This window comes from Ruditapes philippinarum, unplaced genomic scaffold (genome assembly GCF_026571515.1).
Source record: "Ruditapes philippinarum isolate M1 unplaced genomic scaffold, ASM2657151v2 ctg4492_1_1_1_1, whole genome shotgun sequence".
Taxonomy (NCBI): Eukaryota; Metazoa; Mollusca; class Bivalvia; order Venerida; family Veneridae; genus Ruditapes; species Ruditapes philippinarum.
Window position 1 is genome coordinate 1 of NW_026856546.1, and position 67,105 is coordinate 67,105.

Genomic DNA, 67,105 nt, shown 5'->3' on the forward strand with positions numbered 1-67,105 from the left:
TCTATAAAACTTTTAAAGCATTGAAAAATAGACTGTACCACAATTGATAACGATAAGAATAGACTTGCTGCATATGTGTTTAGGTTCTAGATGCTGCACTTGTAGAAATTTTCATTGTGACATCAGAACAGGGATATTCTTTAATTTAATATATGACTCCTATTGCAGAGGCAGGAAGTTTTTGACTGACCGGAAATGACCTCAAAACGGTATTATAAATACAGAAAACACAGAACAATGGCTTGAAGCCGGTATACAGATTGGACATAATTATTACCTTTAAGAAATTGTATGGAAAAAATGAGAGACAAAATGTGCTTTGAGTGTCCTTTCTATTGTGTGTCGAACACATCTGTCTCATTTACAATTTGTCGCAAATATGAATGTTTACGAAACACATCGGTCACACTTCGTGAGACAAATGTGCTCCGAGACTAATGTGCTCCTACAGAGCCTGGTCAGACTGCGCAGATGCGCAGATGCGCAGACTGGTTTGGATCCATGATGGTCGCAAACGCACTATGTGGTTTTTGTCATTTGCACGCGGCTCATATATTAATTATCGACACCCTGTAAAGATTTTGATTGTAAAGATTGATGTAAACAGATAATGTTTCGAGCTAATCTAGATTATAATTCTGTCTACAATATCAAAAACAGTAACAATTTCCTCTTTTCAGGTATGTCTGTTTCCCCTTCGACGCTATATGTGTGTGTGCGTTTGCTGTTACAGTTTTTAGAAACAAGTTTGAAGGAAGATTGTGGCTTTTGTAAAGGTAAAAAATTGACCTGTTAAAAATTAATCCAAACTTCAAGAAACTTTACCCTTTATAATACTTATGAACCTTAAAAAATCATCATATTACAACTTGAAAAGATTACCATTGTTATAGTAGTAAACTGAATCTTCTAGTTGGAAATTAGGAGGTTGAATTGTACGAAATATAATGCTTTGATGATTCGCAAGCTTAAAATTACAACAGACACTTAATATGGCAATGGACATTTAATTGTCACGGCAAAAATCTTTTGATATATTCTCAACTATTCTAACTGTATGTTACGAAATACTGATACATTTTCAAAAATAATTTAATAATTAATAACCGTTACCACGCAAAATCTTTTTAATATATGAATGTACTTGTTCATCTTTCAATACAAACAAAATAATTCGTCATTTTTAGAAGAAAATATGAAATATGTTCTGACTGAATAGCGAATAGTGCGTGCAATGATCGGACGGCAAGGCTTTTGCCAGCTGATGCTTGGTCAACATCGGTTCAGTTGCCAAGAGTGTAGAAGTTTAAAAAAAGATGCATAATTATTAACCAGCATGACGTAAATAGGTCACCCAGATATCCTGCCTTGTTTTATTTTAAAACAATGTCATAGAAAATATATATAATTGCACTGTTTCATATGTATCTTTATTTCAGGACATAGACAAGACTGTACGTGTAGGATAAACTACTAATGATAACTTTAAAGTTTAAGATTTACTTTATTTTTATTCTACATTGAAAACAGGCGACAAAGACAATAGTCAGAATGTGTTTAAGAATCACACACATACATGTATTTATTTACCAGTAATATAAAATGGAGACATGTTGATACTACTTGTGTCACTAAGTGAGTGTAGATTCTGTTATTAGTAAACGTTTAGAAATACTGTGAAACTTTATAAATTATTGATAGTGACCATTTGACTGTATTATATGCTTATTTGTTATACGTACTGTTTACGCATGGACATATTTTCCGGATGTATTTTGAAAGAAACTCTTGAAACTCTTGAAATTCTTTTAATTGTAATATGTAGCTTATTTGATTTTATTATTTTTTTATTTTAGAAAAATGGCTATTTATTTAACAGGCTGTTCCATTAAATTTAGATACAAAAGATTTCGTTTTCACAGCTTATGTTTAACTTCAATTAAAATAATTTTATCCAAAAACATTTAACATGCCCATGTGCAGTTGATATAGAAATTAATCAATATTTTGATATTTTACTGACAAATGTGCTGATTAATGACCCAATGGAGCTTTTAAATGTTTATTTTGTCTGTAAATTTGAAATTGGATAAAAAAAGTAAAGATATTAACTTTGGAAGAGTCGTTTGTTTTGTTCTTCTCAAACTATTTTGATAACTCCAAAACAATTTTTAATAACTCCAAAGCCACTTTTAATAACATTCCCCGTCGTTTCAAAATATGTTCTTATGTCTCCATATTGATAGAAGTCCTTGCTGCTGTATGGACAAGTGGTTTTGACATGCGTGCTTTGCTTGACTGAAGTACCAATCATTCTTACTTTGACAAGCGTTCTATATTGGAATCCAGTTAATCGGTGATTTTCTTACTTGACATGCGCTCTATATTTGGAATCAATTAATCAGTGATTCTTTCTTGGCAGTAATTCTATATCAGTTATCAATTATTCTTACTTGACAAGCGTTCTATATTGGAATCAGTTTAATCAGTTGATTCTTACTTGACATGCGCTCTATATTGGAATCAGCTAATCACTGATTCTTTCTTGACATGCGTTCTTTATTGAAATCAGTTAATCAGTGATTCTTACTTGACGTGCGGTCTATATTGGAATTTATTAATCAGTGATTCTTACTTGACATGCGTTCTATATTGGAATCAGTTAATCAGTGATTCTTTCTTAACATGCGGGTCTATATTGGAATCAGTTAATCAGTGATTCTTACTTGAACATACGTTTCTGTTATTGGAATCAGTTAATCAGTGATTCTTACTTGACATCCTTCCTATATTGGAATCAGTTAATCAATGATTCTTACTTGACATGCAATGATTCTTACTTGACATACGTTCTGTATTGGAATCAGTTAATCAGTGATTCTTACTTGACATCGTTCTATATTGGAATCAGTTAATCAGTGATTCTTACTTGACATGCGTTCTATATTGGCAATCAGTGAATCAGTGATTCTTACTTGACATGCGTTCTATATTGGAATTCAGTTAATCAGTGATCCTTACTTGACATCCGTTCTATATTGGAATCAGTTATTAGTGATTCTTACTTGACGTGCGTTTTATATTGGAAATCAGTTAATCAGTGATTCTTACTTGACATGCGTTCTGTATTGGAATCAGTTTATCAGTGGATTCTTACTGGAAATGCGTTTCTTATATTGGAATCAGTTAATCAGTGATTCTTACTTGAATACGTTCTATATTGGAATCAGTTAATCAATGATTCTTACTTGAAATGCGTTCTATATTGGAATCGTTAATCAGTGATTCTTACTTGAATACGTTCTATATTGGAATCAGTTAATCATTGATTCTTACTTGAACATGCGTTCTATATTAGAATCAGTTAATCAATGATTCTTACTTGACATGCGTTTCTATATTGGTTTCAGTTAATCAGGTGATTCTTTTCTTGACATGCGTTCTTAATTGGAATCGGTTAATCAGTGATTCTTACTGACGTGCGTTCGTTTAATTGGAATCGGTTAATCAGTGATTCTTACTTCAAGTTGACATTTGCGTTCTATATTGGAATCAGTTAATTCATTGATTTCTTACTTGACATGCGTTCTATATTAGAATCAGTTTATCAGTGATTCTTACTTGACATGCGTTCTATATTGGAATCAGCTAATCAGTGATTCTTACTTGAATGCCGTTTCTATATTGGTTTTCAGTTAATCAGTGATTCTTTCTTGACATGCGTTCTTAATTGGAATCGGTTAATCAGTGATTCTTACTTGACGTGCGTTCTTAATTGGAATCGGTTAATCAGTGATTCTTACTTCAAGTTGACGTGCGGTCTATATTGGAATTAGTTAATCACTGATTCTTACTTTGACATGCGTTCTTAATTGGGAATCAGTTTATCAGTGAATTTTACTAGAAATGCGGTTCAATAATTAAATAAGTTAATCAATGATTCTTTACTAGACATTGCGTTCTAAAAAAAGTTAATCAGTGATTCTTATTTGGCATACATGCTATATTGGAATTAGTTTATCAATGATTTTTACTTGACATGATTTCTATATTGAAATCAGTTAATCAGTGATTCTTACTTGACATGGCTCCTATACATGTATTTACACATGCATTAGAACAAATAACCTTTAATTATATTGTTATCACAATTATATTGTTATTAACTTACTATACGAGACAAATGTAAAAGTTTTTTTAACCAGACACGGACAAGGCTATCAGATAAATTTATCTTATATGTAAAATGCAAAATATATTCCACTATTTTTTTTAAACTATTAATTGTTCTTACGATAATATTTGATACAGATTAAAAAACAAAACAATTTTTTTAAACACGATATCCAAACGCCAACATCAATGCTCAAGCATGTTCGTAAAATATGAAACATTTTTAATTGCTTTTTTTATTATCTTTATTTTATTTGAAACGCGAAGAACCCCTAAAATAAGTAATTGAGTAAGTTCATCAAATTAAAGATATGTGTTTTGTGCTATTAATATAGGTATTTTCTTTTATTAATAAATCAAATCAAGTAAATTGGTTTTAATTTATCAAAAAAAAATGCTAATGAATGAAACGATAGTCTCTGCAGGTGTTTGTTTGTTTCAGATCAGTCTGACATTAATATAGGCCGTCATCTCACAATAAATATTAAATTACATCCCAACAATTGTTTCAAAAAGGTCAATTAAATAGTAACCGGTCTTTCAGTCACCATTTTGATTATAATTACAATAATGTTTATTTATTTGAGAGATATCCGTAATTAAGAAGGACACTACATATAACATGTATTGGTATTTTTTTAAAAGAATGGGCGCCCTCCTGGACTGGTATACGAGGCAAGCTAATACTTTTATCAAGTCATTCTTTGTAAATTGTAATTTTCAGCTACATTTCAAATGCAGCCCACGTAGTTTTTTTTATAAAGATATATGATATAAAGATAGTCGAATGAAGGAATTAAATGATCAATAACATGCACTGTTTCAAGGCTATAAACAATGAATGTTTTGTTAAGTTTTATCATCGGCTGCTCATTAAGACTAACCGGCACATGGTCCTGTTAAATTTATGGACACTGTCAAAAAATAAGGTCAACTTTTGGACAAACACATGAAACAGTAATGTAACAAAAGATGTTTCGGATAATTTATTTAGGTTCACATAAGTCTATTGATGGAAGTCGTTTTACGAAGCTTAGATTAATATGATAATTCGTTTAAAAATATGAAAACAGCAGATCGGTAAAATTGGCTAGTGTACAATCCAGAAGTATAAGTCATTATTCATAATAATCTCGGAATTGGGTTAATATAGATTGAAAGTTTACCACGTGACTTTAGATAAATTTGAATGAGTAAATTGAGCAACGAGAACATTTATTTTACATCGAACGGGGTAAAATTAATTTCTGACGATCAGAATAATTATAAAACGATTAAAAAACGCCCATTCTCAACCATCAATTACACATATCGTCAATATACACGCATTTGAGCCGCGTCACCACAAAACCAACATAGTGGGTTTGTGACCAGCATGGATCCAGACCAGCCTGCGACTCCATCTTTGTCCGAGGCATTATTTCTGCATGTCTATCGTGGGTTTAGACTAGTAGTCGTTCAATTTTCTATAATAAAATTTCTATAAATGCCTCGTCATGACAAAACCAACGTAATGCGTTTGCGACCAGCAGTCTGATTAAGATCCATGCTGTTCGCTATACAAAGAGAACCTGATAGCGAACAGCATGGATCCTGATCAGTCTGCGCGGACGTAAACTGTGTATTGTGATATGTATGATATGCGGTATAAGATAAATTTCTTTGAAGCCTCATATTCTAAAGAGCATCGTTTACCCTGTGACTATTAAATAATGTTAAAAGCATGCGCTGATGTTTCTAAAATTTGCATAATCTGTCGCTGCTCATGGAATTAAAATTCTTTTTCCATGTTTGTAGCTCCAAACCAGTATGGAGGCTCCTACGGGATAAACAATATAATTTTCTATTATGATTCCCGTAAAAAGAAGAAACATTAGGGGTTTTTTATCAGGAAGGAGTCTATTTCATGAAAAAAGTATTCTTTGAATACCCGGCTGAATGACGAATCCTAGCATTTTTGGAAATGCTTACGTACACTTGTTTCTATCTATATTTAGAAAATAAAAATTAAATATAAAAAGTGTGAAAGAAAGTTTTACTAGCGAGCTGTTCTGATTGGTTTGCATGTGTGAAAATGGATTCCCAACATCATGACTGGAGTTACATGAGGTTTTGTTTACGGAAAAATGGATAGTAGAAAATAGATGTCAGTAATTCCTTAGTTGAAAATGATCGCACTTTCATCTGGATTGCGTTTAATGGAGAGTCTAAAATCAGTGTTAAGACCATACCGGAGCCAGTTTTGTGTTTCAATGAAATGTCTTTACTTATGACACCTATGTTAATACGTAACTCGTTCTTGTTCAATTCTTAATAGCCTTATAGATAAGCATCGAATTGCGTGTGCCATTGCATTTCTTAACTTTTCTAGGGAGAATGAAATCAAATTTGACTCAAGATAAAATATTTATTGAAAGTATCATGAGATAGTCCTATATTTGGTCATAAGTCCTAGTACTTAGGGTTGGGGTAATATTTATCTTGCAATTAAGCAATATGAGTCAATTATATGGTTACTGGTCATGAAAATCCTTGGACACCCCACCGTGTACCTCACCTCCATAGGGAGAGCTTTGGATCAGTAACCTAGGGGTCGCTGGTTCCATCCTTGTCTGAGGCATTATTTCTGCATGTCTGTCGTGAGGTTTTTAGTCGTTCAATTTTCTATAATAAAATTTCTATAAATGAACCTCGTCATGACAAACCCAACGTAATGCGTTTGCGATCAGCAGTCTGATCAGGATCCATGCTGTTCGCTATACAAACCCTATTACAAGTAGAGAAACTGATCAGACTGCGCGGATGCGCAGACTGGTCTGGATCCATGCTGGTCGCAAACCCATTATGTTGGTTTTGTCATGACGCGGCTTAAATATCGTTCGGAATGTATCGATAACATTCAATGTTTTATCTGGGGCAGTTCATTTTTTCATGTTTAATTGTTGGCAACAGCGAATAAAAATATGTTACTAATTCAACTCAAATTGACAGCGAAACAAATGGGCATAGTATATCATTTAATCCAGAAACCAAACAAACACATATTTGAGCCGCGTCGAGACAAAACTAACATAATAAGTTTGCGACCAGCATGGATCCAGACCAGCCTGCGCATCCGCACAGTCTGATCAGGATCCATGCTGTTCGCTTACAGACCCTATAACAAGTAGAGAAACTGATAGCAAACAGCATGGATCCTGATCAGACTGCGCGGATGCGCAGGCTGGTCTGGATCCATGCTGGTCGCAAATCCACAATGTTGGTTTTGTCGTGACGCGGCTCATTTATCAACGTATTACAGATCCATTTTTACAATTCTCAATTAAAATAATGCAATACATTGACTAGATCTTATCTAACGTGTCCATTTTTACAAACAAAAAAGACTAGTTATATTGGTGATAAGCTATTAAAATTAATTAAGTTTTTTCTTTTGTCAAGAGGTATCAAATAAACGCGATAATGTTGGTCGGCAATCAAAAGGTACAAAATTATATATTCAAATCTCTTAAGGAAATATCAACGGCATTTTTGTAATCTTTTAAGATATCTGCAATTCCTTCTAGATTAGATAAAACTTGATCGAACAAAGCCTTGATCTGTTTTAAATCAATCAGTAATATAGCCACATTTAAGATCATATCATTTTTATACAGGAGTATACAGGAGTATTTGAGTATTATATTAAAAAATGTAAATGAAATGTAGCAAACTGTTTAAAGTGTATGAATTACATTCATCCCATAGGAGCAAAGAGTTTATGAATACGGATGTATTATACTACACATGATAATAATACAGCTTATGTTAAATTTTAAATATTCAAAATTTAAAAAAAAAACAAATAAAAAAGAATGCCGGTGATCAATGTACAAAGGACATTTGTATATTATAGTTTTATATCGGTTGATATGAAATCGGAATTTGATCAATTAGAGATTGATATCAGTTTATCTATTATATCGAATAGAAGTCTAATAATAGCCGAATTAAGTGTAGTCACGACAATTAAATACAGTGCTTTGTACAAATATGACACAGAATCTCAGCCCCTTTAGATGCGCCCATAATAGATATTGTTTTTGGAATAAACAATAAATAACTTTGCCATAGCGTGTCATGTCAATCTCCGTTCAACAACAGAACATATTTAGTTTTAATGTAATTTATAGCAAGAGGGTCTTATTTCAAAAATAATTAAATAAAAAATAACAAATAAACCAATGGCAACACGCAAATCTTAAATTTACATTTGAATTGTTCTCCAACTAAGTCAGTTATCCTCAATAGCTGAGACCGATCGGACGTATTGCTCAAATATGGTAAGATTTAGTTTATTTTCTTGTTATATATTTATAAAAAAAAATTCAATTTTGATAGATTATTTCATAAATTGAAAAAAAAATACGGGAGTAAGAATAACATATCGTTGGCTAATGGGAGTAGGTGCAGTTTGTTCCCGCCACTAGTCTTTTAAGAAGAACGAAGATTAATTAGAGCGACCTTATACTCATCTAGAAGGTATATAGAGAGTGTAGAGGTAGAAGTAAAAAAACAGTTAACATTTTGCCATATTTCCTTTCAAGTTTTATTAATTTCCTTCGCATGAATGTTAAATAAATCGCGTGGCTAAAGAACATTTCTCAGAATATCCATCGTAAATTACATGTAACGTTCAATTTATAAAAAGTGTGGAGCAGTCTTTTTTATTTTAGGCAAGAGTTATATTTCATTTTACATTTTCTAATATCAGCTGTTTGTCAATAGTCAATCTTTTGAAAAAAATAACCAATTCAGCTTAATTTGACAGCGAAAAAAATGAACATATAGTCACTTAAAAAACTTCTATGAACTTTTGTAAAGATGATTATTTGACACATCAATAGGAATGACCAATGTCTATTCAAAATACACGTAAAATACTTTTACGATATGATATATGTTCATGGAAATAGATACATAATAGATGAGAGTTTTCAAAAGAACAACGGCAACTCGCCGTTGTTTTATGTCGAGTCAACGCAACTGAAAAATAATGAAATCATGAAAGTGTCGATATGAAAAATATGAAGTCATTAGAAGAAGAAAAATATGCATTTATTACACGGAAACGTTTGATGAGTCCTGACTCTAATGCAATAATACAAGTACCCTTGAAATAAAAAATATATGTTTTTATAAAATGTTTCACAATTTTCAAATTGATTTGTTTATATCTAAAGTCAAAATAAAATATTTATCAAATTTATCACATAATGAAATAACAATAGGGTAGGACCAACGTTCTTACAAAATGTGTAATCAACCCTCCCCTAACACAAACATGCGTTGGGATTTTCTGTTTTAACTGAACAAACGTTTTTTTAAGATATATTTTTTGACTAGGTAATATACTTATATTACAGGATGCGAAGTTGAGCTTACTGATAGTAGGTGCAGCGATATTCGCTTTAACACATCATTGCTCAGGTAAGTCATCTCTTTTTAAAGCGTTGTATTAAATAGTGTAACGCATGTGTTCAAATTTATTTAGTATAGAAGGCAAATAACAAAATAGTATAAAGTAAATGAAAGACATAAAAGCAACATACAAGTGAATATCATAGATAAATGATGCATCTGCTTTGTACGCTGTCTTCGGGTATCATAAGGTGTGTTCCAAATATAATGTCATTCGTGAAATACCATTTTTACAGCATTACTTACGGTGTGTGCGAATGATGGAGAATGTACCGCTGTCGATGATAACTCAGTCTGAGTTCTTGTCAGTCAATGTAATGTTTTTGCTCAAGGAAACAACGGCTTGCTCCTGACAGGGTTTGAACCCTCGCGCTCAGCAATCCTTAGATTACTTGTCCGACGCGTGAATCACTCGGGCACGCCGCCACTCTAAATGACTTTTAGAAAGGCATTATTTCCTAAACTGTATATTTCTTTATATACTTTTAGCTGAACTTTTTGGGGCGTGTGCGGCTGATGGAGAATGTACCGGTGCTGGCGGAGACGCTAATGCTGTATGTGATACAGGAGCTGATGTTGATGGTAACTGTGTATGTGCATCTGCATACAAGGATTTTGGAGGCGACTGTGTCGCAAAAGGTAATAACCTAATTCAACATTATATGTAAATATTATAGAAGAAAACATATCGAACAAAAATATTAAGAATAAAATTATTAGATTCATTTATGAGGTAAAATTCGACTTACAAATAAACTAAACAAATTTATATAGTTTAATCCTAATAAATCACGTGAAAATTTGCTCAACTAAGGCAATAAGCTAAGGCAATAACTGTTTTCGCATTTCGCATGATATTGCAACAAGATGACAGAGGCGTAATATCTAGGTGCGGTTACAAATTATTTATTATGATATAAATAAGTATGATATAAATATTCGAAAATAATTTTACTTTTGTCAGTTATTCTTGTTTATTGCTTTTTCCTTTCCTATTATTTTTTTCTTCTTTTCTGTATTCATATAACGTCTAAATTAAATTATAAATTAATAATAAATATCATTTTACATCCAAAGATAAGGGAAAGACTTAAAGAGTTAAACATACACTAAAAATGTAATAAACTGTGTGAACTTTAATAAAGTAGAAATATTTCAGATGAAAATTATGTTATGTTGACATTTAAATGCAAAAACGATAAGATAATTGTTTATTACTTATATAAAAAAAGACAAACATCAAAACTGGATTATTCACAGTGCTGCAACTTGTCAATGGATTGGAATAGAGTGAAAGGCTTTTCAAAGTTGTTTACACGTTACCTAAATATAGACCTGATGCCATTTCGAGCCTCTCACAAGTCCAAAAACTTTTTGGAGTTGAGTGAGGCGGCAGTCCCCCTTCAAACTCCATGCAGAAGAGGGCACCCCTCCCCCTTCTGGCACCCCGATGTATCTTTAAGATTAGAGGGCGGCGCCGAAATAAAGTGATAACTTTTTTCCACTTTTTTAATTCAAGTGTTTGTGGATTAAATAGGGCATTGTTTTCACTATTTGAGACCGTGAAAAGGCGTGAAAGCACGTCTAGGTTAATATATAGTAAATTCTGTTAACCAGTTACACTTACAGTGAAAACCGATGAACAATAAAGTGTTATTTACCGTGAGTTTCTTATTAGTAAATACAAAAGATTCTACATCTCGCAAACGAATTAAACAACAGCTAAGAATGTAAGATTAAAAAAAAATGCTTAAGTGGTTTTGCCATATTTTCTTCTTTATATTCTATATGGTTAGCAGATTGAACGTACGTCATGCGAAAAACTGGTGACCAGTAAAATGTGTAGTAGAGTCTGCTAAAACAGATAAACATATAGAAGAATATGCTGACCAGTTAAGCTTACAGTGAAAATTGCTGACCACTTTTATAGATGTACAGAGGAAAATATGTTTAGACGTACATTTCTTGTTATTTCACACTGTTAGTAAATTTAATAAATTCTACGTCTTACAAAACAATAATACCACTGATGACCAATACAAAAATATAATATTAATAGCAGTATTTTACACTGAATGAAGATTACCAGTTAGATTTATTAATGAACTATATTTGGACTTATAGAGAAAACTAATATATTAGAAATGAAATGCGTGCTTTCTTTTTTCCGTTTTACACCGTAAAAAATTGTTCTTCACTGCAGTGAAACATATTTTCGTATATTCACTTGTGTTTTTCCGAACTTCTTTCTAGATTCAGCCAATATCAGAAATTTAAGGGTAAATCTTTCAGTTATTTGTTAAAATAGCCAAAGATTGTAATAATACTATTGTATTGTCGCCATCGCATTATCGTACTGTCGTCATCGCGTTATCGCACTGTCGGCATCGTATTGTCACCATCGCACTATCGCATTATCGCATTATCTTACTTGCGTCATCGCATTTGTCGCACTGTCGCCATCGCACTATAGCATTGTCGTCATCGCACTGTCGTATTGTCATCATCGCACTATCGCATTGTCGCCCTCTGGATTATAAAGTATAGCCACGATGGCCTAACGGTATTCTGTAGGATTCACCGCTTTTTCTCCGCTTTTCACATGCGTTAGTAAAAATGTATTAGCCACTCGAGCATCTTTATGCATAAGAAATAATTGACAACGTATCTGACAGAAAGATATAATGTATAAGATATTATATATCCATTATTTTCAGATGATGAAAACAAGCATTATATAAAATGCTTTCTTTTCTATAATACTAAAATAGTATACAAGATGTTTTTCGGAATTGCAGTGACCTTTCAACAAACTCTTAACTCATTATCATATTTCTTTACATATTTGGAAAACAATGTATATACGTTTTCGTATCTGTTATTCAGGGGTTACATGTTTGACCCTCGGGCAATTGGCGATCGATCAATCCGCTGATTCAGAAAACATGTACTTGCGGTGAACCTCGTAATTACTTGTTAGTTACCCAGGAAAGTCAATTGGGTTGCCTGTTACTTTTTAGTTATCCAGGAAATTCGGTTTGGTGGCCTGTTACTTCTTGTTAGTTATCCACGAAAGTCGATTGGCTTGCCTGTTACTTGTTAGGTAGCCAAGAGAGTCGATTTGGTTGCCTGTTACTTGTTAGTTATCCACGAAAGTCGATTTGGTTGCCTGTTACTTGTTAGTTATCAAGGGAATTCGATTGGGCTGCCTGTTACTTGTTAGGTAGCCAAGAGAGTCGATTTGGTTGCCGGTTACTTATAGTTATCCAGGCAAGTCGGTTGTGTTGCCAGTTACTTGTTAGTTATCTAGGGAAGTCAAATGGATTGCCTGTTACTTGTTAGATATTGAGGATAGTCGGTTGGATTGCCTGTTACTTGTTAGGTAGCCAAGAAAGCCGATTTGGTTGACTGTTACTTGTAAGTTATTCACGAGAGTCAATTGGGTTGCCTGTTATTTGTTAGTTATCCGGAGAAGTCGGTTGGGTTGCCTGTTACTTGTTAGTTATTCAGGAAAGTCGATTGGGTTGCTTAACCGCCGAAATAATTTTATGTACTTGTTTATTAAAGTCTCGTTCATGTACCAGTATAAACAATGCACTTTAAAAAACTAAAGACAAAAAGTTTTATTTGAGCATTTTAAAGCGGAAAATGATTCAAATTTAAATAAGTTGAACATATCAGCTAATATAGATGTTGTTAAAGTGTCAATAAAGTCCAGGGTGTATTAAAGGAACAGGTGAACCAGTTTCAGCTATTCGAAACGATATGTTATAATTTCAAACTTTATAGCAAAGTCATTTTGGAAAATAAAGATATCGCTTCGAAGCCTTTAATGGAATGAAGTTGAATTTTTTAGTTCAACTTTTTTGTTTTTGTTATATATTAACCATTCGAGGTAAAAAGCTAATATAATTAGTTTGAAAGATTTGCAATGATTCCTAATGTTATAGGTGGGGCAGAATTTACTGAGGTTTGTTTTCAATCTCCAAAAATGTCTGTACTACCAGTTTAGAGCCATATCAGCCTGCATACATTTGCGTTTCCAACTCTGATTGTGCTGGAGCGACAAACGCTAAGTGTAACACAAATTGTGTATATGAGAGACAATAAAAAGTGGATGATGCTAATTGTGTTTCTAAAGGTTTATGCTTTGGACAGACACAAAAAAATTGTCTGTGTTGAGAGATTCATTTCTCAATAATTAAAGTTTATACACATGTATCACTATGCATGTGAGTTTCCGCGTTAGAAAACAGAAAGAAATCCAATATTTTCCGTAAAGTATCATATTGTACTTACTCGTACAATTTGGGTTTTGTAATTACTCATAAAACCTTTTTCGTACCAAATTTTGTTCAAGTTTATCATTGTATGGAATAAAATACGTTGAACTGATTTAGTTTTGGGCGATACTTGCGCTGCTGACTCGGATTGTGTAGGAGTGACAGACGCTATATTTCTTGCATGTCAGACAGGATTATCTACCATTTACACCGGTGCTAGAAAACCCTGTCTTACACCACCATGTTAGACAAGTCGCGTGTTTTAAGTGACGTCATTGCCGCGCGCATTTTATGAAGGAATTGCGTTTTTAGGATGATGTCATATTTTACAGTATGAATGAAGTTATAAGTTCATACGCTACTATAAGAAAAACGTGCGTAATTAGAATATCAGTTTTCGTAATTTCTGTTCTGAAATTTTTTTATTGATATGTAATATCCAAGAAAAAGAATCAAACACCGGCTGTCGGTACAGATTGAAATATCTAGCTCTCGGGTAACTGTTTAGCGGAAGCTCGGCAGAGCCTCGTTGTCGCATTAAACAGTTACCCTCGAGCTAGATATTCCTGTCTGTACTGCTCACTCATACAATGTGGGTTATTGTACTTACTCGTCAAAGCTTTTCGTATCCAATATAACTCGATAAAAAGTTAATGATTGTATAGTATAAAAAAAAGGTAAACTTATTTAGCTTTGGGTGATACTTGCATCCCCAACTCTGAATTTGCTGGAGCGACAAACGCTAAGTGTAACACAAATTGTGTATGTGTGAGACAATAAAAAGTGGATGATGCTAATTGTGTTACCAAAGGTTTTAGCATTGGGCAAACACATAATATCGTCTTTGTTGAGAGATTCATTTCTCAATAATTAAAATTTATTTACACGTATCACTATGCATGTGAGTTTCCGCTTTAGAAAACAGAAAGAAATCCAATATTTTTAAACTGTTATTGCTTTAACATCAGGCTTTAGAGTTGATACTATTGGCAATGTTTTTATCAAACTATGGTGTTATCTCTAAACTAGCTTTCAGTTTCATTTTACCTTTAAATTAAAAGTTTAATCATGCTTATTGCGGACATTTTAAAGGTGTTCTTCACATGTCATAACAGGACACAGCTTCATAGGAATGCAAAGACTGGTTCCGGAGGTGTAGGTTTTTTTTTATTAGAAACTCTCTTCTTGAGGATTTTAATGTATCTGTAGTGGATAACTCCTGTGAAGGTATATTATTACTCAAACTTGCTCACATGCATAGTAATGTTGTTATTTTGCCATGTGTTTGCTATTTACCGCCAGAAAATTCTTCGAGATTTTTTTGATGTTAACATGTTTTATGATTCGTTGCTCACTTTGATATATCAAAATAGAGATGTTGGAACAATATTTATTTGTGGAGACTTTAACAGTAGATGTGGTGATCAAGATGACTTTATACGTGGTGTTGATGATGTTGTGGATAGAGATGTTATAGATTTTTCATTTAATAGGTATGGTGAACTGATGTTAGAATTTTTAGTAAATGCAAACATGTGTATTTAAATGGTCGGAATAATGTAAAAAAATGATTACACATCTATATCTTCAAAAGGTAATGCTGTAGTAGATTACTGTTTTGTATGCCATGATAATTTAACAGATTTTGCTAACTTTAATGTTATTCGAGTGACTGATCTTATGAACAAGGCTGGTATTATTTCTGCTATAGCATCGAGTACAATGCCCGATCATTCACTTCTGTTATGGGACATTTTATTAAAATGCGATTGTAACGAAAGCTCAGGTAATAACTCTAATAATCAATATTTTACGAAATTTGACGTTAAAATGTGCCTAAAGATTGTATGCTTGATCAGGAAACTATCTTCATTGTGAACAAGACTATTTCTAAACTTGAAACTGGTTTTCGGACACAATCGGAGATTGACGTGGTATACGATGACTGGTGTAGAATTGTCACTCATAATATGTATAGAAAGCTACCAAATAAAAATATACACTACGGGTCCAGCAACAAAAAACGCCGTCCTGGTAAACCATGGTGGTCCGATAAACTTACTGATTTATGGAATAATGTTTGTATTGCAGAAAAAGCATGGTTATCTTGCATTGATGTAAGTGAGAAGAAGGTTCTTTTAAAACTGTTTATATAAACAAAAGAAAAATATTTTGACCGTGAAGTACAACGAGCTAAGCGCTTACATTGGTATATTCTTTTACAAACGCAACTAGTAGATGAATGTAATATTGACCCTGTGAAATTTTGGAAATCATTTGGTAAAATAGGTGTTAATGTTAAAAACTAATAATTCCATTCCAATGGAAGTAGTTTATGCCAGACGGGTCTATATCAATTGATGTTGATGTTGTTCTTAATAGATGGAAAAATGATTTTTAGCTCGTTGTTTCACACACGTCGAATTTAATATCAGTTGATAATATTGACAATGTTGATAGTGGGGAATATGCCAGTGATCCGTGTTTTAGTGACCATATATATCATTGCTAGAAGTACGCACAGCTTTATTATCTGCTAATAAAGGCAAGGCATGCGGTATAGATAGTATTCCCGTTGAAGTGTTAAATAACGATGTTTCTATTTCGTTTCTTCATGTATTGTTCAATATTTGTTTTGATAAAGGTATTGTTCCGTCATTATGGTCTAAATGTATAATTAACCCTATTCCAAAATCGTCTACAAATGATAAAAGAGACCCTATTGTCGTATAGAGGTATTATTTCTCTGGCGTCATCTATGTAATAAACTGTACTGTCAAGTTTTAAATAGTAGACTCACCAAATGGGCAGAAGCTAATGATATCATTTACAGATGAGCAAAAATGGTTTTTAGAAAAAACAGAAGCACGGACAGATCAAAATATCATGTCTTTACATACAATTCTTGATACCAGAAAAAAATCTCGTAAATCTACTTTTTGTTGCTTTTATCGATTTTAGAAAGCGTATGATTACTATAAATACAGAAATATCCTATGGAACAGACTGGCTGAATTGGGTATTAGAAGTAAAAATGTTAATACTATTAAGTCCCCTTTTTACAATTCTGTTTCTGCTTGTGTAAGGGTAAATTCATGTAGAACAGACTGGTTTGATGTAGACTGTGGCTTAAGACAAGGCTGTATATTGTCTCCTCTGTTTTTTAATTTCTTCATTAACGATTTATCAATTTATCTAAAATCGTTTGGGATTGGAGTACCGATCGATGATGAAAAAGTCTGTATAATGCTGTATGCTGATGACGTTGTATTGCTGGCTGAATCCGCAGACGACCTTCAGTTATTATTATCTGCCTTAAGTAATTGGTGTAGTACAAATGACATGCAAGTTAATGCCAACAAAAGCAACATTGTCCATTTTAGACCAAATTCCGTAGTACGCGCAACGTACCAATTCAAATGCGGTTCCAGTAAATTAGCATATGTTGATAGATATATCTATCTGGGTGTTGCTTTTCATGAACATTTGGATCTTTTAGTAACTGTTAAGACTGTGGCCCAGAGTGCAAGTCGAGCATTAGGTTTGCTTATTGCAAAATCTAAAAGTTTAGGTGGTCTTCCATACAATGTTTTCACGAATCTATATGATACAATAGTTTGGCCTGTTATAAGTTACAGTGCTCCTTTATGGGGACATCGTGGATATTCATGTATTGACGCAATTTATAATAGGGCACAGCGATTCTTTCTTGGTGTTTGCAAGTACACACCAAATGTTGGGCTTGTTGGTGAAATGGGATGGAAGCCAACGATAGTCCGTCAATGGAAATTTACTGCATTGTATTGGTCAAAGTTAGCAAATATGGAAGAGTCTAGATTTACAAAACGTATTGCACTCTGGGCGTATAATAAAGCTAATTGTACATGTAAGAACTGGTTTTTCCATATAAAATCATTTTTAATTAAGAATAATTTGAATGTATATTTATCTTTACACAATCCAGTTGCTAGAACGTTTGTACATATTGTTGAGTCTGTGTCTCTCAATAATTTAATTAATGAATGGAAAACTAGCTTACACAATGATACTGGGCCGTCTGGGCGCGGTCGTAATAAGTTACGATTATATAAAACTATTAAGTCTGAGTATGAAAGCGAACAGTACTGTAAAATGATATTACCGCCTTCTCATCGGTCAGCATTTTGTAAATTTAGATTAGGAGTTGCGCCGATTCACATGGAGACCGGCCGTTATGAGGGTCTGAGCATAGAAGATAGAATTTGTCCTTTTTGTAACGATAATTCAGTTGAAAATGAATTACATGTTTTGGTCAGTTGTAAGGTTTATGATGATTTAAGAGTAGATTTGTACTCTAGAGCAATAGAGCATGATAGCTTGTTCTCTGAAATGCAAGATTCTGATAAATATTCTTTCTTGTTTTCCAATAAAGAGCCAACAATAATAAGATATTGTGGCAAAACCTATAAAAATATTTTTGGTAGACATCGTTTTAAATTTTGTAAATAAAATATTACAATAGATGTGGAATGTTTCACACATTTTTTTAATATCTTATATTTCTAAATTAAATGTCAGAAACCTCTTAAATGCATGTGTTCCGATGTTGATATTCGTGCTTTATTTATTTTATGTTGATATATGTTTTACTAGTAATAATTGTTTTATGTCTTTCTTGTATAGTATTTTAACTCCATGCTTAGTTTAGATAAACTGTTCGATTTAAATGTATTTTCTCACGACCATCTCTTATAATTCCATATGGAATGGCATTGCATTTATTTATTTTGTTTTTAAATATATATGTATGTTTTATCATGTATATGCAATGATGAGATGTAAATAAAGATACTACTACTACATGTTCGTTTCAGTTGAAAGAAAAGCATATTATTTCACAGATACCTTAAAAAGTATTAACTTTTATTTAGGTCTAGGTGATAATTGCGCTGATACCTCGGACTGTGCAGGAGTCTCCAACGCTGAATGTAGCGGTACAACTTGCGCATGTGCGGCAAATTTCAGAAATGATGGGGGAAGTTGCGTATGTGATGGACAATACAAAATGGATGGAGTTAATTGCGTTTCCAAAGGTTTTTGCATTTCGTTAATACATTTAAGAAAATTGTTTATGGAAAATTTACTTATTAGATATGTATGTATATTAGTACGCATTTAGATCTTCCTTTAAAAAAAACAAAATTGTAGTTTTTAAGTGGCTAATGCACAAACGTTTTCATTGCGTAAAAATAAAGTTCATCATCTTTTTGTTTTCGAAAATACTTCAATTTTTAAACTGCGAAATTCAATTTTTTTAGATGTAATATTGTAATATACATTTAATTTATATAATTAGCAAAGTTTTAATCAACACGTGTGCTATTTGTATATTTCTTGCCAAACGTTTAGCTACATTTAACTACGGAAATATCATTTACTAATGGTACATTTACCGCGATATGTTTAACAACATTCGTCACGTGATTTTCAATTAATAAATTATGTAATAAAAAAAATGAGTCTATGTTTTGTATTTGAATACAAAAAAACTTAGAACACGTTCAATTGCAATATATAGACATTGTTGAACTTAATTAGTTTTGATTGATACATGCGGTGCTGACTGATTGTGCAAAAGTGACAAACGCTAATTGCAACACAAATTGTGTATGTGACAAAGAAACTAAAAAAAGTGGCGAACGCCATGGATATATATCATCATTTTGTTCACAATATCATATTACACATACTCGGACAATCTGAACTTATATACAAAGTCATGAAACATTTTCATACAATTGTATGCGAAACAAAGTTTGAGATTGCATAATATCCATATTTCTTTTGTTCACACAGCGTGAAGGCTTTTGTCATTTCTTTCAATTACGGGTATTTTGAAAAGTCTTTGCAAAATTAGTTGTTATGATAAAAATGTAACTAACGTTCAGAAAAAATAAAATTATTGTTAAGTTTAAAATTTCATTGAAATATATTTGGAAAGACTTTTCTTAAATGGCTGACTCAAATGTGCATAAAGTATCATCGTACAATTTGGGTTTTACTCGTACAATTTTGGTTTTGTACTTACTCATAAAACCTTTTTCGTACCAAATTTTGTTCAAGTTTATCATTGTATGGAATAAAATACATTGAACTGATTTAGTTTAGTTTTGGGTGATACTTGCGCTGCTGACTCGGATTGTGCAGGAGTGACAAACGCTACTTTTTTGCATGTCAGACAGGATTATCTACCATTTACACCGGTGCTAGAAAACCTGTCTTACACCACCATGTTAGACAAGTCGCGTGTTTAAAGTGACGTCATTGCCGCGCGCATTTTATGAATGAATTGCGTTCTTAGGATGATGTCATATTTTACAGTATGAATGAAATTGTCAGTTCATACGCTACTATAAGAGAAAAGTGCGTAATTAGAATATTAGTTTTCGTAATTTCTGTTCTGAAAATTATTGATATGTAATATGCAAGAAAAAGAATCAAACACCGGCTGTCGGTACAGACGGGAATATCTAGCTTTCGAGTAACTGTTTAGCGGAAGCTCGGCAGAGCCTCGTTACCGCATTAAACAGTTACCCTCGAGCTAGATATTCCGGTCTGTACCGGCAGCTTTTATATTCACTCATATAATGTGGGTTATTGTACTTACTCGTCAAAGCTTTTCGTATCCAATATAATTCGATAAAAAGATAATGATTGTATAGTATAAAAAACAACCGTTAACTTATTTAGCTTTGGGTGATACTTGCATTCCCAACTCTGATTGTACATGAGCGACAACCGCTAAGTGTAACACAAACTGTGTATATGAGAGACAATAAAAAGTGGATGATGCTAATTGTGTTTGTAAAGGTTTATGCTTTGGGCAAACACATAAAATTGTCTGTGTTGGGAGATTCATTTCTCAATAATTAAAATTTATTTACACGTATCACTATGCATGTGAGTTTCCGCTTTAGAAAACAGAAAGAAATCCAATATTTTTAAACTGTTAATGCTTTAACAGCAGGCTTTAGAGTTGATACTATTGGCAATGTTTTTATCAAAATATGGTGTTATCTCTAAACTAGCTATCAGTTTATTTTACCATTAAATTAAAAGTTCAATCATGCTTATTGCGGACATTTTTAAGGTGTTCTTCACATGTTCGTTTCAGTTGAAAGAAAAGCATATTATTTCACAGATACCTTAAAAAGTATTATCTTTTATTTAGGTCTAGGTGATACTTGCGGCGCTAACTCGGACTGTGCAGGAGTCCCCAACGCTGAATGTAGCGGTACAACTTGCGCATGTGCGGGAAATTACAGAAATGATGGGGGAAGTTGCGTATGTGATGGACAATACAAAATGGATGGTGTTAATTGCGTTTCCAAAGGTTTTTGCATTTAGTTAATACATTTAAGAAAATTGTCTGTTTATGGAAAATTTACTAATTAGATATGCATGTATATCAGTACGCATTTAGATCTTCCTTTTAAAAAAACAAAATTGTAGTTTTTAAGTGGCTAATGCACAAACGTTTTCATTGTGTAAAAATAAAGTTCATCATCTTTTTGTTTTCGAAAATACTTCAATTTAAGCTTAAAAATGAAAAAAATATGGTTGTTTACATATGATCACTTCTTCCTAAACAAGTAAGGCATATATTTTATTCTTCTATCTCAAAAGATTCATTATTAAATGTATTGAAAATAAAAAGATTTACCGGTCGACTATTTTTTAAACTGCGAAATTCAATTTTTTTTAGATGTAATATACATTTAATTTATATTATTAGCAAAGTTTTAATCAATTTGCTATTTGTATATTTCTTGCCAAACGTTTAGCTACATTTAACTACGGAAATATGATTTACTAATGGTACATTTACCGCGATATGTTTAACAACATTCGTCACGTGATTTTCAATTAATAAATTATGTAATAAAAAAATGAGTTCAAGTTTTGTATTTGAATACAAAGAAATTTAAAACACGTTCAATTGCAATATATAGACATTGTTGAACTTAATTAGTTTGATTGATACATGTGGTGCTGATTAATTGCAACACAAATTGTGTATGTGACAAAGAAACTAAAAAAAGTGGAGAACGCCATGGATATATATCATCATTTTGTTCACATTATCATATTACACATACTCGGACAATCTGAGTTTTTATACTAACTCATGAAACATTTTCATACCATTGTATGCGAAACAAAGTTTGAGATTGCATAAAATCCATATTTCTTTTGCGAAGACTTTTGTCATTTATTTCAATTACGGATATTTTGAAAAGTCTTTGCAAAATTAGTTGTAATGATAAAAATGTTACTAACGTTCAGAAAAAAATAAAATTATTGTTAAGTTTAAAATTTCATTGAAATATATTTGGAAAGACTTTTCTTAAATGGCTGACTCAAATGTGGATAAAGTATCATCGTACAATTTGGGTTTTACTCGTACAATTTGGGTTTTGTACTTACTCATAAAACCTTTTTCGTACCAAATTTTATTCAAGTTTATCATTGTATGGAATAGAATACATTGAACTGATTTAGTTTTGGGTGATACTTGCGCTGCTGATTCGGATGATGCAGGAGTGACAAACGCTACTTTTCTTGCATGTCAGACAGGATTATATACCATTTACACCGGTGCTAGAAAACCCTGTCTTACACCCCCATGTTTTTAAGTGACGTCATTGCCGCGCACATTTTATGAATGAATTCCTTTCTTAGGATGATGTCATATTTTACAGTATGAATGAAGTTGTAAGTTCATACGCTGCTATAAGAAAAAAGTGCGTAATTAGAATATCAGTTTTCGTAATTTCTGTTCTGAAAAGTATTGATATGTAATATGCAAGAAAAAGAATCAAGCACCAGATGTCGGTACAGACGGGAATATCTAGATCTCGGGTAACTGTTTAGCGGAAGCTCGGCAGAGCATCGTTACCGCCGTAAACAGTTACCCTCGAGCTAGATATTCCGGTCTGTACCGGCATACTCACACATACAATGTGGGTTATAGTACTTACTCGTCAAAGCTTTTCGTATCCAATATAATTCGATAAAAAGATAATGATTGTATAGTATAAAAAAACAACGTTAACTTATTTAGCTTTGGGTAAAACTTAAATTCCCAACTCTGATTTTGCTGGAGCGACAAACGTTAAGTGTAACACAAATTGTGTATGTGAGAGACAATAAAAAGTGGATGATGCTAATTGTGTTTGTAAAGGTTTATGCTTTGGGCAAACACATAAAAAGTGTCTGTGTTGAGAGATTCATTTCTCAATAATTAAAATTTATTTACACGTATCACTATGCATGTGAGTTTCCGCCTTAGAAAACAGAAAGAAAAATCCAGTAATTTTTTTTTAAAACTGTAAATGCTTTAACAGCAGGCCTTAGAGTTGATACTATTGGCAATGTTTTTTATCAAACTATGGTGTTATCTCTAAACTAGCTATCAGTTTCATTTTACCATTAAATTAAAAGTTTAATCATGCTTATTGCAGACATTTTTTAAGTGTTCTTCACATGTTCGTTTCAGTTGAAAGAAAAGCATATTATTTCACAGATACCTTAAAAAGTATTAACTTTTATTTAGGTCTAGGTGATAATTGCGCTGATACCGCGGAGTGTGCAGGAGTCTCCAACGCTGAATGTAGCGGTACAACTTGCGCATGTGCGGCAAATTTCAGAAATGATGGGGGAAGTTGCGTATGTGATGGACAATACAAAATGGATGGAGTTAATTGCGTTTCCAAAGGTATTTGCATTTCGTTAATACATTTAAGAAAATTGTTTATGGAAAATTTACTTATTAGATATGTATGTATATTAGTACACATTTAGATCTTCCTTTAAAAAAAAACAAAATTGTAGTTTTTAAGTGGCTAATGCACAAACGTTTTCATTGCGTAAAAATTAAGTTCATCATCTTTTTGTTTTCGAAAATTCTTCAATTTAAGCTTAAAAATAAAAAACTTGATGGTTGTTAACATATGATCATTATTTTCTTCATAAACCAGTAAGGCATGTATTTTATTTTTCTATCTCAAAAGATTCATAATTAAATGTATTGAAACTGGAAAGATTAACCGGTCGACTATTTTTTAAACTGCGAAATTCAATGATTTTTTAGATGTAATATACATTTACCTTATATTATTAGCAAAGTTTCAATCAACACGTGTGCTATTTGTATATTTCTTGCCAAGAGTTTAGCTACATTTAACTATGGAAATATGATTTACTAATGGTAGATTTACCGCGGTAGGTTTAACAACATTCGTCACGTGCTTTTCAATTGAAATAGCATATTATGTAATAAATAAAAATGAGTCTATGTTTTGTATTTGAATACAAAAAAACTAAGAACACGTTCAATTGCAATATATAGACATTGTTGAACTTAATTAGTTTTGATTGATACATGCGGTGCTGACTGATTGTGCAAAAGTGACAAACGCTAATTGCAACACAAATTGTGTATGTGACAAAGAAACTAAAAAAAGTGGCGACCGCCATGGATATATATCATCATTTTGTTCACATTATTATATTACACATACTCGGACATTCTGTGTTTTTATACTAACTCGTGAAACACCATTGTATGCAAAACAAAGTTTGAGATTGCATAATATCCATATTTCTTTTGTTCACACAGCGCCAAGACTTTGTCATTTATTTCAATTACGGGTATTTTGAAAAGTCTTTGCAAAATTAGTTGTTATGATACGAATGTTACTTACGTTCAGAAAACAATAAAATTATTGTTAAGTTTAATATTTCATTGAAATATATTTGGAAAGACTTTTCTTAAATGGCTGACTAAAATGTGCGTAAAGTATCATATTGTACTTACTCGTACAATTTGGGTTTTGTACTTACTCATAAAACCTTTTTCGTACCAAATTTTGTTCAAGTTTATCATTGTATGGAATAAAATACATTGAAATCGAACTGATTTAGTTTTGGGTGATGACTCGGATTGTGCAGGAGTGACAAACGCTACTTTTTTGCATGTCAGACAGGATTATCTACCATTTACACTGGTGCTAGAAAACCCTGTCTTACACCACCATGTTAGACAAGTCGCGTGTTTTAAGTGAAGTCATTGCCGCGCGCATTTTATGAATGGATTGCGTTCTTAGGATGATGTCATATTTTACAGTATGAATGAAGTTGTAAGTTCATACGCTACTATAAGAAAAAAGTGCGTAATTAGAATATCAGTTTTTGTAATTTCTGTTTTGAAAATTATTGATACGTAGTATGCAAGAAAAAGAATCAAACACCGGCTGTCGGTACAGACGGGAATATCTAGATCTCTGGTAACTGTTTAGCGGAAGCTCGGGAGAGCCTCGTTACCACCGTAAACAGTTACCCTCGAGCTAGATATTCCGGTCTGTACCGGCAGCTTTTATACTCACTTTTATACAATGTGGGTTATTGTACTTACTCGTCAAAGCTTTTCGTATCCAATATAATTCGATAAAAAGATAATGATTGTATAGTATAAAAAAACAACGTTAACTTATTTAGCTTTGGGTGATACTTGCATTCCCAACTCTGATTTTGCTGGAGCGACAAACGCTAAGTGTAACACAAATTGTGTATGTGAGAGACAATAAAAAGTGGATGATGCTAATTGTGTTTGTAAAGGTTTATGCTTTGGGCAAACACATAAAATTGTCTGTGTTGAGAGTTCATTTCTCAATGATTAAAAAATTTTTTACACGTAACACTATGCATGTGAGTTTCCGCTTTAGAAAACAGAAAGAAATCCAATATTTTTTAAAGTGTTAATGCTTTAACAGCAGGCCTTAGAGTTGATACTATTGGTAATGTTTTTATCAAACTATGGTGTTATCTCTAAACTAACTTTCAGTTTCATTTTACCATTAAATTAAAAGTTTAATCATGCTTATTGCGGACATTTTTAAGGTGTTCACATGTTTGTTTCAGTTGAAAGAAAAGCATATTATTTCACAGATACCTTAAAAAGTATTAACTTTTATTTAGGTCTAGGTGATAATTGCGCTGATACCGCGGACTGTGCAGGAGTCTCCAACGCTGAATGTAGCGGTACAACTTGCGCATGTGCGGCAAATTTCAGAAATGATGGGGGAAGTTGCGTATGTGATGGACAATACAAAATGGATGGAGTTAATTGCGTTTCCAAAGGTTTTTGCATTTCGTTAATACATTTAAGAAAATTGTTTATGGAAAATTTACTTATTAGATATGTATGTATATTAGTACACATTTAGATCTTCCTTTAAAACAAACAAAATTGTAGTTTTTAAGTGGCTAATGCACAAACGTTTTCATTGCGTAAAAATAAAGTTCATCATCTTTTTGTTTTCGAAAATTCTTCAATTTAAGCTTAAAAATAAAAAACTTGATGGTTGTTTACATATGATCATTTCTTCCTGAACCAGTAAGGCATATATTTTATTCTTCTATCTCAAAAGATTCATTATTAAATGTATTGAAACTAGAAAGATTAACCGGTCGACTATTTTTTAAACTGCGAAATTCAATAATTTTTTAGATGTAATATACATTTAATTTATATTATTAGCAAAGTTTTTATCAATATGTGTGCTATTTGTATATTTCTTGCCAAGCATTTAGCTACATTTAACTACATTTAACTACGAAAATATGTTTTACTTATGGTACATTTACCACAGCAGGTTTAACAACATTCGTCACGTGATTTTCAATTGAAATAGCATATTATGTAAAAATAAAAATAAGTCTAAGTTGTGTATTTAAATACAGAGAAATTTCTCAATAATTAAAATTTAAATACATGTATCACTTTGCATGTGACTTTCCGCTTTAGAAAACAGAAAGAAATCCAATATTTTTCAAACTGTAAATGCTTTAACAACAAGCCTTACAACTGATACTATTGCCAATGTTTTTATCAAACTATGGTGTTATCTCTAAACTAGCTTTTAGTTTCATTTCACCATTAAATCAAAAGTTTTATCGTGCTTATTGTGGGACTTTTTAAAGGTGTTCTTCACATGTTCGTTTCAGTTGAAAGAAAAGCATATTATTTCCCAGATACCTTAAAACGTTTTATCTTTTATTTAGGTCTAGGTGATACCTGCACCGCTAACTCGGACTGTGCAGGAGTCTCCAACGCTGAATGTATCGGTTCAACTTGCGCATGTGCGGGAAACTACAGAAATGATGGGGGAAGTTGCGTGTGTGATGGACAATACAAATTAGATGGAGTTAATTGCGTTTCCAGAGGTTTTTGCACTTTGTTAATACATTTAAGAAAATTGTCTGTTTATGGAAAATTTATTTATTAGATATACATGTATATCAGTACGCATGTAGATATTCCTTTTAAAACACAAAATCGTAGTCTTTCCTTAGCGTTTACAATTGGTAAGAATAAAGCTCATCATCTCTGTATTTTCGAAAATACTGCAATTCAAGTTGAAAAATAAAAACCTAATGATTGTTTACATATGATCATTTCTCCCTCAACCAATAAGGCATCTATTTTATTCTTCAATCTCAGAAGAGTCATTATGAAAATGTATCTAAACGAGAAAGGTGAGCCAGTCGACTATTTTTAAACTGCAAAATCTAATGATTTTGAGAGGTAATATGTTACTTCAATTTTTAGCAAAGTTTTATTCATTGTATATTTCTTGCCAAGCTTCTAGCTACATTTCACTAAGGTAAAACAGTTCAACTATTCGAAATAAAATATTAAAATGTAAAACTTTAAAGCAAATCATTTTGGAAATTAAAAAAATCGCTTCGAAATCAAGCGGATCTGTGATGATAATTTTTTGCCCTTGTTGTCGTCACTTTCGTCATTATCGGGGTTAAAGGAGGATCATTGGCGTCCGCGCCGAAGCGCGGCGCTCTTATGGAATGAAATCAGATTTTGTGAAAGGGCGACAGCAACTTCTCGAGCCTTTTAGTCGGTCATAATAAAAGCCGAAAATTCCGATCGGTATGAGGGTGCTTGATTATTAATTAAGAATGAAATGTCGCGATATGTTACAATGAATTTTCGCAATGCAAACATTTTCAAATGAAATAACCTTTTCCGTCAATAAATCGCGCTCTTCGGGTTTTTTTATTTATCATTTTGTAGTACACAGTCGGTTATCATGGTATGTTATTGTTGTACATGTATCCTAGAATGATCAGTTGATGACCTAAATATTCCAAGCCTATTTATAGATATATCTATTTATCACTCCTATCGGTAAATGCCGGTCTCTCCCGGTCTATTTTGACCAGGATTTACTAGTGACCGGCGAATATAGTACCACACGTTTATTGTCCGGTCTCTCCCGGTTTTGGGGTAGATGTTTGATATCGTTACAATTAGAAAAAAAAACAACAATAGCATGTTTCATTTTATCTATATGAGATAAAAACAATAAATATGTACACGGATTTATATGTAATATAAATCCGTGATATGTACAATAATTGAGAAAAAGGTACATTTTTTATGGTATTAGAATGACATTATCAACTTTGAAACATTTTATTTAATTTGTTATCCGTGTTTAGTAAAGATGCCGAGGGAATTATTCAAAGTTACAAATTAGATTTTATTAATTATTCAATTGATTGATAATTTTTAAAAAATGATAAAGAAAAAACAATGTACATGTACATGGTTTAAGAATAAACAATATTATATATTGAAAGATAAACCATTTACTTGAACTTTTTCCAGTTAAGTTTTGACTTATAATCGTCGGTCAATAAGACAATTGAATTCTTTAAAATTTATTTTACAATTTTAAAAAAAAGAGTAGTAAAAACTCAGTATTAAAATAACACAATAAAACAACACAAAAAAAAAAGAATAAAAGAAAACAATATTCATAAAATTTTGTATTTTTTTTAATTAAAATTAATAGATATTACAATTATTGTATAATAAACAATTATGCTCAACATGATCAACATGGTAATTTAACCAGTGTCATATTTTTACTAACTTAAAGTGTGAACAGATACCTTAAGGGGGTCTTCGCTAATAGCGATAACATAATAAGGGACAATTACAAATGTGTGGTACGTGTTGATCATGCGTTACACATATGGATTATAAATGATTGCATACATGTATATCCGTTGCTATTAATAACCACGATCATAAAAAATAACAAGTAATATTCTAATCTCTAGCATGCCAATCAAAGTTCATAATGAACAATGTCTTTCGTCCGCTCATTCATAAGTGATATACATTTCTGGTAGTTTATAAGAATATTTTGTCATCATATGTGTACTAGTTCATCTTCACTTGCTGCATTTCTTGCTTGGACGCCCTTTGATGCTTTGCATCAATGCTTTTCTTGTTAACTTATTGTAGGTGAACATTAAATGGTACGCGTATGTTAGGTCAATCAGAGCATTTTATAAATGTATTTCCATTATTCTAAGCAATGATTTATTGAGAACAAAATAGTAAAAGTGCAACAGACATTTGAATCAAAAGTGAAAGTAACCAAAATGTTATAAACAACATATTGTTCATTTTTGGCATATAGAAACAATTCCTCTTTCGTTCAGTTATAGTTGTGGTGAGATTGTGCTCAGAACGTTCATAGTTTACTGACCATAATCCGCAGAGTAAATATTTTATGAACATGTCTGCAGGTAAAAAACCACGAACAAACATTTCTTTGTACGTTTTTAGTCGACGTTTGCAATGGTTTAACAGTTCATAACGTTTTCCATACTTTTTTAAATTATTATTATTAATCGAAGCACACTGTTTTAATCGTTGCAAAAATAACAAAGACCTGTGAATTTAAATGAACAAAGACACTGATTCCATGATTGATACTGATAAACGATGAAGTAAATTAATTTTAAGTTGAAATATTAACTAAGATTAGTATGAGTAAAGGTATGCTTTTGTGACTTATTTCAACAAATTCATCTTAATGAAATGTGTTGTCATTTCCAATCCACATTCTTACAATGTAAATTTTTATCAGGATCAAGATCCTTAATATGTAGACTTTAAATTCACCACTAAAATATTGGAAAATTATTATTTGTTTACCATTTCGTCCTACCTATCTACACTGTTCACGCAGCAGGAGGGCGCATGTCATTAAATTTCACTACTTGTATGTTGAAAACTCTTTTAATGTGGGAAGGTTTATGCGAAATAAATAATAACGATGTAATTGTTTCTGGCGTTCAGATATACTAAAATAATCGGTTTGTTCAGAATTTAATAACTTTATATTTTGAAAGACTTCTGGATGGCAGACTGAAATGTTCTTAAATCATTACATCATACAATCGCAACTTTTCGGCCCTTTCCGTCAGTCTTCGGGTAAGGACATGGAAAACAAAAGTATGAATTCACAGAACGGATACGTATTTCGGTCTAAGAAACTAAACATGTACACAAATGGTAATTTAATGCTGGTATTTGTTGACAAGTTTATTTCCAGTATTTCAAGTGAAAGTCCACCTAAAATAAGTGAATTCATAGATCATATTAGAAATACACTTATTGGTACAATATAGGTTTTTTGTACTCACTCAGCAATTTTGTTCGTAACAAATCTTATGTGAAACAATGTTGTTGATTGCATAATATAAAATACGTTAAAATTTAGCTCTGTCGATGACTCGTTGTGCAGCTGGAATAAACGCTAATTGTAAGGTATATTGTATAATGTACAAAAACGTTGAACTGTTTTATTTTTCAGCTTTGGGTGATTCTTGCAGTGCAGACGGTCATTGTGCAGGAGTGACACACGCTAATTGTAACACAAATTGTGTATGTGAGGGACAATACAAAGTGGATGGAGCTGCTTGTGCTTCGAAAGGTTTGTGCATTTAGTTAACTCGTTACACATCATATAACAGAGTAAAATGTTACGGTTCCTATTGTGTTTATACGTATATCTTAAGACTCTGTTGACTTTAATCAGAAGATTGCACTATGAATTCAAATAACTCGCAAGAATCATACATCTGTTCAAATTTTAGGTCTTAATGATACATGTACTGATGATGCACACTGCGCTGGCGTTAGTAACGCTGAATGTGACACAACTTGTCAATGTATATCAGGTTATACAGCGAGTGGCTCACTCTGTGATAGCGGTAAGTATCATAAAAGATGACATGAGCCGAGCCATGAAAAAACCAACATATAGTGGGTTTGCGACCAGCATGGATCCAGACCAGCCTGCGCCTCCGCGCAGTCTGATCAGGATCCATGTTGTTCGCTATCAGTTTCTCTACTTCTAATAGGGTTTGTAAGCGAACAACATGAATCCTGATCAGACTGCGCGGATGCGCAGGCTGGTCTGGATCCATGCTGGTCGTAAACGCATTACGTTGGATTTGTCGTGACGCGGCTCATATATTATGCTCAAATTTAATGTTAGAAAATGTCAGTCTCGTTGTAAACAATAAATAAACATGCTTTGTCATAATATGAATATATAGTGTCATTAAAAAAAACTGGCAGTTTCTTTCAGAAAATACCAACTTTTCTTGACCTGCAATAGGAAACAAAGCTTCCCATACATAGTTTATTCATCCTTTTATTTAAATTAGACACATTTTGTAAGAATTTCATATATTTTAGTCATATTAGGAACACCGGGAACGTTGTATATCTTGTTAGTACCAGTCGATACTTTTTGGGGTTTTTTTTTTTAATTTAATTTCCTTTATTTATTGACATTAAACTGTTATCAAACTTATTTCGGATACACTGTTTGTCTATGTTGTCCTCGTTTCACCAGAAAATAAAATGGATTGATTCAATACTATTAATATATTGATTTATTAGATATCAGTATAGAATTTAAATTAACTCTTTTATTTTCATTTTCAGGCGTTTCTATTCTGCCTTCAATGTTATTGTTTGTGTGTACGTTTGCCATTACCGTTTTCATGAATTAGAATAAATACTCTGTGGAAATTCGCTGTATGCAATTACAGGTAAGAAAAATGTCCCCAAAATATTTTTTTATTAGCTCGTGTGTTCCGAAGAAAAAATCGAGCTATTAATTATGGTCTTTTCGGCGTCGTTGTCGTTCAAAATCTTTAATGTAGCGCATAACTCAAACATTTTTTTTCTGATATCAATATGGAACTTGGAATACTTGCTTATCCTGACAATAGGCAGTTATAGTTCTGAAAGTTATATTATTGAAGTTATTCCCCTTATTTTACGTAGGAATTTTGTCAAAATTGGTTATTATTAGACGAGGGTTAACACCACATGCGGTGCTCTTGTTACATATTAGATTAATGGCATATGTGCAAAGTTAATATTATCCTTATTTCGATAGATATGTAACTGTGACAAGTAAAAACACGAATAAGAAATTATAAAGTAGGACATTTCGGTTTCGTATATCACCGTGGGAAAGCAACTTTGGTCACGTGACCACAAAAGTCAACGTACACGGCAATAAAAGCCCGCTGAGGTAAGTTTTTTAGTAATTATTTTTCTATCAAGCTGATTATTATTATCATTATTATTATTAAGCTGATTAATGCATTAAAGCCTGCCGACCGGGGCAATTCAGATAAAATGTCAACGTACACACTTCCAATTTAGTTTGTTAGTGGTCTGAACATAATGCTGCAACTTCGGACTAGGTGGCTTTTTCTAACAAAAAGTGGTTTTCTATTTAGATTGTCCTCTCAAACTGTATATTAGTATACTGGTTTTTACAAAGGAAAAAGTAGCGAGTGCATTTATTTCATCACAAATAAGCTTTAATAACCTTTAACTTTTTTAATGTTATTTATTTGTCCTTTTGTTTTTAGATGAAAAATTTCCAGCTAACAACCATCTTAATAACGTAAACAGCAAGGATAAGCGTCTCTTGCTCAACCAAACTAGTGCCTTCCGTAGCAGTATAGGGTCCAAGGTTCCAATTTTATATTACCAGTATTTCAGCAGATGCGTCATTTACATCACTACCGTCACTAACGTTATATTATTATTATATTTTCAAGAACATATCTACTTGCGCTAGTTATATAAAAGATATCTTATAAACAATTCACTATTTTATTGGTTAAGGTAAACAATTACCCTTTGTTAGATTGTTAGTTACTATAGTAGCAAGTTTGTAGTAAAAAGCTTTTACTGCTCAAGTAACCAGTTACCGGAAAATGGTTACTAGTAGCTATATTTGGATTGCAATTCAAATTTTCTAAAATGTGTGGCACTTGAACTTTTTTATTAAATATATATCATAGACTTGTAAATTAACAATCAATGGTTGGCAAAATTTTGTGAAACAACAAAGGCAAAGAAAACAAAGTGGATGCAAAAATACATGACACGTCTATTAAGCTAGCTCGTGTATAAAATGAGTGCCTATGACATGTGGCAATAACATCACTAGTGCAAGGAGATATATTATTGAAAATATAATGATAATAGAAAGTTCGTTTTCCAGTGACGCAACTGCTCTGCTGAAATACCTGTAATACCTATAAAAATGTAACTCAACGTCATCATCTACCTTGGACCCTTTTGTTGCTACGGAAGGCACTAGTTTCGTTGAGCAAGAGACGCTTAACCTTGCTGTTTACGTGATTAAGATGGCTGTTAGCTGGAAATTTTTCATCTAAAAACAAAAGGACAAATAAATAACATTATAAAAGTTAAATGTTGTTAAAGCTTTTTGCGATGAAATAATGCAACTCCGCACTTTTTTCTTTTGTTAAAAACCAGTTACTAATATACAGTTTTGGAGAAAGGACCAATCTAAATAGAAACCAACTTTTTGTTAGAAAAATCCCCACCTTAGTCCGAAGTTTTGTAGCATTTATGTTCAGAAACCACTATTAAACTTAATTGGAAGTGGTGTACGGGTTGACTTTCCTGTTAGTTTGAACACTTTTTTTAAATAAATACAAAAAATGACAAGCAGAAACCCGTTTTTCTTTTTTATTAAAACATTCTCCTTATACATTTTAAAAAACGAAGAAAATTTGACTGACATGCGTTATCTTTTATTAAATATTTTTTCAACACTGTTTTATACAAGGAGTGTGTACGTTGGTTCCATTGACAAAAAATTGTAAATATTGTTTGAATGTTCTCAGAAAATACAAAACGTTAGACGACATCAAATGCATTTTTAGATATCATCAGAAATGCCGCGGTTGGTAGGCTATGTGCCATCATTTAAATCAGCTTGATAGAAAAATAACCACTAAAAGCCTCACCTGAGCTGTGCTATTTTGGCCATGTACGTTGACATTTGTGGTCACATGACCATGCTGTTCGCTTACCAACTTTATTACAAGTAGAGAAACTGATAGCGAACAGCATGGATTCTGATCAGACTGCGCGGATGCGCAGGCTGGTCTGGATCCTTGCTGGTCGCAAACCCATTATGTTGGTTTTGTCGTGACACGGCTCATTTGTATGTCTGTTTCAGGATGAGGAAGAAGATGCCATAAGGGATGAACCGTTTGATTATTATTTAGTTTACATCTTACATGGCAGAAGGTGATGAAGACTATCTATTGAATACTATATGTCAGGATTAGTTATTGACTTTCTTAATTACAACTGAGCACAATTAACACATTCCAACTGTGTGTTGATGATTGATACGACTATTGTTGATTCCTAAATACGAACTATGTGCCCTGAGTATGGGTTATAAAAAGAATTCCGCATATTTGTATTCAATAATTAAATAGTACTGACTACCTGTCCACTAACCTCTACCTGTATTGCCAGCGATTTTTCATTTTTTATTTATTCATTAACACTTAATCCGCAAATATCTTAAATGTATTTATCCATCTTTGAATCTAAAAAGACGAATAAGTCGCTTCAGCCGGCTAGTAAAGGGCTAAGTTTAAGGCAGTTTGTTTGATCTTACCTATGTTTACAATTTGAAAGAGATGATATTATAAAGCCATATTCTTGTGATGGTATAATATATATTTATATTAATTTGGAAAATAAAATTTAAATACTAACTAACTAAAGGGGGGTAACGCCCAAGTAGATGTTTTGATATACATACACATTTTTGTTTGATTGCGTCCCTTTTTTCATATTGTTAACGGAAAGGAATTTTTTTATATTTCTGAATTTATCTAAAAGATAACTTTGCCCTCAGCCTGCTTGCTATGTAAAAAATAATTTGCCCTGCCTTTAATTGGAACAGTCGGTTATAAGTTTAAAGGGTTTCCACTGCTTTTTGACATGACTAAATAGGAAATATCATTTCGATATTATTGTTCCGTTTGATGCAAGTTGGAACCAATAACTTATGCGCATCATTTCATCATTCACTCACTGTGTGTTGTTTTTTTTCCAAACTCGTAATATGACTCAAAATTGAAAAATGTTGCAACGCTTTTCACTCAAATCGGACTAAGAATAGCACAAAAATACTATTTTAAATTTATTTCTTAGTATATTTCTTTTACATATTTTTTACATAACATTTTATTTTAAGTACTCCAGCAGAACTATGTTAGAAATTAGGATTTTATATTTTCGGGCGTTTGGAACTTAGTGGAGTCTCTTTAATAGATTTCTATAAATGTTTTTCAATTTTCAATCTTATCATTTTTTTATAAATTTATTAATATTTTAACTTGGGTGTTGTTTTCTTGGTGTGCTTATATTCGCTTAATCAATATTTTATTCTAATAAAGAATTTTTTTTTAAATATATCAATTAATTTTAGTTTGAAATGAAACAAATTGCTATCAAATTAAGAAATGAACTGTGTTTCAGACAGTTGCTTATATGTAGACAATTATTGTATAACAAGACATAACCTGAAATTGTAAATTTGAAATCGATGTTTTTTACTGACTCCTTAATTTGAATAAAGTTGATATATATTCACTTTCTTCTTTATTTATAATAACTATATATTCCAATAGTTATACATTGTATTTAAGTGACAGAAAAATGCTTGTTTCGTTCGAGTCATTTTGTACTAGATATCCCTCTGATAACTTAACACCGATTACATTCTTTGTGTGTAAGATCTCCCTCAGTTAAGTATCCAACGATGGCATTTCTTTTTGTGAAAACTTACTAACTGTTAGATTTCGTTTTGATCTGATATCCATCAAATGATGTCAGGAAAAGTTTAGCAATAATGTAATGTTTACAAATATTTTTCATCTGTACCCAATATGAAATGCACAGTGTTGAGACACGCTTGTATTTATTTGCATAATTATATGTTACAAATATATTAACTTTTCAAAAGACGCTAAAAATTGTTAAATTATTGAAAATCAAAGACCAAAGTTATCATCCTTTTTAAATCTTACCTTTATCTCATCGAATTAATAGTAGGTCATAAATGAACTTCAATATACATTAGGCAATGGCGTGTGTTAGAGCTATAAATCATGTTTTATAGCTTAAAGGATAATATTTCCGTGTTTATATGTTTTATATGCTCTGGTCAACAAAGCATTTATAAATATTTTTTAAATACTTCAGTATTATCTACTTAAATACACACAATAATTTGAAAAGAATTAATTATCGCTGATAGGATGATAAACTTATAGATTACATTAGATCAGGCCACGTCAAATTGATTTCTTGTTTGCTAGATGCAGAGAACCTGTTTCGTAGATTTAAAAAAGCTTCTTTTCCCTCTGAACTTGGAACATATTTTGCAGACCAGAAAAAAAATTTAGTCTTCTAAAACTCGTTCTCCACACGTTTACAATTTATTCAATATATTACGTTGAACAACAGATTTCCTGAAACAAAAATATTGTAATCACCTAAGTTTGATCTTTAATTGTTATATAAAACAAGAGCCACCGCCGGGCGGGGGCAACGCTCGACTTTTTACTTTTTCTAAACGCAAACATAGAAAGGTTTGAACATATATTGACGTTTCCTTTTTATAAATTTAGTTGGTCTGTCTTGTCACATTAGTTTTGTATATATATTTGTATATATATATGAATAGAAACATTAAAGCATATTTTCTAAAAATAGCAAACAGTTACGCAATTTCTTAAAATAGCAACAATGACGCAATTTCTAAAAATAGAAAAAATGTCGAAATTTCTAAAAATAGAAATAATGACATAATTTCTAAAAATAAAAAAATGACGCAATTTCTAAAAATAGCAAACAATGATGCAATTTCTAAAAATAGAAAATTGATGCAATTCTAAAAAATAGCAACAATGACGCAATTTTCTAAAAAATAGCAACAATGACGCAATTTCTAAAAATAGAAAAAAATGACGCAATTTTTCTAAAAATATAGAAACAATGACGCAATTTCTAAAAATAGAAAAAAATGACGCAATTTCTAAAAATAGAAAACAATGACGCAATTTCTAAAAATAGCAACAATGACGCAATTTCTAAAAAATAAAAAAACATGGACGCAATTTCTAAAAATAGAAGAAACATGACGCAATTTCTAAAAAAGAAAAAATGACGCAATTTTATAAAAAATAGAAACAATGACGCAATTTCTTAAAATAGAACAAAAATGACGCAATTTCTAAAAATAGAAAAAAATGACGCAATTTCTTAAAAATAGCAACAATTACGCAATTTCTAAATAAAAAAAAATGACGCAATTTCTAAAAAAAAAATAGCAAAAAAAATGACGCAATTTCTAAAAAATAGAAAAAATGACGCAATTTCTAAAAATAGAAAAACATGCCGCCATTTTCTAAAAATAGAAAAAATGACGCAATTTCTAAAAATAGAAAAACATGACGCAATTTCTAAAAATTAGAAAAAAATGACGCAATTTCTAAAAAATAGAAAAAAAAAGACGCAATTTATATATATATATATATATATATATATATAATTAATGTGTATGTGTGTGTATATATATACATGCATATATGTATATATATATATATATATATATTCATGTTTATATATTATATATATATATATATATATATATAATATATATATATATATATGTGTATATATATATAATATGCATATATATATATATTCAAAAAAAAATATATATATATATATATATATATATATATATTTATATATATACATGTATATATATGTATTATATATTATATTGAGATATATATATTTGATATATATACATGTATACATATACATGTATATATATGTATATATATATATATATTTGATATATATAATATATATATATATATATATTTTATATCTATATATATATATATATATATTATATATATATATATATATATATATATATATATACATGCATAATTTATATATATATATTTATATATATACCTGCATATATGTATATATATACACACCACATTTATATATATATATATATATATATATATATATATATATAATATACTATACATACACACACACCAATAAATGCACAATCTGAGAAAATTCAGTAATATAACCTTCAAGGTCAAGGTCATTTAAGAGCCCAAGCAAATTTGGGTTTTGATAAACAACAAGGTCTGGTCCTTAAGAATGTTCTGTTGTAATATGAAGTTTATCCTTCAAAAATAGCAAAGTTACAGCAGTTACTGCCAAAAAACAATGAAAAATTTCAATAATTTGACCTTCAAAGGCAATGTCATTAATGAGTGAAGGTCAAGGTCTTTCGGAATATTTTTAACAGTTATCTTTGAAGATTATTATGTTCAAGTTTTGAAGACAATCCATTCAAAAATAACAAAGTTACAGCCAATAATAGCCAAAAAAATGAAAATTTCAATAATTTGACCTTCAAAGTCAAGGTCATTGATGAGTGAATGTCAAGGTCTGACTGGTTATTTTTAAGGGATATCCTTGAAGATTATTATGTTCAAGTTTGAAGACAATCCATTCAAAAAATAACAAAGTAACAGCCAATAACAGCATGAACAAGCAAAATTGGACTTTTAACCTTGAAGGTCAAGGTCATTTATGGATGAAGGTCAAGGTTAGTGTGGTCTACTGAAAGGTCTTGTCCCAAGGGTTGTTGTGGCCAAGTATGAAGACAATACACCAAGAAATAAAAAAGTTATGATCCAGGTACAAGTTTTCGGACGGCAACGGCAACGGCAACGGGTACGGCAACGGCAACGCCGACCTGACTATAACAATACCTCTACTTTTTTTTTTTCAAAAAAAAAAAAAAGTCGAGCTAAAAACACCTTCTTTCCCTCCGACTGCACTTGGAACATATTTTGCAGGCCAGAAAAAAGTTCAGTCTTCTGAAACTTGTTTACAATTTATTCAAGATATTACGTTGAACAACATATTTCCTAAAACAAACATATTGTGTTTGATCTTTAATTGTTATCAACTTAATTTAAGATTCTATTAGCTCTTTAAAACTGGCATCATATCTATCTGAAATTGCATCATAAGAAGCCAAATTACAGGATAACGGAAGGGATTATCATGAATTAAAGGTATAAACTGCTGCAGTCAGGACTGTGAAGAATATTGTCTCAGACAAATACATGTTTATAATTATGATGAATACAACGACGGTCAATCGTATCAATCTGTCGGTAGTCTATGCTTAATAAGGATCAATCAGCCCTTGTAGAGTACAAAAAGCAGCTTTCGCTGTCGAGTGCGGACCCCGTACATGTCACCAGTCAAGCCCTTAAAGGGTTAATTTTGAAGCACAAAGTGGTGAATATTTACCTCGATGCAATACCCACGGAGAATAGGCCAAAACGATAAGAAATTTGAGGCCAAAAATAATCAATAACGTCGCCAAGATAAACCTAAAGTACAGTTATCGAGGTCGATATGAAAAGTATGCCCAAAAAAATATCCAAAGGAACCTGCTTTCCAGCCGTCACTGCTCTAAGACAGGGCTCACTGCACCTACACGACCTCCTCGCGTTGTCCTACTTTTTGAGCCACTCTCTCCCTCTTTAAAGGCCACCACTTTATCCTAATGTATATACGTCCCCGATCTGTAGGAAACATAGTAACATGTCTTACACGTGCATGGATCGTGGCCGGGTGCCTTGCCTTATCCACACATAGCCGTCAGAGGAAAATAGAGACGAACAACTGATGTGGTTGTTTTAAGTTTTTCATCACCCGGACACGGCATATGCCAAAATGAAAATTCACAGAGCACAGTCAGCCACGCTTCGTCCTGCAAGGCTGTCAATAAGCTATCTAGTACCCAGTTGCCTTCCACTTGCCAAGGTACTGATACTTCGCATCGAAGCAAGAGGCAGAGACAAGTGCGAATCGAACCGTAAAAACGGATTTCAGACATCAAAACGAAATATAGCTGTGCCGTCCGGAAATCAAAACCGGGTCGCCCGATTCACAGTCCAACGCTCTACCAGTAGGTAGAGCTAATCGGACGGCTTTTTTTGAGACCGTATCACTCTTACACATCGGCAGATATTGACCAATCAGTAATAAGAAATACAGGTAAACCATGGGAGACCAACAAAGACCTCTTTCTCTATGGTCCGATTCCGATGTGAACATCCATACAGATACATTTTTTTCTTTCAGATTTGACTATGAATTTTAAATCTGGATTTAACTACCCTGACACTGAGTTTCGTAATAAATCTTTTATGAAAAAGCCCAAAAGCATATAAAATGATGAAAGCGATGAATTACCACACTGTTTTGTTCATCATATTATATGAAACTGTTGCGTGAAGGTTGTCCCGTCAAAAACTAAGACGCCAATTATCGTAAGCGAATCGGTATTTCGGAACCTTATTTTCACAATCTGAGTATTAAATTATTTACAACATCATCCTTTATCGCTAGTTACTAAATTCGCAGTAATAACAGTTTAAAAATATTGAATACCGAGGATTGAGAAAAATAACGTTCTGAAAATGACCGATTTATTACGATATTGGCGGATGTTAGAATTATTTTGGCGGAAGAGCATTACAGTAAGACTACCAACATGTTTATTTGCATGTGCGATTCCAAATGCCGGGAAGGAAAAGAACCTTTTATTATACGGAGAATTTCAAGCAGTAAGTTCAGATTTGCTGGCAGGCTCGCGCTTTTTTGCAAGTACTTGAAGGTTCGATACCCAGGTGAAACTCTGTTTTTAATGTATACTTATTGTCATTCTTTTTTATATGCAACTGAAATGACAGTCACGGTAATTTTATTGCACAAAAATGATATACCAAATGGAGCGAGTATTTGAGTATTATGAGTTTAATATGCTCATGAAAAGTACTTGAACATGTTTGTCTTATATAAATGCCGAAAAGGAAGATCAAACACACTGTCGCCGCTTTTGGAGAAACTTTTTTCTGCGCTTAATAAAAAGCATTGGAATATTTTTAAATAATAAAAAAGCACATATACAGAACCAACTATAAATGAAAGCAAAATGTTTATCATAGTTGACCGATTAAACATTAACTGTATTAATTTGTTCTATGTGTATAAACAATGAAATGATTAATAACAACACATTGCTACTTGCAAAGCACTTTATAATTGAGAAATTATGAGGGTTTTATGCTCCAACACACACTTTAAATGTACAATTCAGTGCACGAAGAAGCTAAAATTTTAACATAATACAATTTATATGAAAAAAAAAAACTTCTCGCCTCCCTGTTGTAAGCGGTAGGATGGGTGATAGTCACTCCAATCACGGACAGTAATACACATGAAAATTCACTACAGCAGCAGTTCAAGCCACCGCAATCGTTCCTGAAGGCTACCAGCAGTGTAGCCATACTATTTGCCTTCACTTTCCGCAAGGAACTGAAACTCTGTACAGCCAGAAGCAAGAGACATATGCGAATAACCGTAGAAAAGCGATTTCATGATCAATCCACAACGGAATAAGGAGACCTGCGCCGTCCGGAACGAACCCGGGCTCGCCCGAGTGCCATCTAGAGCTTTACCATATATGAGCTAATACCGGCACGGACTGTGTGTTAAGCGGTGTTATACGACACGACTGTGCCCCCACCAGAGCTATTCAAAAAGTGTCCTCTTACGTACGTACGAAGTTTCAACGCATTCCCTTCTGTTGTTTTAGAGATAGCTAATTGTACACAAATGCTTAATCACACCGACACCTGGATGAGTACAATAGCTCTCCCAATACTCCAAATGATCGAGCTAAAACAAGAGATTTAGTCCGTCATTAATCTTAACAGACAATATTTAACTGCCTTAAACAGGGCACCACAGAAACGGACGGAAAGTTGAAGCGAACTTGATTCCGCATCTCTTGAGTAAATTCAGTTCATCGAAAAAAAAAAGAAATTGTGTAGCCATTTCCAAGAACAAAGTCAAACTGTTGATTAGCTTGTTGACTGCTTTTCACATACGAAACTAACAGTTGTGTTGTTGAAAGTCATAGCTTGAAAATGGAAATTCTCTGCTTCTATGCCAGAACAAAAATCTAACGTGCCATGCATAAGCACTACAACATTTAGGTGCAAAACGTTATCCATAATAACATTGCCGCTGTACAATACCAATGTCGTTTGTTTCAATATGTCTAGTTAAATGACTTCTATTGAAGGCACATTTAACATTGTTAGATTGAGTGAACGGAATCTGCATAAAAATAATGAACGAAAATCGCGTCAAACATTCGCCATAACCTTGAACTGCTAAAAGCTAAATCACATGTATACGCGGAAGCCAATTGTAGGCCGTATTGAGACAGAGTGAATTAGATTAATCGCAATAGAAGCGTTAGATCTTTATGAACTAGGCTGTCTCACGCCTCTAGAACTATAACATTATCCAGTCAAATGCGGAAATACGCTCAACGGCTAGCAGTTCAATGTATTTACTACAAGATAGACAACGGATATGTAAGTGAGATAAACTCTTGTAATAAGCATTTTTTTTAATTTATATTTTTTTTTATTTAAAGAATTGCACAGAAATAGCTAGAAGGGGGGCGTTAAAAAGATAAGTGAATTATATATAACATTAAATAAGGACGGTAAAACGAACCAATTTCAAATTGGAGAACAAACGGTCGAACAAGCAGGGACCAATCAAACCTTTAAGTAGCTATTTAGCCCAGTTCTAGCGTATTTAGCCGATCCTGGCTACCAAAAAAAAAGTTTGAATGACGTGATCACTAGGTCTTGAAACTGATATATCTGTTGCCTTTGTATTTATGTTAATACCTCAATTATAAATTTAAGAACCGTAATTTTAAAATTGTGTATCTAATAGTTTTATAAATAATTATGAAATGTCGTTTTTTCTAAATGTGTATTACAAATAATTTGATTATTTTTCCTACTGGCAGAACTCTTCTTCATTCCTGTTTTCGGACGACGAAAATGTTTTCTACATGCATAGATGTTTGGAATGGGGTCCTGTTCCTTTATAACAAGTATCTAGTGGTGTGATCATGGATTTAGACTGTCATTTCTCAGAGGAGGGGCGCATTGAACAAGTCAAGGAAACTGATGTAAAAATACTTATTCATGAGTTTTTTTACAAGTATAACGTGTAGACCTAATACTGAAACTAACAAAATTATCCAACGCAAACACGTACACCCAAAGGACGATGGTAAGGGACCCCGATATTGCAGGTAATCCAGAGAGAGTGGTCCAAGTTGTAGGTTTCGCATCGATGTAGGCACAAACTGGAGACTGAGCTACCGGTTGCAATGTGTAGACGATTTTGTGATGAGGCTTTTGTCAAAAGCGATCCTCAAATGAAGTTATGAAGCACATAAGCCTACCGATCACCCGGCAAAGATATGTCCGAAAGGTCTTTATTTTGTGTTGCATGTAAATGGTTACAACAAGTTGAAACGCTATATGGATTCTGCATCCAGCGGAGCGATCGACGGTACAGTTCTTTGAAATATCAAACAACACAATCGCCCGCATTGATACGCGTCATATTGCCTTGACACATTAAACTAATAGTCATTTTAACAGAACTGTATATCCAAGTTCTTAGTTCATTCGTCTGGTTTAATTTCAAGTTCATGTGCATGTATAGTTTTGAATATAACTGACGGATTAAGAAACGCTGTATTTCTAAAAACTTTTAACTACAGTTTAAATAATCAAGTAGCTGTGTGTTGAATTCATGAATATTTAGACTGTGTTTAATTTCCTTTAGCAAAGTAACATCAATTTTTTCGCCTTAGCAGCCTTGGTTAGGAATTTCTTCAATATAAGGGAAAATTGTTAGATATGCACTACATTTTTAAATGATCATTTTGTTAAGATTTTCAAAGTTAAAATTACTTTAATTTATAGGTATGATTTTATTTGATGTTTTTAAAACATGATATGATAATTCATTTTGATATCTTTTTTCAATGTAGATAAGAGTTGCTTGTTTCAGGTTTTGTTCATATCGTTCGTCCGCTGTGTATTTTTGAGGCTTTGAAAAGTTCGTTCGACATGGCGACGAGTGAAGTTTCGTAAGAAGCCAACCATTAAAAAAGTACTAGGTGGCTCTGTGTATCCAAATTTATTTCTTCAGAATAATTGTTAGCATATCATCCGTGAATGGTATCATACGAACTTTTTTCTATAATTATTTGATGCAGACCTACAGATATCATTGATCTTTACGAAAAAATATAATTCTAACAGAGCTGAAGTATTAACGGTTTCTGAAGTGTGCACGTGGGTATGATATTGACAAGTTCTTGTAGAAATTGTGATATTCTTTTTTGTGATAAGTGAGATACGTGTCTTGTATCATGTTTTGCAGTTTACTGTTACTTGAATAAAGTTTTATGTATGATAACGGAGTTATGTTTCCTTCTTTTAGCTCTTTCAAAACTGATTTTTTTACATTTTAATAACTAAGTTGTAATGTCTAAGTTCTAATAACTAAGTTCTAAGAACTTAGTTCTAATGTCTAAGTTCTAATAGCTAAGTTCTTATAGCTAAGTTCTAATTTCTTAGTTCTAATGTCTAAGTTCTAATGTCTAAGTTCTAATGTCTAAGTTCTAAGAACTAATTTCTAACGTCTAAGTTCTAAGATAGTTGGACCATGTTTAGGCCACTTTGTAAGACCTGTTTGAAGCCCTATATTCCAATCGATCGAGACAGGGTCTCAGCTTTGTTATACTCCGATTTTGTCTGAACCGCATTGTTATACATGTTGGCCCGCGCATTTAAACACACGTCCTTACTGAAAGGCATGCGCAAGTGCAGATGTATTGTGTGAAAATCAGTTGAAATGGTTCTTCTGATGTTGACACTTCTTTGAACAAAAGGCCGACACACACACACGCACAGAACAATAACAATCAATAAACGTACTTCATATAAACCAAAATTGCTTTTGCAATCTGTGATTTGTCTCATCACTACAATTTAAAGATCCTGTGACACAATTTTATGGTTTTAAATCATAAATACGATGCTCAAATTAAGATTTATCAATATTGTACGTTCCAAAAAGCATTATTTATAAAGATATTACCGAATTTAACATTTCATGTTAATGAAGGGAGGTAATAAAAACTTTATTTTCTATAAAGTTTAAGTCAAATCTTACAATAAGAAATGAATGCATATATTTTAATGATTACATATAATGTGCACAAATATATGGTGGCTGATTTGTGCCATTCGTGTTTTCGCCCCGCGACCCCGCCCAGCGAAAAGTCGAGAATTAATAAGTTTAAACGGCGGGGTCGAGGAGCAACAACACACTTATTACGGAGGGCGCGAGGCGAAGTTTAATAAATAAAACTTCGCCCCGCGGGGGCGCAGGACGAGATTTTAGAAATAAAACAGCGGGGGCGCGGAGCGAAAACACGCTTTTTAGCGCTTATAAGCATGTTTTCGCTCCGCACCCCGCCATTTTAACGTGTTAATTATCGACTTTTCGCTTGGCGGGGTCGCGGGACGAAAATCCGCTAATAATCGGGGGCACGCGACGAAGTTTTATTTATTAAACTTTGCCCCGCGCCTCCGCTAATAAGCGTGTTTTCGTCCCGCAACCCCGCCGTTTATTTCTTTAATCTTGCTCCGCGCCCCCGCGGGACGAAGCTTTATTTATTAAACTTTGCCCCGCGCCCTCGCTAATAAGCGTGTTTTCGTCCCGCAACCCCGCCGTTTATTTCTTTAATCTCGCTCCGCGCCCCCGCGGGACGAAGCTTTATTTATCAAATTTCGCCCCGCGCCCTCGCTAATTAGCGTGTTTTCGCTCCGCGTCCCCGCCATTTTGACTTGTTAATTTTCGACTTTTCGCTTTGCGGGGTCGCGGGGCGAAAACCCGAATGGCACAAATCAGCCACCATACAAATATTTGCAGTACATATTTTGCATATTCTTCGATGTTGAAAAAAGTTTTATTTGCATAATTATGTACATATATATATATATATAGTTTCACTTAGTGTGGTTTACCACTTTGATCACAACAAAGGTAACATGCAACTATAGCCACAATAATTGCATGAGGGTTTTATAAAATCGCTATGGATTCTTTCATTATATTTATGCACGCTTTATATCTAGTATTATAGCTTAGCCTAGTTATACAACAATTGCTTGAAAAGCCATCATTCGGTACCCTGCCAATTTGACGGCCATAAATGTAATTGTTTCATTATATTGTTTCTATTCAGTAATGAAATGTCCTTGTGAATATACTGATGACGCCAATTTGAAGCCAAGAGCAAGTCACACCATTAATCATTTGTGCAGAATTATGCACTTTTGTCACCTTAGGAAATTGTAGCAAATGGCACTTTATTTCATTTAATATACATATGTATCATGGTAACCCAAATCAGTATTAAAACGCTGATAATTTCATCAAATATTAATACAGAAGTAAAAATTAAGGCAATGGTTATCTTTTATTTAAGTGGCCACTGTGATCTTGACCTGGTAAAAATGGAAACATGGAAGAATTCGCCGTTGATACAAAGTGAACATAAATGTAATTTTAAATGTTGAATAGACACACAATTTAATCGGACCATTTATTGAAGCTCTGACTACACCAGGCGTTCCTCATAAACAGTAATCTTGAAACAGTTCAATAGGTTTTTAACAAGTTTCCAGGCATCATTTAGCACAAAAGGATAATATTTGGGGTCTAAAATCACATAAATCTATGTAAGAATATAATATATAATATAATTAGTATAATAATTAATAAATAATATAATTTATTATTAATAATTATGAATGACAACACCAAACCCAATTACATGTTCATTGTAAGTAATTGTAAATGCTCCACAATCATCTGTAAAAAAAACAAGGTACAATGTTAACGATTCGTTTAATGGCTTCAAAGGCTTTCCGTTATTCGACGACAACACTCAAACACATTTTTCGGTTTCGTTTCAATGAGGCCGTGTAAGTGATATGGCACATCTGTATGTCTTCTTGTTCAAAACGATGACAAAAGTTATGCCCACCATAAATTCGACGTACAAAAAACATTATATCAGGTCTTCCGAAAGGTATTTCAAAACTCCTTTGGGTTTAGCTTACATGTATAGTTCTGCTTGGATCAAATCCATACAACAATATCTTAGACATCCAATGTGTACACGATTTACTATATCTAAACTTTGAATGAATGAGATCCTTGAAAAATGAAATCCACTAGTGCAACCTTGTCTTCGAAGTAATCTCTACCAGTATTCTAAACGCTGATTTGCTACACTTTTTCCATATATAAAACTATTCAACCATGATACGCTTTCTGTGCCGTTATATTTGAGAATTTTCAGTTACTCTCATATGTCTGGGTAGTATGACGTTTTCAATGCCGGCGAGTTGTTGCTGTTTGATACTGTTTGAGCCAGAAAATGAGTCTACTGTACAGATCGCTCCGAGGATGCAGAATCAACATGACTTTAACTTGTCGTAACCATTTACATGCCACAACAAGTTGATCGGTATGCGCCCCTTGGGAATGGCAGCTAAATATGTGATTACAACACTTGTTTCTTGTGTATTAACAAACAGCCAAATACTAATTTATATTTTCGTCGTCCGGAAAAGGGATGAAGAAGATTCTGAATAGGAAAAATAATCAAATTATTTTGATACACATTAGAAAACCGACAGTTTTTAATTATCATAAAACTAACCGATACACAATTTTAAACACTGTTTTAAATACTGTTCAACGCTTGTGTCATTCATCGTAGATTTTTTGGTAGCCATGTTCGGCTAAAATAGCTAGAACTGGCTAAAATAGCCACTTATGGAGTTTGTAACAGCCTGTTGAAGATAGCTTCGTCGACCTTTGTCTCCTACTGAAATTGATTGTTTTTTTGGTCCTTATATATAATATATAATAACTTAATATTTTAACGTTCTAGCTATATCTCTTCAATTCTTTAAATTAAAAAATAAAATTAAAAAAAAAGAAATAAAAAAGTTACCTCACTTACATCTTATTTCCTATCTTGAAGTTAATATGGCGTTTTCCCGCCTATACGGAACCTCTATAAGTTCTAAGAGCTAAGACCTAAGTTCTAAGATATAAGTTCTAAGATCTAACATTTAAGTTCTAACTTCTAACTCAAAACGGCCTCAATGGGCTTCCGTAATGTAAATAGTTTCTTTGGTTTTATATTTTCAAGAACATACATTATTTTCAATTAAATCTATTTATTATTAAATATCTGTTCATTACATTTAATAGTCGTATAAGTCAGATACAGTTACTCGTATTTTCTTCAAAAGTGTCTTCCTACAGACGTGAAGAAGACAGTTCGCTAGGACAAACAACAATTTATCATTTGTTGTTTATCCTAGCTGTATCCATTGCATATAGTGTTATTTAAAAAATGAGCTACATATATTCGGGCGAACAATTATGTACCCGATAAATCATATTTTAACTAGATTTTAACTCGTTTTGCATGAGAAACCCGCTGAACGACAAAATTTATTTATATTTTATGAAACCTTTCAGTGTAATTTTATAGACTTTCATGTCAAGACGTTGAAAAAATAGTTTTCTTTATTTTTGATATGACTATAATTCAGCAAAATTTACCCGAACGTGTTATTGGCATGCTTATTGCAGGTATGACGATGAATACCGTCGCTATGAATATTGGATGTCTACTCGTGCTATTCGACACCTTAGGCAACGTTTTCAAGCAACAGGGCGGACAGAATATCAGCCACGTAGTGGAGGTCCGGCGCGTGCCGCTATATTCGGAACACCCCCAGCGCAATCACTTCCAAACTGCCACAGCTACTGCTGCTAACACACCTGGTACACATAACAACCGTATATCTGCCCAAACTGTGCACGATCCCTTTAGCGTTGGTGACTACATGGGCGTCCACCATACGTTGTTTGTGTTTTATGGCCACGTCACCGCGTAAATTGTGAACATACCAACGCTGGCTTAGACAATAAAAGCATTCTTTTCTCTGAGGAGTCGAGGTTTTTCATTCATTGAGCTGATGGCAGAGTTTGAGTATACCGTAGGAGAAAAAAAACGTTATGTCGACTACTGCTTACTTTAACAAGAAAAACTGAATCGTTTTAGGTATTAAGGTTCTGTCTTGGTCGGGTATTTCACATGGCATCCCGCCTTTACCGAAGGGAATTTGAATGCCCATCGCTACCGAAATGAATTTCTTGTGAGGCATGTTATCCCACTGTAAGCTAGGGACACTGTGAATTTCCTCAGGGCGGATAACATTGCATTTATTAGTGACTGGCCTGTTAAATGTCCTGATCCAAATCCCAGTGAACATCTTAATTAGGGATAATTTAGACCAGCATTTTTGACGTCGCCCTATTCCACCGTCAAATGCCATTCAGTTAAAACAATCCTTAATTCAGGAATGGAACAAGCGAAATATCTTTAATCATCTTAATGGCGTCTTCAAAATCCGTTACAATTTCTGACAAAAACTACAAAAAAAAAATTTATTGTTCATGTATCCATGTTTTTTGAGAAATAATGTCATCACTTTTGTTTGCATGTTTATCATGTATTTGTGGTAATGAAAATGTTATACTTACAATACTTAATCAAGCAATATTGGATATGTAATGGATACAGTACGAGTTTTTCTTCAAAAGTGTCTTCTTACAGATGCGAGAAGACAGTTTGCTAGGATAAACAACAAATTGTCCGAGGCGAAGCAGATGATAAATTGTTGTTTGTCCTAGCGAACTGTCTTCTTCACGTCTGTAAGAAGACACTTTTGAAGAAAAAACGAGTAACTGTATCTGACTTATACGACGTTTAAGTGTAAAGAACAGATAAATAAATAAACACAATTAATTATAATAGATAAAATTGAAATTAAATGTAAAAAATATAAAACTATAGAAAATATTTGCATGGCCTTATAGGTTTTGTAAGCAAATTGTATTCGCACGGAATTTTCGTGCACTTATTTCAATCGGACAGAATTCACTTTCATTCATGATAAACACTGTTAAAATGTCTGCCTTTATCAGAGAGATCTTTTATGTTATTCAACATTGAAACCGTCTCTGAACATGTTTTGAGGATAACGTTTTGGACCCCAAAGTTGGTAAGTTTCCTTATTCACATGCTTAGCTTAGCGCATAATCAGCTGTATATGGCTGATGATTTGTGTTTGGGGGGTGGGGGGCTGGGACAGTAAATGTTAATGTTAATTTAGTCAATGCTAAAATCAACAGTTACAATGTTCCTGGAAATGGCCATCCAATTTATTTGATTCATAACTCGATTAACTTAGTTGCGCTATCTGGTTCGCTACAACTTCCTATCAGTTTCTATGGTGTCCTGATTTAAAATTGACTAAATCTTTTGTTTTAGCTCGACAACTCACAAAATAGGGAAAGCTTTTGTAATTGTGAATTTTGACAGAACTACGGCAATTTTTGAAGATAAATGTGTTTACATTATTCAGGCTCTTGCTTTATTATCAAGCACTAAGACTAGTCAAACGCACTAGCTCTTGTTAATAGATAAGTTAGGGAGATTTAGCATTCTCGTTCGAAGACTTTTCTTTATTGACACTGATAATAAGTTAATGTTCTCGAAAGAAAAATGCGAACATTAAGGTTAAAGCTGCTTGCCTCAAGATGAGTCAAAATATTTCAATAAAATCAAACATCAGAAAAGTGTACAATGATTTAAGGAAAAGTAAAATGATGCAAGATTCTAGTAATACAAGAAATACAATGTTTTACAAGTTATGTGCGGTTAAGGACTGATTTTTCAGTATTCACAACTATATTTCTATTGCGTTACTAACACAGTAAAGCATATTTATGCATATTTTGACCACTTTTTTGTAATTTACGTGGGCTGTAAGTGCCATTGATAATGTGTAAATTGCTTCCTTTATATTTAACATTCAAATACATTTTCAAACTTTTCATGAAAATTAGCAAGAACCTTGAGGCATGCTGCTTTTATCATCGCGAAGATTTTTTACATTTTGATTCGCACCAGGATTTAAGTATGAGAAAGTATAAGCATGAGACAAATTCAACGTTGTATAGCGCGAAAAAAGTTTCTTGCGAGAATGTGAAAACTATTGCCACTTTTTCTATGAAAATACAGAAAGAGGGGTTAGACTTTAGAATTGAACCGGGTGATGCTCCCCGAGAAGGTTCTGGACACAGGAAAGTGTAAAAAAATGAACAAAGGGCAAAAACTCCAAAATTAGGCAAGGCGGAGTTATGTTTTTTTGCACTGCACTTCTATTCAATGAGATCTATCTATCTATAAAGTTTCCTGATGATACCAGAGTTATATCCCGGGTAAAATTCAAAGTGTAAAAATGAACAAAGGACAATAACTCCAAAATAAGACTAGGTTTTGTGTAGGTTCTTTAAGCATTGCAGTTCTATCCAATTATATCTAGCTACTTATAAAGTTTCATGTTGATATCTCTAGTAGTTTTAAAGTTATGTCCCGGACAAAAGTCAAAAAGTAAAAATAAACAAAGGGAAATAACTTCAAAATAAGGCAAGGCAGAGAAATGATTCTTAAGCACTGCACTTCTACCCAATGAGACCTATCTATCTACAAAGTTTCATGTTGATATCTCATAATTTTAGAGTAATGTCCCGGACAAAGTTCAAAGTGTCAAAATGAACAAAGGGCAATAACTCCAAAAGAAGGCAAGACAGTGTTACAGTTCTTGTGCACTGCAAACCTACCTAATGAGATAAATCTACTTACAAAGATTCATGTTGATACCTCTTATAGTTTAAGAGTTATGTCCCGGACAAAGTTCAAAGTGTGAAAATAAACAAAGGGGAATAATTCAAAAATTAGAAAAGGCAGAGTTACTGTTATTGTTCACTGCACACCTACCCAATGAGATCTATCTACCTACAAAGTTTCATGTTGATACCTTTTATAGTTTTAGAGTTATGTCCTGGACAAAGTTCAAAGTGTAAAATAAACAAAGGGAAATAATTCAAAAATTAGGCAAGGCAGAGTTACATTTCTTGTGCAATGCACACCTACTCAATGAGATATATCTACCTACAAAGTTTCATGTTGATACCTCTTATACTTTTAGAGTTATGTCCCGGACAAAGTTCAAAGTGTAAAATAAACAAAGGGGGATAATTAAAAAATTAGGCAAGGCAGAGTTACGGGTTTTAAGCACTACACACCTACTCAATGAGATCTATCTACCTACAAAGTTTCATGTTGATACCTTTTATACTTTTAGAGTTATGTCCCGGACAAAGTTCAAAGTGTAAAATAAACAAAGGGAAATAATTCAAAAATTAGGCAAGGCAGAGTTACATTTCTTGTGCAATGCACACCTACTCAATGAGATATATCTACCTACAAAGTTTCATGTTGATACCTCTTATACTTTTAGAGTTATGTCCCGGACAAAGTTCAAAGTGTAAAAAAAACAAAGGGGGATAATTAAAAAATTAGGCAAGGCAGAGTTACGGTTCTTAAGCACTGCACACCTACTCAATGAGATATATCTACCTACAAAGTTTCATGTTGATACCTCTTATACTTTTAGAGTTATGTCCCGGACAAAGTTCAAAGTGTAAAATAAACAAAGGGGGATAATTAAAAAATTAGGCAAGGCAGAGTTACGGTTCTTAAGCACTGCACACCTACCCAATGAGATCTATCTGCCTACAAAGTTTCATGTTGATACCTTTTATACTTTTAGAGTTATTTCCCAGACAAAGTTTAAAGTGTAAAAGTAAACAAAGGGGAATAATTAAAAAATTCGGCAAGGCAGAGTTACGGTTCTTGTGCACTGCACACCTACTCAATGAGATCTATCTACCTACAAAGTTTCATGTTGATACCTCTTGTTGTTTCAAAGTTATGTCCCTGACAAGATAAGGGGACGGACGGACGGACGGAAAGACGGGCGGACGGACAAGGCGGCGACTATATGCTCCCCCGAAATTTTTCGGGTAGCATAAAAAATAGCATGTCAATAGGAGACCTGTCTTCAACTGGCCCAAACAGGACACCGTATATTTCAACTGTATTAAATCCACGTGGAAAGTAACGGTTATTTAAAAGTGTCTTCTTACAGACGTAAGAAGACACTTTTTGAATAGCTCTGCTGGGGGTATAGTCGTATAAGAAAGGCATTATACATCTGAATGAATTTTTTTTTCTTTTTCCTTTTATTTTACTGAAAACATTAATCTCATTTAACTGTTCTTTTTTGTTCTTTCATGTAAAACTATCAAAAACATTTTTTTTAAATTTGCATTCGGAACATGCTATATATAGACCATTACATTTTTCAACTATATTGTCGGTTGAAAAGATATGTGGAGTGGTTTCAGAAAACATTCTGTGATACCGTAGCCCTTTGAACAGGAATATGTCAGATGTTTTAAAAATGTGTGTTTAAAAAGATATAGCTTAGAATTCACATATGAAAGCTATATGTAGATGAAACTTCTTTTATTGTAGAAACATTGTTTACTTTTACAGTACAAAGTTAGACATATTTTGTGTTTACATCAAATAACTTTTTTATGAATGTTAGATTTCTTATAATACCTTTTTATTATTTCATACATTATTATGAAATACGCAACTTATTTGTTTAATCACAATCTTACACTTACTTGTCGATGTTTCTAATACAAATGCTAACATAATGTAACTGTTGAACAGGATAAATAATATTAGATTTGTAACAAGCAAAGATTAGCTGAAAATTTCATTTTATTTCTTTTTTAAATTGACTTGTTTTCTAAAATGACGTTTCAGTATTGAATATAGCTCTAATGACTAGGCTTAATTTGTTTCTGTGTCTTTTTTTTTTATAAAATCATTGCGTTAAACTGTATGCAAGCACAAGTAAGCATATTGCGTATTTGAAGCTGCTAATATTTTCCTGTTTGTTGAAGTTTTTTGTGTTGTTTTCTTTCCTTTTTTATTTCTTTTTTATTATTGTTGTTGTTGTTGTTGATGGTGTGGTGGTGTTGTTGTTTTCTGTATGATTCACGTGAATCATTAATCCTTGCTTTATCATAACTTTTATAAAAAAATGTATATGCATCCTATTACATAAATAACTATAGGGTTTGGGTTGTTTTTTATTTGTGAATGTATGTAAAATATCTATGAACGTCAATTTGGGAGGTAGTTGGTTGTTGGATATTCGAATAACCAACTATATACTAGCTGGTAGTTAGTTAATCGTTCTTTCTAACTACATGTATTTCACAGCTGGTAGTTGGTAATGTAGCACTCCACACTAAAGTTTCCGCCGTCAATGTCCTACAAGCAATATGTCTGATAAATCTGATCCCAAACTACACAACCTGGAAAAAGAAAACACATTTTGTTAATAACATATATGTCATAACATTGCAAATCTGTAATGAAATCATCCCATGTGCAACAGCCAGGCAGTTAAAAAAATTCCAATTCATTCCGTAAAAGCCAAAAATCTATAGTGGTCCGAGACCCAAAACAACATTTTTCGTCCCTCCGGCAAAAAATACCTGCAAATATACGGTCTACAGAAACTCTGTCACTGCTTTAGCAACTCCCTATACATGCAAAATATCACAAAGAAATAGGTGCTTGGTCTTGTAGATATTTTTTACTATTGCTGAAAGTTTGTACCCCCCTGTAAAATTACTTGTTCTCATCGAGCATGCTGTTTAAAAGCAATGTTTAGAAACAATGGCGGCTTTGACATCAACAATTATCAGCATGTGATTTCTAACCATGTTTTCGAATTTGCCAATGATCATATTACATGTCACAAAAACAAATTTCATGCTGAAAATGCATTTTAAAGACAACCAGTCATTTAAATCCACAATAGTCACTATATCCATGAAACCCTGGCCATTCGAAGCTGTGGCTTCATTTAGTGTGGTGTGCTGCCTAAATCGGCATGAAAAGTTCCAACACGTTATACATTTATAAACACAGAATAAAGGTGATTCGCGCGAATCTCCAACTAACTACCGAATTCGGATATTACATGTATTCGTCTGAAAACAATAAGTATATTTATGTAACAAATGTTACGGTTATATAACGATGTATGTCTTTTTTATAATAAGGTTACATCCCCTTCACAATAAATATACCAGGGGATTCAGTTGGTTATTCGTATGAATCCCCAACTGCCTACAAATCACTTGCAATCAATTATTGAGTTATGATGAATGTTCTTAAATTTAGGACGAATGGCGTGATCTGCTTGTAAACAGACATTCAGCCAAGAATTATAAAACAAATTGACAAGATCTTATATTCTTTAGGAACGATCAAAACCATTTGTTTTTTATAATATCAAATCAACGAACAACCTGGCACACATTTCAGAAACACAGAGACCTTTAAAACATGCGCAAACAAATGTGTTACATCTCAAACTGTGACTGTGCTTTAGTTGTATAATTGACAATGATTATAAATTAATTTTAAACTCTACATTATTACAATTTATCATGTATTCTTGATCCAAATACAAAAAAATAACAAAAGTTTACCATCTTGCTTGATAAACGTTAAACTTTTGTATCAGTTATATAAAACAGCAACAGCAAATATGTTTTCATCAGTTACAGAACAGTTTAATAGCCATTCCTTTAATAAAAAAATATATAAAACCAAAGAAAAGCATACAATGTATTTGAAAAAAATGGTTAATTGAAGATTTGATAAAAATAGAGAGAGGGTGTTTTCATAAAATATTTGTAATCTATCAATTAGGCTTCCTTAGTTTTTCACATCATAAACATCTATAGATGCAATTCCGAACATTTGTGAAGAGGTTTACTATCCAAATTAGGAAATATAATTATTTCAAGTTGTAAAACTATCATAGTTTAACACAAAATAGTACATACAAATTTGCGAATACATGTATAAATTACTTCAAGTATTTTCAAAAAAAGAAAAGAAAAGAAAACCTTAATCTGACAGACAAAAGAATAAAAAAATGAACAATATTCCCAGTAAGGCTTAAACCCACACTCAATGTAATCGAAAATGAATACTCTCCAGAAAGGATGTTCTGCAATAGGTATCTAAAATTTCCATGCATAAACCCTGATACTCAATGCATGCTAAAGCCCGCCTTTAAAGTTTTGTGTAAACCAATTACAAACAATTAATAATTGACGTTTTAACCAAATTTACATGCTTTGTTGGTTGCAATAATTGGTTATTTACTCTGTATATGATGGGGATTTTAACATTTGTAATTTCAAAACAGGATGTCAACAGAAATATGTCTAATTTATTTTAGAAAATTGGCTGATATCATCAAATGAAATGAAAACGATTTTGTGTACGTACTTACGTTACTTTTTTAACAATGTAGAGACCACTCCCGAAACTTACTGAAATATGCAAGGTTGTTTCAAATTAAAGCAGCACGCCTCCAGATTCATGCTAATTTTCATGAAAATTTTAAAAATGCATCTGAATGTGTAATATTGTGAAATAATAAAAAAAAAGCAATTTACACATTATCAATGGCACTTATAACCCAAGTAAATTACCAAAAAGTGGTCAAAATGTGCATAAATAGCCCTTATACTTCGTTAGTAACGCAGTAGAAATAAAATCGGAAATAATGAAATAATCAGTCATTTATCGCACATAACATGTAAAATATTACTCGAATCTTGAATCATTTTACTTTTCCTAAAATCTTAGTACATATTTCTCAAATTTGATTTTATTAAAATAATTTGACCAATCTGGAGGCATGCAGCTTTAAAGTCTATTGCTTCGTTCAAATTCATACCCATAAATGCTTTTCATATATTTCATTTGTTTATATACTTTAGTTTAATAATATTTCACTGCATATATATAAATGCAACATTATCGTGGGCCCTTCCCTGTTTATTCTCGTAGATATAACTTTAAATGGTACGTTTAACAAAAATATACTAGGTATTTGATGACTTCGTGAACCTTCTTGAAAATAAAACCATCTATATATTTGCATGCCCAATTGTCGGAAGTAGTGTTTAAGTGTATAAAGTTATAATATTTGAGAAGAAATATATTTGTATTCTTCCTAAAGAACAAATCGAGAATGTATGACGGTTAAAACCTACTTTTTAAATAGCAGCATAATATTGTGTTATGTAACATTTTTATTATGTGTACCTACAATGCATATATTCATGTGTGTTGATAAACAGAATCATTCTTTGTTATAAATCTTTCTATAATAAACCATAAAATCACGAAAACAACATCAATGTTATTACAATAGTTTATTATAAATAGCTTAATTATATCCTCTTAAGTCACGTGAAGTGCACACGCAGCAAAATACAAGAAAGTATGGCGAGCGATCGTTGACCATTTGTCATCAGTGTTAAAATACTTTCTGTAAATTCCTTTCTTATTTCCGTCTTAAAAAATGTATATAAATCATTAATTCTAAAATCAATTTTCGATCTGCCTTATATAATCAAAAGAAAAACAAAATAAGATAAATACTGAATGTTTCATCATCCTTTAAAACTAAACGTGTATGGTTTATATTTTATCTACAAAAGCCAAGCTGTCGCCTGATACTTTTATAGCGCTTTTAAGTGGTTTAAGATTCTATCGATAATGACTTCCAAACTTTGCTTGTTAGTGAGTCAATGTGTCTTTCTTGAGACGAAGGAGCATAATATTATTTTGATACCATATGACACTTGAATGTTTCATAACATATCCACGTACAAAAACAATGTATAAACGTAAATGGGGAAGAATACAAAATAGACGTTAATATATAGCTAATCATCCGACAAATAAATTGCACATTTCCAAGACATTATTTAAAAAAACCATTTATATTGGCAGAATATATATATCTTTTATAAAGATTCACAACAACTTTTGGTTCTTCATTGCTAGTTACAAATTTATGTTCAATAGTAGTTTATTACATCATCCGAGTTTTATGCAAAAACGCCTTTAAATCGCTTAAACAGCAATGAAAACATTAAAAGATGAATGGAAATTGTGCAGCAATTTTTCATGCCCCATTTAGCACCGGCTTACGAAGTATTCATAGTCTTCACGGGAACTATGGCCTAGAACGATTAACAAAAATATATCAACATTGAGATGGAGTCAGGAGTAATGTAATGAATGACCCTAGGCTATTTGCAAGTAGGTACTCGTAGCTTACTTCCTCTTCCTTCTTCTACATAAATCATTTCAGCTGAATCGCAAAATAATTAATAGTTTTCACAAAATTTCTTTATGAAAACAGTGAAACGATTTCTGAAAAAGGCAAACAATTGACTATTCCGAACAAGTATCACCTGACGTCATGCATAATTGTGTTTTATGATTAACAATAAATAATAATATAAATAATAAATACAAGGAAGTGTATGTATTTTAAAGGAATCGAGACCATTAATATATAAAAACACTTGTAAATGACGCATATCCTTGACGACGGAACAACAATACAAAGCACATGCTTGCTATTATTTTCTGATTTTTATTACATTTCTATTAAACGACATACCACATGGTCTATAGAATTTGTTTGTTTGTTTGTTTTATTGTTTGCTTGTTTGTTGGATTTTAAGGCACTTTAATTGACACTGTAAAGGTCATATGGGGATTTTACCAGTGGATGAAGACCCTCAGGTGTCCCTTAATTTGTGCATTATTTTCAGACACGAGCGTCTATAGTAACATACATGTCCACAAAACAACGAATTTCATCTTCTGGAAGCCAGTACTTATCAAATGTGCACAACATAGACAGGAAACGGCAGTTTATGTTTCTGTCTTCAAAGCGTGAAAACAAAACTTAATGTATTTTCATTGGAGATGAAAATCAACTGTGACAATTAACAATTACGATCGTGCACAATTACTATAATTGCAAAGGCATGAAATGGTTTTCCGTGGGTGCAGTTATGGTAAGGAAATTTCACCAACAAAATCGACATCCTGTACGCAGTGTCATGTAATTGTATATCTAAATCATCTGAATACAGTCACATGTATATATAAAAATAACTGCTAAATTTGGGATAGGAATTTTAGTTTAAAAAGGTACGGTCCAAAGGGAATTCGTCACACAAGCTATTGCATTCGGGCGAAATAGAAATAGTCGTTAGAACTATAGAAATAGCCTTTAGAACTACAAAGTTCAATTACAAAGTAAATAAATTACATTTGTGCGATTTAAAAAAATATTTATGAGCTATAATTCTTGGTAAGTTTTGGTAAATTTAGTTTTATTTTAAATTAATATTACTGTATGTAACGATTAGTTTATGACAATCTAAACTATCATCTTTAAGTTATACATAGATCTTTACTACGATTCTGTCATATCTATTTTTGTATGATTTACAATAAGCTATATTTACCCTATCAGAAATAACATAAAAAATAACCGTTTGCTTTCCGAGATATATAAGAAAAAATACCTATTTGGATATATACTGTTAAAGTTAAAATCGTTATCATTAAAACAAATGTAAATCATGTAAGAGCTGAAAATTAATACATATTTAACAGTCGACGAGCACGAAACTGAAACTATGCTGGTTTAAAAATAAAATGATACTCATACATCTGATATCTTACTGAACATTCAACAGTTTGTTTATATAACATATTAATTTTTGGCTATTTATTTTGCATAGAAAAAAATGAAGATCAACACAGCCGTAGGAATTTTATGGATGGTTTCAATGTTAGTCATAAACAGATCCGATGGGGTGTGCTTAGGATGGACTGGAAGGTGTTACTCCGGACATAGGTCATGCCAAGGAATAACATCGGGGTTTAATTCATTTGCCCAGAGCTGTTCAAATCAATGTTGGACTTTGGGATATGTGAACGGAAGGTGCAAACAAGTAGATGAACCTAGAGCGTATAACTGTACGTCGAGATCGAGACACACTTGGATATGTATGTGTACCCATAGTCGACCGGGATGGACGCATAGTTTCTGTCCACAAACTTAGTTATCAGTTAATTTATTGAAAGTTGTCAAAGGACATGAGCACATGAGGAAATACAAGTGTAAGAAACTAATTTTAAAACTGAAATCTCAAAACAAACTGGTACAAGACCTTAAATGACTTGCACATGTAAGAAAGAGTACTGACATCTAAATTTAAAAGTATTGCTTGATAATAAATTAGAAATTAAGGGAATTATAGTGCATTGTCGTATAAAAGAATTCGATTCTATACCGTTGTTAACATAAGCCTTTTAAAGTTGATCTTTGAAAAAGTTTTAGGACAGTTTGAAACCAGAGATAAATATTTAACATTCAAATGTGAGAAGTAAGTTAAATGAATGATCAAACAAAATTATTGATAAAAGCATCTTGAAGTTATGATTTTGGTCAGCAAAAACGAATCGTGTACATGTATATTATTTAAGAATGTAACGAATATTTTGCACTACATGTTTGTAACAATTCCGAGTACTGCCAAATTGCATCTGTACTATAGCCATTTATTTATATTTTCATACTTTTTATCTTTTAATATTGTTATTTATGTTTTATTTATTTCTTTTGAATAAATATGTTTATGTTTTTTCACAGTCAAGTGTTGTATGATAAATCGAGTTTTTTAAATGGTGATATTATTTTAATGAAGTATAACTAAGTTTATTTGTACACCGACAAACATTTCAACTTTACAGGGCATGACACTCCATAAAGCGATTTGCATATATATATATTTACATCACATATTCTATTTTTAACTATCTTTTGTATAAATCAAACCACTTAGCTGTAAACATTCATTGGACGGTTATAAATATCTAAATTGAATGAATAAAGCCTACAATGATAAAACTTCCGCATTACTTAATCAGTACGGTAATTATTTACTTTGAGTGTAAAGCTTTGACGATCGATTGCTAGATTTATTTTACTCCGTAATTGACAAAGTTGTCAATCGAACAAAAGAAAGTATGAATAAGCCGGACTGTAATGTGAGTTTTACCCATTGTAAACAAAAGCGAAGATCACGAAAATTACATGTGAAATCGGAAACAATTTTTCCAAGTTTTCCTTTTTGCAAACGTCCCCCCACAATTGCATACCGTTCATGAGTAAAAGGGATAAAATGAAGATTTCCAAGTTTTCGATAGAAGCTAATGGCCGGGCGGAAGACTTTAGCAACACTGGATAGCTCTTTAGGGTAATGTTCCAACACGACAACATAATTTCAAAGGAGGTTAGTCAAATCCTGGCTTACTGAAAATCTGTCGTCAGCGTAATATGAAAACGATCATCGCAACATTACAATTTTCAGCGTTAAAACTACATGCGACTACAAATAATTCTGATAAAAAGGCGCCAAACCATAAAAACGACATAAAACTAGCATTTGAGATCCACACTCATGTTGTATACTAGCTTAGGGGTATTGATATTATACAAAGGAAAATCTAAATAGAAATGTTTGCAAATCTGGCATATTTTTTTTACAAACTAAGCTGCGTCTTTTCTTTGATTGAAAGTGGAATGAGACTATTTGTTGCTACTGATGTATATATCACATAAATAATTGGATTAAATATTAACAATACAAATACATAACATTTTCTCAAATGGACATAGGTTGACGCGCTCTTCATTATATTTTAATATATACAAATGTATCCCCATAAGCGCCCTGCTTGCTTCCATAGCAAGGAAAATGGCGGCCAACATTCGATAAAGCATTTATATTTTCTATTCAAATCATTTATCATTTTGCGATAATTACGTTTTAAATGATTATTATTTACAAAAGATATTGGTTTTAATGAGTTTATTCAAATGAAACTTAAACAAGCTCTCAATTAATTTAGATATTTCAAACTGACAGGTAAGGCAAACTTTTCAAGATAAGCATGGTCCTTGATAAGGTTAATCATGCACACATATAATATAGGCTGTCATTTTTAAGGAGTGGTGTCCTGGACAGATTGGGTTTAAGGTCGTACACTTCAAACCACTCGTCTAAAACATCTGTAGGGTAGAAACCGGTCATTGACTTTGGATTCTTTACCGTTTGCGCCTGTAATAACGCACGGAGACACACCTGGGATCTATCTCCACCAGTAAAACTAGAACGTCGAATGTGACTTTTTCTGTGTTGATGCGACGTAAAAAAAATCCTAACCAAAAGGAAAATTTAGTTACGTATCTAAACATATGGATTTCATTTTCACAGAAATACAAATATTAATGCATCTAGAAATGACTCATAATGAAGACTTTTTAAGAGACCAATATAATTGGCAGAAGAAAACAATAAAATAAGGGTTGGTGGCTGGCAACTTAAATATTATAAAATTATACGATTTGTTCAAAAAACTCTACAAATGTAACAGAATATATAATATTTTTAGAAAAAATTCATTCGAGATTGTAGGACAATGCGAAGAAAAAAAATGACAAGAAGACAAAAAGTAAGGTTAACCCACAAAAAGTACATATCTAAAATTCGTACTGTACATTCTATAATGATCATCCTTTTTCATGAAAGATAGCAATCGGATATCTGAGGATATTACATCAGCTTACTTGAAGTACTTCTACTTAAAACCGCAAATGCTTTCAGATAATATCTTGTTTACATCATCCAGCAATAACTTTTTTAATTTTAACGCTTTTGTAAATTGCAAGGACGCGGTGAAAGAAATTTTTATAGAGCTGTACTTTCCTTGAATAATCTTTCCGGATGTCTGCATTTCAAAAAAAAGAAGGTGATTTTTTCATGCTATTCTTGTTGTTGAGAAGATCAGAAAAAAAACAAAGAAGATGAAAATGTCTCAAACGATGCAAAGTGTTGAAATAAACAATTTACATGATTACAAGTTATTCATTACGATTACAATGGTAATTTGATTTTCAAATACAGTATGTGATACAGTTTAATGACTTTTATACTATTTATTTTTATTTCTTACCAATAAATAAAAAAACTCTATTTATTAAGTCTCAATTTCTGTTAACAGTCGAAAAAGTAAAGTGGCAATTCATGCGCGTCATATTTAGCGCCAGGTTTAACTACAGAAAATCATCGTAATATACATACTGTGTGTGGCTTAACATTGAAAAATTTGACTCTCTATCCTATAATTAAATTGACATTTTTGAGGTGTAGAGGAGGGGAGAAATTAAGGGGAAACGGTGGCCAAAGGGAAGCAGTGGCATACACAGTAGCGGATCGATAGCCAAGGGTGGAAGAGATGTCCAATGGGAGTTGTGAGCTCGTTGTTATGATGCATGACTCTAAACCAATCATATGACGTAAGTATATTAGTTAGTTCCATGAAGCGGACTGGGAGCATTTTAAAAGAACTTTTACATGCCTGGTAAACAACAAAGCTATCTCTTTCCGAGATGTACGGTAAAATGCTCTATCGCTACTTTCAAGCCTGTGCATATCGCCAAATTTAAGCGTAAACAAAGGTATCATGTTGTCTTATTATATCTTTATCAAATATCGAAAATAGAAGAATGTTATACCTTATAGACATGATTAATGTTTCCGGGAAACGTAAAGTTGATGAATACTTCTGTGTTTACGAATTTAGCGTTGGCATTCATTATGAAAAATAATGTCATTGCCCGATTCAAAACTAATATGTTTCAAATAGATGCATCGCCTAGAGCGAAATAAACAATTTAATCAGAACCAAAACATAGTATTTAAAAGGAAATTTATTATTCATGCATTTAATCTGCGCGACAGTTCTGTCATGAAGGAGGTAGTGATGTCGCCAAAGAGATATAGCTCTAAAAGTTATGGGTTATATGCTTATTTACAGAAGTATCGATACAAACTCGCAGGCATACGGATTGTTTAAAACAATGTACCAAAAGCGTGTTCTTTCTTGGTAAATGATTTCACATCTGAAATATAAAATTCCATACGGTAAACTAAAGTGAAAGACTTTGCATTTTGTATTTCTTGTAACAGATTCTGAAGTTGTGACATGTTAACTTACATAGAAAATAAAACCATTTCGTTTATAATGTAAGTAAAATATGAGGCATTATAAATTGTTAATCTAAAACAATTATAAACAAACATGGTCTGAATTCTGATATACACTTAAACGTACGGTTCCTTTCATGTCTTTCCTAACTTGTTTTACCAATATCCTATAGATATTTTGCACCCTTTACATATCTTTGAAGACTCCCGTCTTTATACTATAATTATAATAACTCTTCCTCTTGGACATACAGATTGAATGTTGAAATCATATGTATGCCCATGCTTATTAATTACTTCCACGTGTATATAAAATGTCTGTGATCTCAGATCACGTTATTTAAATACATAGTATTTATTCTATAACACGTTTATTTCCAATCAAATATTGACTTCATTTAGTAATAACAGATAATAACCACATAATTGTGGAAAATAAATGAAAACCTTAAACAGACAGAATTACAAATAACAGCAAGAAAGGCCTATGCATATCAAATAAATATATAAAATTAACTATTGAGCTAACTCCATGGTGACATGACTACATCCTTCACGACAGAGTAGCCTTGAAGAACAAATATCATTATTTCGTTTAAAAACTTAGTTTTGGTTCTGATTTAGAGTTTAACTGCATTCTTGACGATCCATCGAGACTTTAAAACATATGCGTTTTTAATCTGGCAATAACAATTCTTTCATGATGAAACAGTTCACTTCAACCTGGAAAACGCCGCCACAGCTATAGTTCAAACATAAATTCATCAATTTAACGTTCCCTAGAAACTTTAATAAAATCTACATGGTATAGCATTCTTCGATTTTCGAAGAGCAATCCACCGTATATCTCCGAAAGAGGTAGCTCTGTTAATTGTTTAACAGGGGTGTTTAAACTTGCTAAAAATATGTTTAAATTGAGATGATTGCTGCAATTGAAAACAAAAGTTACAAAAAAATCTGTGTATTTAAAGTCTGTGTTGATGTTAAGCTAATTATCTTTCATTTCAGCTAGTTACTATCGCCGTTGAGAACAATGTAATGAAATGAAAGTGACACATAACTTCAAGTGCCGATAGGGATGAGGATACGGTCGAGTATCGACAACCATCGATAAGATTTTAATTAAAAGAAGTCCGCTTTTTATCAAAAAACATTTTCATGATATGTACATAAACATTGTTAGATGAAAAGCAAGATAAAGCTTTGCTAAAAAGCGATTTAATTATAAAATACTGGTACATGTAGTATGATAACGTTCTTGTGTTTTGAACCACGCGAGAACATACCATGACATCGTTTCAAATGATAACATGAAAATGGTTGAAAACCAGTTGTGTATACAAAATACAAAAATGTATACTTAAATAAAATAATTAATTCAACGACACAGTTTCGGTTCGAACCCACAGAAACAAACGGCTTTATATAAATTGTTTTCAAGTAGAGCTGTGTAACAAGTACCGGTATTCTTTGCCAAAAGTACCAGACCCAGGCCAATTTGGACAGCCTGAAGTTCGACAACATGCACTATATCTAGTATTTTTATTTTCTATATGATACTCCTCAAACTCATAATCTGCAAATCCGAATAAAGACAAGTAACCAAGTTTAATGTTCATTTTATCCTTCTCTCTCATCCCATTGGTACATGTACGTCGTTGAGAAGGGAAGACTTAGGGTTTGGTCGAATTTTGCTTCTCTGAGGACACCCCTAACCTAATATTCGAGCGTTGTTTTGTACATGGAGAGCAAATCCTAGAGGTAAAATTATCACTTGTTGTCTATTTAGAGTAAAGCCTATGCCGCCTTCCACGATTAAGATGCCGATATACAGACTGAATCAGAGCGGGGTAGCCCTAAAGAGTAGGGGTGGGACGTCCAGGAAGGGTAAAGTATGCTTGATCCCTTAGTAGACAGAGACGCTAGTAATTTGTGGAAATTGCACGGAGATAAATTATCATATAGCACCACTTTTAATCTTTCAAGGCATAACTGGTGACATGTCCAGCCTGTACTCGATAGAGACTACTTTAACGGACCCTCGTTAAACATTTTCATCACATAAATGTCAATCTACAAGAAATCTTAATATCTTAATAGAACATGGTCACTTCTTATAGGGACACTTCATGTTTAATAAGATCAATCAACAGCATATTAATCAAAATTAAATAAAGTTATGGCTCTTGCCTTAGGTGTTTTAATAACTGAGATGAAAATTGACAGCAATCGTACCAGACTGATGAAACTTGATCAAACTTTATAATATTTATCTGACTTTTGGCATTTATATGGCCACAGGGGCCTGACTTTGTGCACATGCTCTTTGTGCAATGTTACACATGATTCAACATTACTAAGTCAATGGCAATTACTCTACAAATTTTGAATAATATACAAGGAAAACCACAGGTGCACAACAACACATGCTGACCAATATTCCTGTCAAGTTATATGACTCTATATGACAAAAATAGTATTACCATGATAACAGCATTTAAAAACCTGATAGGTACGCCCCTCGGGTTATACAAAACAAGCCCCTTTTAATTCACCTAGGTAGAATGATCATTTTTTAATGAACTAGTTGACTAATAAGATAAAAAAAACCTTACATAAAACAATTTCTTACGCATCTAACGTTCAGTGTTGCTCAGGAAGCAATCCAAATCAAATGTCAAACAAATTTCCCAGTCAGAAGCATATTTTTCCCGATTATCCAGAAAACTGAAAAAAAATCCTAAAAAAGCATGGTGTAACATTTGGAAACTCACACTGTCTAGACAAATCGTTCTTACCAGTTAATACTTCTAGCATCTAA

At 32.5% G+C, this 67,105-nt stretch overlaps 1 protein-coding gene and 1 long non-coding RNA gene across 2 annotated transcripts; both read left to right on the forward strand.

Moving 5' to 3' along the window:
- The first annotated feature begins 8,281 nt into the window (after positions 1-8,281).
- Positions 8,282-35,615, forward strand: LOC132746927 (stabilin-2-like). Its single transcript, XM_060736209.1, has 11 exons — positions 8,282-8,495; positions 9,579-9,642; positions 10,123-10,272; positions 18,827-18,988; positions 23,512-23,673; positions 25,935-26,096; positions 27,021-27,182; positions 30,650-30,769; positions 30,933-31,049; positions 31,792-31,898; positions 34,367-35,615. The coding sequence occupies exons 1-10, from the start codon at positions 8,493-8,495 to the stop codon at positions 31,857-31,859; spliced, it is 1,170 nt and encodes a 389-aa protein (XP_060592192.1). The 5' UTR covers positions 8,282-8,492; the 3' UTR covers positions 31,860-31,898; positions 34,367-35,615.
- Positions 35,616-58,913: 23,298 nt separating this feature from the next.
- LOC132746929 (uncharacterized) lies at positions 58,914-60,883 on the forward strand. Its single transcript, XR_009628055.1, has 2 exons — positions 58,914-59,534; positions 59,971-60,883. It is a non-coding gene; the product is annotated as an uncharacterized LOC132746929 (long non-coding RNA).
- The last annotated feature ends 6,222 nt before the right edge of the window (positions 60,884-67,105 follow it).

Excerpts from the sequence above, each read along its gene's own strand:
- LOC132746927 (XM_060736209.1), top strand. Across the intron at positions 26,097-27,020 it reads AGTTAATTGCGTTTCCAAAG|GTCTAGGTGATACCTGCACC; the intron begins GTTTTTGCATTT and ends TCTTTTATTTAG. Across the intron at positions 27,183-30,649 it reads AGTTAATTGCGTTTCCAGAG|CTTTGGGTGATTCTTGCAGT; the intron begins GTTTTTGCACTT and ends TTTATTTTTCAG.